The sequence below is a fragment of the Tamandua tetradactyla genome, chromosome 4 (genome assembly GCF_023851605.1).
Source record: "Tamandua tetradactyla isolate mTamTet1 chromosome 4, mTamTet1.pri, whole genome shotgun sequence".
Taxonomy (NCBI): Eukaryota; Metazoa; Chordata; class Mammalia; order Pilosa; family Myrmecophagidae; genus Tamandua; species Tamandua tetradactyla.
In genome coordinates this window covers 187545913-187618001 of record NC_135330.1, presented here as the reverse complement: position 1 = coordinate 187618001, position 72089 = coordinate 187545913, and the positions used below count along the sequence as shown (strand labels likewise).

Below are 72089 nucleotides of genomic sequence, written 5' to 3'. Positions count from 1 at the left end.
TCTACAACTAATTGTTGTGCTGTACTTTGAAATTTATTGCTCTTTTGCATATATGTTATTTTTCACAAAAAAGAAAAAAAGTCAATTGTGATGATAAAAAAATATTTATGCCTTCTAGCCTCCTGTATTCTGGAGCAGCTAGAAGGAAAATCTGAGCAGATGGTATGATAGCCCATGACAAACTCTGGAATCTGTCCTGCAACTACTTGTTGAAGAGTATTTTGAAAACTATTGCTTTTTTTATTTCTTTGCTTTGTGTATATGCTATATTATGCAATAAAAAAGATTTTAAAAATTAATTACATCATAAGCCAGAAATGAAAGAACAATTATTGTACGGCCTCCCTTAGAAAATGCTTATAAGAAAACAGGGACCTAGATTGTAAGCTGTTATAGCAGACACATTTAGTCCACAGGAGTAATTATCTTTGGATTTGGAGAGGCTGTTTTATGTGTCTATAGCCTGGTGTTTAGAGATAAGAATGAAGTCTATCAGGTCAGAATTAAGGTAATTCAGAACAAATAAAGACCTTGTCTATATTTTAGACCTCACCTTCTCTTTGCAACCAAAATAAGAAGGGTTTATTTTGTCCGGAGCCTAAATTTTCTGTAGCACATAACCTGACTCCATCTGTCTTGGTAGCTCATTTGAACTGAAACACAGGGAGCCCAGAATAAGAATGAGAGCCTTTAATCCTGTATAGTTGAATGTAATGCCTCGATACATCCTAGAATATAGTAAGCAGATAATCAAAAGGTATTGGCAAAGTCCCTTGAAGGATGGGAGAAAAAATATGGAACTATTAAACTTTACCATGAGGGAATCCCCTCTCAAACATTAGGGACACCCAAATCAATAGGCCAAACCCTTGAGATTTAGGCTTACTCTTGTGAATCTTATGTAGGTAGCAGAGAAGTTTAGACTATCTATTGGCATGCCTTAAAATTACTTCTGGAGGACCTCCTTTTTTACTCAGATATGGCCTCAGTCTCTCTAAGCCCAACTCTGTAAGAGAAGTCATTGCCCTCTCCCCTTCATGGGACCTGACATTCAAGAGTGAAAGTATCCCTGGCGACGTGGGAGATGACTCCCAGGGATGAGTCTGGCCTTGGCACCGTGGGATCAACCTTCCATCCTGACCAAAAGGGGGAAAAGAAATGTAACGCATAAAGTATCAGTGGCTGAGAGAGTTCAAATAGAGTTGAGAGGCTACTCTGGAGGTCGCTTTTATGCATGCTTCAATTAGAAATTGCTACCTATCGTAACTTGCCAACCCCAACCAGGACCAATCCAGCCAATCCTAAAGAACACCTAGGGCAATATATAAGATTCTCCTGAGGTTTTATGTACTAGGGTTACTTTCCAGAAACCTACAACCTCCAGATGGGTTCCTGGACCAGATAAGCCCTGAAACCTTGAGAAGCCAGCCCCTCCAGAACATCAGCTAGTTCCATCTCCCTACCCCAGATTATTGACAACCTCTTCCAACACGAAAAAGTTAGAACGGCCATAGCTCAAACACCCCTAAAGAGATCAAAGGCGATGGTGAAGTTATATAGAGAAGGTAGGGTTTAACAAATAAGTATGATTACTGAATCATTAAATTTATATGTCTTTTAGTTTCCAGTATCTTAGAGCAGCTAAAAGCAAAAACCTAAAATTGTGAGATAGTAACCCAAACCAAACTCTGAAATCTGTTCTACCGCTAATTGTGGTGCTGTGCTTTGAAATGTAATGCTTTTTTGCATATATGTTATTTATCACAAAAAAAGGAAAAAAATCTTGTTACAATGATAAAAAAAAAAATGTATATTTCTTCTAGCCTCCTATACTCTGGAGCAGCTAGAAGGAAAAGTCTGAGCAATGGTACGGTAGCCCAAGACACACTCTGGGATCTGTCCTGTAACTACTTGTAGAAGATTGTTCTGAAAATTATTGTTTTTTTCTTTCTTTGCTTTGTATATATGTTCTATTATAAATTTTTTTAGAAAAAGAAAAATAGATCTTATGTAGGGTCTGGCCACACTGAACCAGGGTAGGCCGTGTCCATATCACTGGAGGCCTTATAAGGAGAAGCCAGGAACCAGTAAGAGTCAGAGAAAGCCACAAAGAGAAGCCAGAAGTCAGCAGAAACCAGAAGAGTAAACAGAAGGAGAGAGCTTGCCATGTGAAGGGGGGCAGAGAAGCAAATCAAGGAACCCTAAGGATTGCAGCTAGCCAGCGTCAGAATCCTACCAACTCTGAGGAGAGCATGGCCTTGCCAACGCCTGGTTGGGGTCTCCAGACCTCTAAAACCATGAACCTAAAAATTCTTCTTTAAGTCAGCCCATTGAGGGGTGTTTGTCTTAGCAGCCCTGAAAAACTAAGGCAAAGACTGACAGGACCAGATTTTAATTTAGATGGCTGCAATATGGAGTTAGAAGGTGGAATCAGAGGACAGGAGACAAATCATGGCCTGTTACCAGAAATCAGGCAAATTAGGATGAAAGCAGGGGCAATGTGGTTGGGAAGTCATCTCAAACACAGTCAGTTTGTACTATAATGTTGAAAGAACTTAGTGATAAGCTGAATGGGATGGTAAGAGAGAGGATAAGAGTTGGTTAGGGTTAGGAATAGGTTAGCCATAGGTTTAAGTGACAACTAGGATTCAAATTAGGGTTAGACTAGTGTTTAGGCTAGGATCACAGCTGTTGCTGGTTTACTTCCCATTTGAAACATGATTCAAAAGATTCATATAATCCATCATAGTTCAATTCTAAGATATTTTTTTTTCCATTTTAACGTCTCTAAATTTAAGGTTTATCTTACAAATACTCACAAGCCCTGGTTTAATTAGCAATATACTTTGTTTCATAGTCATAGCAGTACATTTAATAATTTTGGGTCTTACAAAGAGAGGCATTCCAGATTTTATAAAATATGGTGCTTGTGTTCAAAACACATTAGAACACTGAATGAATCATGTTAGTTCAGAGGGAGAAAAAAAACATCATTGGGGTATATTGTTTGCTAATCATATCTTAAAGTCTTTTATTTCTGGAGAGTTTTAAGACTATGAAGTACTTCCTTGAAGAAAAACTAATCCAACTCACTTATGTTTTCAGTCCACTGTGTTTTCTGGAGGGAACACAGAGGACTGGGTAATGAACTTGGTGATGCTCAAGTAGTAGCATGTAGGGACACATTTAAAAAATGAGAATAGGGCAGGCCATGGTGGGTCAGTAGGCAGAGTTCTTGCCTGCCATGTCAGGGACCAGGGTTCAATTCCCGGTGCCTACCCATGCAAAAAAAAAAGAGAGAGAGAATAAAGAGGTAAGATAGAGGCAGTTTCTGCAAAAACAAAACCAACAGTGACCTTCTTAAAAGGAAGGAAAAACAACAGAAGAATACAGAAGTAAAAATGTGATAGCAAATGTTATAGAAACTTATTTCAAGCAGGTGAATTCATTAAGCAAAACAATTATTTTTAAAACAACTCGTGACTGGTTACCAACCTACTCTATGATTTAAATTAATTCAAATAGTCCTTTTATTGGTTGTTCAAACCGGACTCTGTGTGCCCAGTAAACACAGTATCATGTTAACATGCTAATTGCCTAAGTCCAGAAGAGGGCTAGAAACCTGAAAAGGTACCTAAACATAAGAAACTAAAATCTCTGGGGAAAAAATCTGTTTTCTTGTTTCCCCACCACATGTCTAGATGAACATAACCACTTCCTGATTAGAATCCCTGGTCTCGTCTACTCCAACCCATGCTGCGTGCCTCTGCCAGACTAATGCTTCTTAAATACCATTTACATGCTGCTGTTCTAACTCCAAAGCCCTGACTAGCTCTCTAGAGCCTCACAACTATTGTCCAAACTTTTCTGCCTCACACATAAGCCCCCTGATCTGGTCTACACAGCCCACTCTAATTCCCACGGTTTCCCACTTTGTGTCTTCTGTTAAGAGAGCTAATCTCATCCACCATCCACCCTCTGTGCCTTTTCTAATATATTTTTCTCCCAAACTGGAATGCCCCCTGTTTAAAACAAAACAAGAATATGGTACTGCCCAGTGTTGGTTCAAACTCAGACCTGTATAACCCTAATGCCTGCCCCTGTCCCACGGCACCCTGCTGCCACACAGGCAAACCTATACGGAATGCCTGGGCGGACAGAGGAGGGGCCCAGCAAGGTTTTCCAGTGTAATAATAATCTCAAAATACAAAGTTTAGTTTTTTCAATAATGGCCATCTTTTCAGGCACTGAATACACCATTTGCACCCAAATCTCTCCCATCAAACTCCATTTCCCATCTACACTTAATCAAGGGCTTCCATGAGGGTTAGGGAAAACAATGTTGAATTCTTCAATTTCAACTTTGGCATTAAAAAAAAAGGAAACATAAAAAGTGAGGTGCCAACCAGAACCTAACCGTCACAGGGGTGTTGAGGGGTTAGATGCTGTTATTTTATTTTTATTTTTTCTGGTTTAATTATTTAAGTTATGAAGATTAAGGATTCTCTTCTGAGACCTGATTTAACTATACCCCTTTAGCGTTAATGCATAGGTTTTACTATTTGAATTTTTCTATAGTTTAATTTCTGGTATATTATTTTTGACCCAAGAGTTAATGAGAGTTCCTTTAACATGTTTGTGGAAAGTTGGCTTCTATTTTGCTATAAATTTCTAGACTTGTATCATGAGCAGAAATGTCATTTAGAGGCTTTGTGACCTTAATTAATGGCACACTTTTGTGAATAATGCACAGACACATTCATAGGAGTGATGTTTGATTGCTAATTATATCATTTGATGTACTTTATTAATTTATGGGCTTATATCCTGAATATCTTTACTATTTTTGCACATTTGATATGTTTTGATCGGAATGAGTTCAATAAAATTCCCTAACAATGAAACAAAAAGTGAGTTGCCAAAAAGCAGGCCTACTGCTAAGAGGTAGAAATCAGCCATTAAGATGCACTTCCAACAAAGCTCCTTTTATAAATATCCTCAGGTATCGGCTAATTCTATTCCTCAGAATTCGAGTTTTGAAAGGTAGGCTCTGTCAAGGTCCAGCTCACTGACCTTTGCATTCTAATGCTAGTTTAGGTAACTCCTTCTACTCCTGGAACCACTTTTTGGGCAATGTAGTCGAGGGAGGAGGGGAGGGTTAACATTTCATGACTCTCTACCGCCTGCAGGAATTTAGCTGTCACGTGCTTATTTAGCAATCATGAAGATCCTAGAGGACACAGGTTCATCTGATGTGGTAATAAGGCTCACACAGAACTTGCCCATGATCACTCGGGGAATAAATGCTGGAATCCAGATATCTTCTGCCCCAGGGTCTCAGGCACTTCCTTACAACATGCAGTTACCACACTTACCTCCCCCCTAACCCCACTGAAAGTACTGCTTCCAAGAGCAAAGGCTTTGTGGTCGGGCAGGCATAGGTTCAAATCCAGCTGTGCCACCTCAGGCTGGGTGACTTCTGGATGCTCACACAACATCTCTGAGCCTCATTTCCCTCACTCGACTTGATGGAATCCTTATGAGTACTAAATGGGAGAATTACATAGCAAACAGCACCCAGCCCAGCCCACTGTCAGTATTTTGTACGTGGTCATTCTTGACATGCTAAACCTGCTCGAAGGATCTCTTTTCCAGGTCTCACTGCCTTTCTCTGGTTCTTGGTGCTGATGTTTGACTAAAAGCTAGAACCCGGTAAAACCCGCTGTAGAAAGAGCAAAGCCGGCTCCATACCTCCAGCTACCTCGCAGCGTGTGTGAGAGAACCGGCAGGGTGATGGTGAAAAGAAAATTAGATATGAGTTAGTGAAGCTGATACAGCAGCAAAAGGGCTAATGTAGCTTTGGGCTTTGTTCCCAGTGGTTTCATCAGCAGAGAATAGAGGTGAGAGTCCTTCTTTAACAGCCTCTCTCAAACCCCACCTGGAAAATTACATTAAATTCCAAGCACTTCAATACCATAAAGACACAGAAAAGCTGAAGGGAGTCCAGAGAAGTGTAATAAAAATGAAGGGGAGGTTGGAGGAATTGATTTACTAGGAAAGATTAAAATAACTAACTCTGTACAGCATGTCTGGGTAGTGAGGAGCAAAGGGGAACTCATAACAGCCTATAAATAATTGAAACATGTAAACACCCGTGGGAACAGTTCTTTAGCTTGGTACGAGGAGGCACGACTCTGGGTAATGAGGGTCAATGAAGAAAAGGACAATTTATGAAGAATGTTGGGAAAGTTTGGGGCTTGTTGTTGTTTTGCTTTGTTTTGTTTTTTCATTTTTGGTCAGTGAGAGAGAGAAATTAAAGATGCCAAGTAGAGAAACATTTTCCAGTTCAGCAGGCAGAAATTCTATTTTTTCTAAAGCACGCGAGTTTCCAGTCTCCTCTGGGCCTCTACTGTTAGAATTATATAACCCTGTACTGTCATCCTTGTTACCTGTGCCCCTGCTCACAAGATTATGAAGTCAGTGGGAATGGAAATGCATCTGTTTTCCCCACTGTGGACTCCCCATTACCTACCCAGTACATGCTGATAGTCATTGTTCAATAAATAATGGCCGGATGAAAAACTGAACAGATGACTACTTTCAAAGAAATAGAAAAAATAAAGCATACCTGTTACCAAAAAAGGATATGCAATGTTGGCCGTTTTAAAGCCCGAAGAGCTACTGAAATTGTTGGTATGGACTGTGCAATAAAGAATTTTAAGTTGAGAAAAGCCATTAAAAGTCCAATATTTAGATGATTCTCAACTTTTTTTTCCAAACTAATTTATGAGTACAGCTATGTTTATTTACAATTTCCAGCATGTTAATATATTTTCATCTCTTATTTTCAACCATAAAAAAAAAAAAGCTTGCCAGAATGCAACATAACAAGAGCGACATTGTTACAGGAACAGTCTTGGAGACCCTAAAATTTATAAAAAACAAAAAAAGTAAATAATTCACAGACTTTTCTGATTAATCCTCCCTGATTATCTCTGTGGGCAGGGGCTGTCTTGTCAGTCCAGCCATAATGCAGGACCCAGCACATTCTTAGGTGCCAAATAAATATTCTCTTGAATCTTTGAACAACGAAAGTATTTGCTACCCTGCTCACACCTTACTGGGATCGGTGTTGAGATACAATGGAAGAGAATTGCCATTCCAGTTCAACGCTGATGCTTTCAGGTTGGGAACATGGAGCACCAAAGAGGCGGGTGACTTGCCCAAGGTGATACAATTCCATTATAACCAGAACTAGAGCAACAGCTAAGATTTACTGAGCTTACCAGACACTGCTCTTACCGTGCTGTATTGTTTACAATTGAGGAAACTGCGGCTTCATAGAGTTAAATAGCAGTGAATGAAAGTGGTGGAGCTACACTGAGAACAGGGGGCCTCCTCCTGAGCCCCCCTGGCTCACCACCACCACCACCACCACCACCACCCCAGCCACCTTCAGGCTCCCCTGATCAGTCCAGACTCCTATGCCCCAGGCTCAGAGAACAAAGTAGTAGAGCCCCAGCGAAGCAGGGCCTGTAGTTAACAGAGAATTTTCATTGTCGACTCTGCCAATGTTTAAGAGTTGAAGTTGTGAAATTTAGAGGCAAAGACCAGACAGCCCTTGGGGTGTACATTTCTTTCTGAAAATGCTAACTTTAAAGCCAAAAGTCCATGTACGGAATCCCAGTTCCCCCACTATCACCTCCAATAAAACAGTAAATACATGCCAGGGGGAAAGCAATGTTATTCAATGAACTTGCTGAATTCCTCCTAAGTCCTAGGTGTTTTTGAAGTGCTGGGTATATAAAGATAAGCAAGATGTATCTTCTCGGGGGAAGAGAGCAGACACATCCATGTATGTGGAAAGGGTAAGTACGCTCCGGCGCTGGCAGAGGGCTCATTGTTCAGGAAGAGTGTAACTACCCCAGAGCTCTCAGGTGCCTGGGGGATTGAGGAGCGCTTGGCTGACCTGTTGTTCAGGAAGAGTGCTGTCATCCCAGGCTTCCGAGAGGTTGGAGCACACTTACCGGGGATTGGGGAGAGTCTGCCCACCACCCCACTGTTCTAAGGGGGGTTGAGCCTGTGCCCTGGAGATTCCATGAGCTCAGCCATCACACCGATGCTTGAGGAGAATGGGACCTAGAGTCTGGCTGCCATTCCCATGCTTAAAGAGGGTGAAGCCAAGAGCATGGCCATCTCCCCAGGGTTTGGAGATGTTGGAATACTCACCCACTGTTTGGAGAGAGCGAGGCCACTGTGTAAGCCTTGGAAAAAGATGGGGCTGCTACTCTATCAAGCATTGAATACAAAATGTCATCCTATAGATGACTCTCAGACCTTGAAATCTAATAAAGCTTGCCCTGCAGGTATTTGACACTGTTAGAGATCCATGGAACCCTGTTTGGTTTAACAGTTATCCTATGACTGTCCCTCCTTTGTATGTTGAAAGCAGAACTTGTTCTAAGTTTCACAGATCCACAGCTGGAGGGGAATTGTGCTCCTAGTCAGATGACACCTGTAACGGATTTTGATGTTGTACTTAATGTTGCTGCTGAAATTATTTAAGGCTTTTGTGATGGAATGAATTTATTTTGCATATGGAAATAATACATCTTTTGGGAATCCAGAGAGTACAGTGTGATGGTTTGAAGCTGTATGTACCTCAGAAAAGATCATGTTCTTTTAATCACTTCCTATGGATATAGACCATTAGGTAGGTAGGACCATTTGATTAGGTTTTTCAATTGAGCTGTAGCCAACCTCATTCATGGTGGGTCTTAATCCTCTCACTGGAGTCCTTTATAGGAGGATAAAAGACAGAAAAAAAGCCTCACTAAATTTAGCGAGAAGAACACACAAAAGTTAAGACATGGGGAAGCTGAAAGAAAAACCAGAAGCTGAAGCAATGAAACCCATGAGAGAAAGACCAGCGGATGCCGCCATGTATCTGGATATGTGACAGTGGGGTCTCATATTGCCAAAAACCTTTCAGGAAGAAGATATTGTCCTGTTGCTGCCTTGATTTGGACATTATCACAGCCTCAGAGCTGTGAACTTGTAAGTTAATAAATTCCCATTGTAAAAGCCAAACCATTTCTGGTATATTGCATGATATCAGTCTTAGAAAACCAAAACAATGGGCGTAGGGTTTTTTGCTTTGGTAATTGGTGGTAATGATGGTAGAACAACACTGGAAATGTAATTAAGCCCACTGAACTGTACACTTAAATATGATTACAATTGAGCCCGCCCTGACCAAGATGGCAGAGAAACTTCATGGCTTGGTCCCCCTACAGAAGCTTCAAACAACCAGTAAGAACTGGAAGAAACATCTTTCTCAAAGCTCCAAAAACTTTTAAAAGACTGCAGTAAGAGGGTGATTACTGAGTCAGGAAAAGTAGGATCTTGTGCTACTGTGATTGATCCCTCTCAACCCTCTCTGACTCAGCACAGAGCTGGCTGGACTCCCAGGGGAGATCTCTGGTCTCAGTCCCAGAGGGAGCAGAGTAACCCTCCTGCACATATAGGAGCATGTATGTCTGACCCAATCTGTCTGGTGGTGGCCTGAGAGTATCACTGTACCAGAACTTGCCCTGCATGCAGAAGGCAGCTCATAGAGCTCTCTTATAGAACACTGTGGGAGGGCAGTCAAGTAGTACTGCCTGGGGCAAGGGATTGCTGGCTCTGGGACATACAGTGTAGGGCCTAGGACCATGAAGAAACTTTTTCCTAGGGAAGAGGAGACATTCAGAACCATATAAATCAGGGAATTCTTTCGGCCAATGAGAATATTTTCAAGACGAGTGCGCAGAAAGGATCAAGGAGGCCCCTATGTGTTGGCCTGGAACTAGTCTCTAAACTCACCACATTGATTGGCCCCAAATGAGAACACTTGCAAAGACTGGGAAAGGTATTTTATTTTTTTCCTTTTGTTGGTTTTTTATTAGCTCCTGGCAATCAAGGAAATCTCTGTCATAATACTAGTTAGAAACAAATTTAAGGAATAGAATCTAAACTCCTGCAATAACAGATTAAAATATCAAAATGTCCAGGCTTCAACAAAATTTTTCAAAACATACAAAGAAACAGGAGGTAATGGACCATGGAAAGAGATGATTAAGGCATGAGAAGCCATCAATGAAGAGAACCGGACTTGGGACATACAAAGACTCTTTTAAAATGGCCCTAAATATATAAAAGAGCTAAAGGAAAATATAAACAAAGAACTAAAGGAAATCAGGAAAATAATAAATGAACCCAAACTTTCAGTAGAGAGGTGGAAATTATGAAAAGGAACCAAACAGTGTTGAAGATCATAGCAGAAATTTTAAATGCCTTAGAGTGGATTGCAGCTGGAAGAAGAAAGAATCAGAGACCTTGAAGATAAGACAATTGAAATCATTCAGTCTCAGGAACAGAAAAAAAGAAGGAAGGAAGAAAAGTGATCAGAGCCTGAGGAACATGTGGTATACCATCGAGCATACAAATACATATATTATGGAAGTCCCAGAAGGAGAGGGAAGAGAGAATATTCAAGGAAATAATGGCTGAAATTTTCTCAAATTTAATGAAAGACATGAATATACTCATCCAAGATACTCAACTACTACTAACAAGATAAAACCAAATAGATCTATGTCATGGAATATTATATTTAAACTGTTGAATGCTAAAGATAAAGAGAGAATTCTGAAAGCCTCAAGAGAGAAGCAATGTGTCACGTTCAAAGGCACTTCATAAGATTAAGGGATTTTTTCCATTGGAAACCATGAAGATAAGAAGGCAATGGGATGACATATTTAAAGGGCTGAAAGTAAAAAATTATCAACCAAGAATTCTCCATCTGGCAAGGCTGTCTTTCAAAAATGAGGGAAATAGTAAGAAATTCCCAGATAAACAGAAGCTGAGGGAGTTTGTCACCACTAAACTGGCCTTACTAGAGATGTAAAAAGAGTTCTGTAGGTTGAAAAGAAAGGATAATAAACAATAGATGGAAACTGCATGAGGAAACAAAGATTTCTGGTAAGAGTAACGACATGGATAAATATAAATCCTGGTGCTATTTGTAATTTTGTTTGTGACTCCACTCTACTTTCTACAGGATCTGAAAGGCAAATGCATCACATGTAATGATAAATCAGTGGTTTGGGGCTAATAATAGATCAGCGTGTAATTCAGAACAAGAGCTACATAAAGGTGGGGGACACTTTTTTTTTTTTTAAATGGACAGGCACCGGGAATCGAACCCGGGTCCTCTGGCATGGCAGGCAAGCATTCTTGCCTGCTGAGCCATCGTGGCCCACCCGGGGGGATACTTTTCTAGAAATAGAGTTTGTGCACACTATTGTTAATTTGACATCAAAGCAAATGAGATTGTTATAGACTTAGAATGTTCGATCTAAGCTCCATAGTAAATACAAAGAAAATATCTGAGAACTTGCCAGATCAAAGACACAGAAATTAGAGTACAGGTTGCCGGGAGTGAGGGGACAGGGGAATGGGTACAGGGTTTCTGTTTGAGAAGATGGGAAAGTTTTAGCAACAGAAGGTGTTGAAGGTACTGTAACATAGCAAATGTGATTAACCCCACTGAACGGTGTGCTTGGGAGGGACTGAGATGGGAACATTTATGTTGTATATATGTTCCCACAATTAAAAAAAAAAGAGCAGGCGGGCAAAAGTGGCTCAGGGGCAGAGTTTTTGCCTGCCATGCCGGAGAGCCGGGTTCACTTCCCAGTGCCTGCCCATGTAAAAAAATAAATAAATAAAAATAAAAAAAGAGCAACTAAAGTAACAAAGACAATTAAATGCAACACAAGATTCTGGGTAGGATCTAGCAAGGGAGGAGAAAAGGCACAAAGGGACATTATTGGGACACATGAAAAAATTGGAATATAGATTGTAATTTTATGTCAGTGTTAAATTTTTTGAGCTTGATAACTGCACTCAAGGTGGTACATATGTAAATATCCTTGCTCTTGGGAAATGTACATGGCAGTGATAAGCGTTCAAGGAACATAATGCATACAATCCAAACACAAGTGTTCAGAAAATGGATTAATAAATAGATGGATAGATAAATGATAGATGAAAGAAAGAAAGATAGATAGATAGATAGATAGATAGATAGATAGATAGATAGATAGATAGATAGATAGATAGAAAAATGATATGGCAAATGTGGCATAATGTTAAAATCGGTGGATCTGAGTATCTGGGAGGTAAGGGTATGTTGGAGTTCTCTGTATGGGATTTGTATTATCTTTCTAACTGCACTGAAAGTCTGAAAATATTTCAAAATAAAAAGTTTTAAAAATGGTTAAAAAGACAAATTTTGTATTTATATATATATATAAATATATATATGCTACCATAATAGAAATTTTAAAGATAATAATGATAATTGGCCCTGCAGGCCAAGGGGAACCAGATAAAAGCCTGAAACTGAGACTGCTTGGTGTCCAGTGAGATTTAGTTCAGCATGCAGCCCAAAGTCCCATCCACACAACTTTGAACACAAAAGATTTTAAAAACCAAAAGTTTATTCTTAACCCATTTGGCAACAAAATCAGAACTGATCTGAATTTAGGACTACAGAAATGACCTGCCTTGGCCTGACGCTATTTATAGAGTTTACTTATACACTTAATGTGATGGATTTTTCAGTGCAGAAATATTCATGTGTTGGAGCTGAGATGCTACCTGAGATTCCCCTGGGGTGTTATATAATAGACGTTAAGTATACTATATCATCTACCTAAAATCTGGAAAATTCTGGATTCCAAAGCACACCCTGGAGCTCTAGGACTGGGGAACATAAAATGGTCTGGCAGCTCTGTGAAGGTTGGAAGGTTGGAAGGATGGAAATGAGGGGCAGGGTTGGAGGCAGGAGTCCCCATCAGCTAGTGTCATGTGTACACATGATGAGCGAACACCGAAACTGTGACAGTGATAGTAGGGACAGAGAGAAGGAAATGAGTTTGAAAAGCAATTCAGGGACAATATCAGCAAGATTTAGCGATTATGAGATGTGGGGCCAAAGAAGGGAGGGGAGGAAATAAAGGACCTCCAAATTTCCTCCAGGATGGCTGGTTGAATGGTGGAGCCACAGTGGAGATGACCTCCTGCTACTTCAGGAGATGGAGCAGGCTTAGAGGGTAAAAAATTCTCTTTTGAACATAGTGCCATGAAGTGCCAGTGATTCACACTCCAGACAGAGCTGTCCAGCAGGGAATAGGATGCACAAGTCATAAGCTCAGAGGAGATGTTTGGCAATGAACATTGATAAATTAAAATTTCATAGGTTGAGCCTGAGCAAAAGATGAGGGAAGAGAGGCAATTCAAAATTCTTTTCCACCCCACAAAGAGAGTAGGGCAAAGAACCCAACCAGGCTTTCCATATGCAACTGAAACCAGAGAAAAGGCTCTTGAATTGCTCTGATTTTCTATTTTTTCTGCCTAACTTCCCTGGGAACTGCCTGCTCTCCTGTCCTGTGCTGGTCACAGCAACAGCTAGCCTTGTATAGCTTCCACTGCTTTGTGTGGCTATTGACACTTCCTTGCATGGCTGCTGCCATCCATGCCCCTTTTCATTAATTCCAGAAAGACAAATAATTAGGTGACCATGGTAACAATTCAAGCACCATTACCTAACAATAAAATTAAAACCCATGGGTTGGCTTACGTTTCTTATTGAATTATAGAGGCAGAAGAATGTGTTTCTGTGCATCTTTCAAAATTGGTTCAATAAAGAGTGATACGGTCTTCAAACTGGCTTTTTATTAAGTGTAGAGAGACATAATGCTAAGACAACCACTTATCCTCCCACCACCTCACTCTCTTCTCCTAGGGCTTGATTCCTTGTACTCACATTTCTTTACTCTTCTCTAGATAATCTCTGAAGGAGTTTCAAGAGCCATTTATAAAATACAGGCATGGCTCCTAGCAATAAGTCACCAAATTCCAAACAGGAAAGCATTTCGAAAGAGCTTGTAACAAGATGGCTTTATTCAAAAGTGTAGCTCAGGTGCTCAAAAAGTGATGATGAATTTACTAAAGATTGCAAAGCTGTTTTCTATGAAATAAATTATTCTCATTCAATGAATGTAAATGGGCAGTATATTCTTTATTGTTGTCTTTAAAATTTTACTAATTTGTTACTAAGTTGTTACTAAATTTGTAACTAATTTAAAGTGGGCAAAACCCCACTGTGAAAGATATAGTAAAAAGAAGCTGTAGATTCACTTCCCAGAGCCTGCCCATGCCAAAAAAAAAAGATGCTATAGATGGAGAACCTAAGGTTTGGTTCTCCCATCTGAGATGGGAAAAAGGCTAAGATGAAATGAAAGATATCTATTTATATAGTGTCAATAATACATCCTTGTTTACTTCTCTGTCATGGAACAAGGTAGATGGGTTGGATATTGTATTTCAAAAGGATATTTAAGAAACCAAATTTTCTTTCCTCTCTATCTCCACCATCCCAGCCTCCCATTGGATTTATCTGCCTGATCTAAGCGGAATCTCAAGGTTATATATGTTCCAGCTTGTGGAAAGGAGAAAGATGGGAGTATGTAGAGGTGATGTTTGATGCCCAAACCTAAGAGAACCATAAATCTCTTCTGCTTATGTTCCATAACTCAAAATTAGTCAGGTAGCCAAGCTTGTGAGGAGGGCTGAGAAGTAGTCCCTATCTGACTGAGAAGTTTACTACCCATCAGGTGGAAGAAGGCATGTACGGACATTACTACTGAGCAAAATAGTAAATCAGAAGAAATACTGGATTCCTGGAGGGATTGCAGAGATTACTGCTACTCTTAAGGACTTGAAGGATGCAGGGGTGGTGATTCCCACCACATCCCCATTCAACTCTCTTATTTGGCCTGTGCAAAAAACAGATGGGTCTTGGAGGATGACAGTGGATTATCATAAACTCAACCAGGTGGTAACTCCAACTGCAGCTGCTGTTCCAGATGTGGTGTCATTGCTTGAGCAAATCAATACATCCCCTTGTACCTGGTATGCAGCTATTGATCTGGCAAATACTTTTTTCTCAATAGCTATTAGTAAGGACCACCAGAAACAGTTTGCTTTCAGCTGGCAAGGTCAGCAATATACTTTCACTGTTCTACCTCAGGGGTATATCAACTCTCCAGCCCTATGTCGTCATCTTGTCCGCAGGGAACTTGATCGTTTCTCCCTCCTACAAGACATCACCCTGGTCTGTTATATTGATGATATCATGTTGATTTGACCTAGTGAGCAAGAAGTAACAACTACTCTAGACTTACTGGTAAGGCATTTGTGTGTCAGAGGATGGGAGATAAATCCAACAAAAATACAGGGGCCTTCCACCTCAGTGAAATTTCTAGGTGTCCAGTGGTGTGGGGCATGTCGAGATATCCCTTCTAAGGTGAAGGATAAGTTGCTGCATCTGGCCCCTCCTATGACCAAAAAAGAGGCACAATGCCTAGTTGGTCTTTTTGGATTTTGGCAACAACATATTTCTCATTTGGGCCACTCCAGTCCATTTATCAAGTGACCAGAAAAGCTGCTAATTTTGAGTGAGGACCTGAACACTCAAAGAGAAGGCTCTGTGACAGGTACAAGCTGCGGTACAAGCTGCTCTGCCACTTGGGCCATATGATCCAGCAGATCCAATGGTGCTGGAAGTGTCAGTGGCAAATAGAGATGCTGTCTGGAGCCCTTAGCAGGCCCCTATAGGAGAATCACAATGCAGACCCTTAGGATTTTGGAGCAAAGCCTCTCCTTTTGAGAAACAGCTTTTGGCCTGCTACTGGGCCTTAGTAGAGACTGAATGCTTAACCATGGGCCACCAAGTTACCATGAGACCTGAATTGCCTATCATGAGCTGGGTGTTGTCTGACCCACCAAGCCATAAAGTTAGGCGTGTGCAGCAGCACTCTATTGTAAAATGGAAATGGTATATATGAGATACAGCCAGAGCAGGTCCTGAATGCACAAGTAAGTTATATGAAGAAGTGGTACAAATGCCCATGGTTTCCACTCCTGCCACATTACCTTCTCTTTCCCAGACCAGAGCTATGGCCTCTTGGGGAGTTCCTTACAGTGAATTGACTGAGGAAGAGAAAACTTGGGCCTGGTTTACAGATGGTTCAGCACGATATGCAGGTACCACCCAAAAGTGGACAGCTGCAGCATTACAACCCCTTTCTGGGGTGTCCTTGAAGGACAGTGGTGAGGGGAAATCCTCCCAGTAGGCAGAACTTCGAGCAGTGCACCTGGATGTTCATTTTGCTTGGAAGGAAAACTGGCCAGAGATGCATTTGTATACTGATTCATGGGCTGTTGCTAATGGTTTGGCTGGATGGTTAGGGACTTGGAAAGACCACAATTGGAAAATTGGTGACAAAGAGGTCTGGGGAAGAAGTATGTGGATAGACCTTTTTGAGTGGGCTAAAAACATTAACATATTTGTGTCCCATGTGAATGCACACCAGAGGGTGACTTCAGCAGAAGAAGAGTTTAATAATCAAGTGGATAAGATTACCCATTCTGTGGATACCAGTCAGCCTCTTTCCCCAGCAACTCCTGTCATTGCCCAATGGACTCATGAACAAAGTGGTCATGGTGGTAGGAATGGAGGTTATGCACGGGCTCGGCAACATAGACTTCCACTCACCAAGGCTGACCTGGCTACAGCCACTGCTGAGTGTCCAATCTGCCAGCAGCAGAGACCCACACTCAGACCCCAATATGGCACCATTCCCCGAGGTGACCAGCCAGCTACATGGTGGCAGGTTGATTACATTGGACCACTCCCTTCATGGAAGGGGCAGCGATTTGTTCTAACTGGAATAGATACATCCTCTGGATATGAGTTTGCTTTCCCTGCATGCAATGCTTCTGCCAAAACTACCATCCGTGAGCTTACAGAATGCCTTATCCATCATCATGGTATTCCACATAGCATTGCCTCTGATCAAGGAACACACTTCACAGCAAATGTAGTGTGGGAATGGGCACATGCTCACGGAATTCTCTGATCTTACCATGTTCCCCATCATCCAGAAGCAGCTGGATAGATATAACGGTGGAATGGCCTTTTGAAAACTCAATTATGGTGCCAACTAGTTGGCAATACCTTGAAAGGCTGGGGTAATGTACTCCAGGAAACTGTATATGCTCTGAATCAGCATCCACTGTATGGTGCTGTTTCTCCCATAGCCAGGATCCATGGGTCCAGGAACCAAGGGGTGGAAATGGGAGTGGTACCGCTACTATTACCCCTAGTGATCCACTAGGAAAATTTTTGCTTCCTGTCCCTGCTACCCTGAGCTCTGCTGGTCTACAGGTTTTAGTTCCAAAACGGGGAGTGCTTCCTGCAGGAGAAACAACGATTCCACTGAACTGGAAGTTAAGATTGCCACCTGGTTACTTTGGGCTACTTATGCCACTGGAACAACACACCAAGAAGGGGATTATATTATTGTCTGGGGTAATTGACCCTGACTATCAGGAGGAAGTAGAACTGCAACTACATAACGGAGGTAAAGAAGAGTTTTCTTGGAATATAGGAGATCCCCTAGGGCGTCTTTTAGTACTACCATGCCCTGTGATTTAAATCAATTGAAAACTGCAACAACCCAATCCAGACAGGACTACCAATGGCTCTGAAACTTCATGAATGAAGGTTTGGGTCACCCCACCAGGCAAAGAACCACGGCCAGCTGAAGTGCTTGCTGAGGTTAAAGGGAACATGGAATGGGTAGTGGAAGAAGGTAGTGATAAATATGAACTTCAACCATGTGATTAGTTACAGAAACGAGGACTGTAATGCTGTTTTGTTCATGTTATACTATTTAAGTTGTAAGATATCAAGTTGAAGAATGAATGTTGCCCAAGGATTTGTACCCTACTCTGGAGAGATTTAATGTGTTTCCAGTTATATGCAGGACAGTTGAGTATTGTTAGGTGAAAGAAAAAAAAATGTGTGTTTTATTGTTTTTTATTTAGAAATTAAGTATGGTTTAAGGTGGTATGTACAGCTGCCAAGTTGACAAGGGGTGGACTGTCATGGTCAGGTTCATGTGTCAACTTGGCCAAGTGGTGGTTGGGCAAGTGCTGGCTGTCTGTTGCGATGAGGACATTTCACAGAATTAAATCATGATCATGTCAGCTGCATCTACAGCTGATTCCATTTGTAATCAGCCAAAGGGGCGTGCCTTCTGCAATGAGTGATGCTTAATCTAATCACTGAAAGCCTTATAAGGAGGATTCAGAAGAGACAGGTTTCCTGTTTCGGCTGGTGAGTCTCTCCTGTGGAGTTCATCTGACCCTCCATCAGAATTGTCGGCTTCACAGCCTACTCTGTGGATTTTGTACTCTGTGTTCCTGCAGTCACGTGAGACACTTTTATAAATTTTATATTTGCAAGTGTTCCCTGTTGATTCTGTTTCTCTAGAGAACCCTAACTAATACAGGAGGCTAGAAGTCTAAAATCTATAGTGGAGAATGCTTCCTTGCTTCTTCCTGGCTTTGGGCAGTGGCTGACAATCTTTGGACATCAGCTACTCCTTCATTGTTGAATGGCATGCTTTCTCATCCTTGTCTCCACCACTCTTGTTGTGAGGGTGCCACCATATCGGATTAGGTTTGGTGTCATCTTCACTAATAAACATCTTCAAAGACCCTATTTCTAAATGAAGTCTCATTCACAGGACCAAGGTAAGGACTTGAACATGTCTTTTGGAGGGACACAGTTCAGCCCATGACAATATGTGAGGATAGCTAAGAGCTGAGAAGCACTATTTAAAATGCTTTACAAATCTTAACTCATTTACTCCTGTCAACAACCCCTACAGAGGTAGATATAGAAGAACAGCAAACTGAGGCACAAAAAAGGCAAGTAAATTGGCCCCATGTCACAAATTTAGACAAAAAATGGTGATAATGGGATTCAAATCCAAACAATCTGATTACAAAGCCCATGCTTTCAAACACAATGCTAAATTGCCAAGTAAAGAGTGGATATTTAACAAATGTTAAAGAATAATACTATAATCCTAATTTCCACTGTACTTCAAACATTGATCAGTCTCCTTGATTTTCAACAGTTAGGATCCCATAATAAAATGCAAGTAAATAAACTTTATAAATTACTATTATCCCAATGTGAATTAGCATCAGTACAAACTATTAACATTTCAATGGGTTTATTCTCCTTTGTAAATAATGAAGCAGCAAGAGTTGGAATGTATAATCTTTAAGTCCAATAGGTTCTCACTTAGTGTTAGGCACAACTCTATTTTCAGTAAGGCATGAAACAGTTTAATTTCTATTGCAGCAAATCCATAACTGATTTATTTACTGCCCTCCAAATGAAAAATTCTCAAGTCTAGTTGTAGAAAGCAAAAAAGAGGGGGTGATGGGACCTCCTCTTCTCTACACATAACTTGTCTCTGAAGCTTAATTCCATAATCCTGTTTAAATATAAATTCCTATAATTGGTAATTACTTAGCTATTAATTTACATGTAGTTACATTACATGTTATATTAGTTCTTCCCTCTCATGTCATGAACTTCACAGCATATGTCTGAATTCTGATATTGGCTCAAATTCTCAGCCTCTTACTAAAAGAGTGCAGTAACTAATCGAATGAGTTCAGAATTTGTTCATGCATTTGTCTCAGGGCCCTTAATATAGTTCCTTGAGTGTGCTCAGAAGCAGCGGGTGTGGCTCCCAACTTAGATAGCCTTATGACAAGCTGTCATGTGTTTCTGAGATAAAAACAGCTAAACTGGAATTTTGAAACTGAACCACTGCTCTAACTAAAAATATAGAACAAATCATTACAAAACATGCCCAAAAGATACACTGTACTACATCATGATGACTAGATTTTCTTCTTGTCATCTAAATTTCTAAATTTTTCCTTCCGCATCCCCTTTGGTGCACAGTTTAAGTCAAGCCACTTTCTCCTATGAAGGGTGTGGTTTCTCACACAGAGATTTGGTTTGGAAACTGGGCAAAGCACCCTTTCAGCTGTCACCAGTCAGGGAAATCTCTCCCTTGTGCCTCCTCTACAGATCACTCCAATCCAGAGATGAACTTTAGAAAGTGGTAATCAGGAGGCATGCTTATATTGTTCCCCTTCCTCTGAATTCTTTTTTTCACCTATGCAGCTGTTTAGCAAGTTTGAGCTGCTCTTCCTTGTTTGGAAAACATCAAGCAGAATAGTTGTAAGAAAAGGCAACCAACATATTTTGACCTCCATGATGTGGTCACAACTAGAATCCATTATCAGATATTTTCTACATGACATCATTATAAGATTGATATTGTTTGCCCTGTTTTTAATAAATTTTTTGAATTTTTATTGCAGTATAATTGACATACAACAAATTGTTACACAAAAGTGTTAATTCTGAAGTTTGGCATTTATGTACATCCATTAAATCAAAGTAGTTAATATATCCACTAGCCCCAAAGTCTTCTGGTGCCTTTTGGTAATTCCTTCCTTCCACCCCTGCCTCCCTATCCCTAGGCAATCTACTTTCTATAACTATATATTAGATTTCATTTTCTACAATTTTATTTAAATGGAACCATACAGCAAATGCTCTTTTTTTGTCTAGCTTCTTTCACGCAGAACACTTATTTTTGAGATTCATCGTTGCTGCAGTATGTTTCAGTAATTCATTCCATTTTATTGCTGACCAGCATTCCATTATAAAACTACACCACAGTTTGTTAATCACTTGCCTATTAATATACATTTGGGATTTTTTTACTATGTCTTTGTATGGACATTTGATTTCATTTCTGTTGGGTATGCACGGAGAAGTGGAATGGCTGGTTCGTACAGGAGGCATATGTTTAACTTTTAAAGAAACTACTAAATGCTTTGCAAAGTGGTTATACAATTTTTCCATTCCTACCAGCTATGTATGAGAATGCCAGTCTGTCTAAATGCTCACCAACACTTGGTATGGTCAGTTTTTTTAAATTTTAGCCATTTTAATAGGTGTGCAATGCTACCTCGTGGTTTCAATTTACATTTCCCTAATAAGAAATGATGTTGACCATCTTTTTTGTTTGTTTGTGTGCTTTTATTTTTGTTGACCATCTTTTGCGCTTGTTTGTCACTGGTATATTTCCTCTGGTGAAACATCTGTTCTAGTCTTTCATTCACAAAACATGAATATGGTATGTCTCTCCACTTATTTAGGCCTTCTTTAATTTATCTCAGCCATGTTTTATAGTCTGTAGTGTATAGACCTTGCACTTCTTTTGCCATATGTATCCATAAAGATTTCATTTTCTTATTCTATTAAATTATTTTTATTTCAATATGCAATTGCTCATTACTAATATATAGAAATGTAATTGCTATTTGCATATTGATCTTGTATCCTGAAACTTTGCAAGTCTCACTTTTTAAATCTAATAGCTTTTCTGGAGACTCTATACAATTTTCTACATAGATGATCATGTCATCAGAGAAAAAAAGGACAGTTTTTCTTCTTACTTTCCAATCTAGATGACTTTTGTTTATTTCTCTTGCCTTATTGTCCTGGTTTGAATCTCCAATACAAAATTGAACAGAAATGGTAAGAATGGACATCGCTTTCTTGTTCCTGATCATAGGAGTAAAGCGTTCAGTCTTTCATAAGTATGATATTCCTTGTAGGTTTTTCATAGATGCCTTTTATCAGGTTGAGGAAGTTTATTTCTATTCCTAGTTTTTGGAGGGTTTTATCAGGAATTATGTTGGATTTTGTTTAATGCTTTTTCCGTATCTTTGAGATGATAGTATGTTTGATACTATGATATTGATTGTTAATCAACCTTGCATCTTGAGATAAACCCAACTTGGATCTATTATCCTTTCTACATAGTGTTAAGTTCAATTTACTAAAATTATCTTTAGAATTTTTTTTTTATCTATGTACGTCATGACTACAGATCTGTAGTCTTCCCTTCCGTCTTTCTCTAGTGTTGGCATCAGGGCGTATAGAATAATTAAAAAGTACTCCCTTTTCTTCAATTTTCTGGAGGAATTTATCTTAAAATGGCATTTCATTTTCCTTAAGTGTTCGGAAGAATTTAGCAGTGAAGCCATTTGGGTCTGGAATTTCCCTAGTGGGGAGGATTTTAACCACAAATTAAATTTCTTTAATAGACAGGACTATTGATACTATTCTTCTTGAATAAGCCTTGGTGGTTTGTGTCTTTAAAGGAATTTATCCACTTATCTAGGTTGTCAAATTTATTGGCATCAGATGTTCATAATATTCTCTTACTATATATATTGTCATCTGCAAGCTCTGGGAATCAAACGCGGGTCTCGGGCATTTCAGGTGAGAATTCTACCACTAAGCAACCTTTGCACAGCCCATTCCCTTATTATATTTTAATAATTGAAGTATCTGTAGCAATGTCCTCTCTCTCTCTCTCTCTCTTTTGATAGCTTTTTTTTCACCTGATCAATTTGGCTAACAGATTTTCAATTTTATTGACCTTATCAAGGGATCAGTTTTTAGTTTCATTGATTGTTTTTTCTATTGTTTTTCTATTTGATTGATTTCTGCTCTGATTTTTATGTCTTTTTTTTTTTTTAAGTTTAATTTGCTCTTCTTATTCGAATTTCTAAGAAGAAAGTTGAGGTCATTGATTTGAAAATTTTTTTTTTCCATACTAGTAGTTTATTTGCTATTATACTAAACTTTTTGTTAACTTACTTTTTTTTTTTTCATTTTTACCCAACCCTAATTTTTCTTACTAGGTTTCCCTAGATTTTTTTTTTTTTATTATTAACGGAAAGAAAAAAAAAAGAAATTAACACAACATTTAGAAATCATACCATTCTACATATGCACTCAGTAATTCTTAGCATCATCACATAGATGCATGATCACCATTTCTTAGTACATTTGCATCGGTTTAGAGGAACTAGCAAAACAACAGAAAAAGATATAAAATGTTAATATAGAGAAAAGAAATAAAAGTAGTAATAATAGTAAAAAAACAAACAAACAAAAAAAACAAAAAAAAACCCTATAGCTCAGATGCAGCTTCATTCAGTGTTTTAACATGATTACTTTACAATTAGGTATTATTGTGCTGTCCATTTTGAGTTTTTGTATCTAGTCCTGTTGTACAGTCTGTATCCCTTCAGCTTCAATTACCCATTGTCTTACCCTGTTTCTAACTCCTGCTGGACTCTGTTACCAATGACATATTTCAAGTTTATTCTCGAATGTCCGTTCACATCAGTGGGACCATACAGTATTTGTCCTTTAGTTTTTGGCTGGACTCACTCAGCATAATATTCTCTAGGTCCATCCATGTTATTACATGTTTCATAAGTTTATCTTGTCTTAAAGCTGCATAATATTCCATCGTATGTATATACCATATAAGAATTTAATGATATAAATTTCCTTCTCTGGGGCGGGCCGCGGTGGCTCAGCGGGCAAAGTGCTTGCCTGCTATGCCGGAGGACCTCGGTTCGATTCCCGGCCCCAGCCCATGTAACAAAAACGGAGAAACAGAATACAATAAAACAAGAAAATGTTTAAAAATGTTTCCCTTTCTTCCTTCCTTCCTTCCTTCTATCCTTCCTTCCTTCTCTCTGTCAAAAAAAAAAAAAAAAAAAAAAAATTTCCTTCTCTATGTATTAATTTAGCAGTGTCCCACAGTTTTTGCTATGTTGTATTTTTTTATTTTATTCATTTCAAAATACCTTTTGATTTACTCTTTAAGCCATGGGTTATTTAGATGTATGTTGTTTAGTTCGCAATATTTGAGGATCTTCCAGAGAACTCTCTGCTAGTTGAATTCAACTGTAATGAAAGAACAGACTTTATATGACTTAAATCCTTTTAAATTTATTGAGAATTGTTTTATGGCTCAGAATATGGTCCTACCTTGGTAAATGTTCCCGTTGAACTTGAAAAGAACATGTGCTGTTGGGTAGAGAGTTCTTTAGTGTCAATTCAGTCAAGTTGGTTGAGAGTGCTGCTTACATCTTACATATGCTCACTGATTTTCTAGCTGCTTGTTCTATTAATTATATTGAAAGAGGTTTTTTAATCTTCAATTATAACTGTGACTTTCTCTATTTCTCTTTGCAGTTTTATCACTTTTTATTTCATGTGCATTAAATCCTTGTTTATTAAAGACTTAACCATTTTGAACTTTTATGTTCTCTTGATGAGTAGACTCCTGTATCTTTATGAAATGATCTTCTTTATTCCTGATGATATTTTTTGCTGTGAAATCAAGCTTGTCTGGTAGTAATATAGGCACTTCTGCTTTCTTTTGATTAGTGTTGTCATGGCACATCTTTTTCCATGTATTTACTTTTAATCTATTTGTGTCTTTATATTCGTATATTTAATGTGTTTCTTGCAGGCAGCATATAGTTGCATCTTGTTTTTTTGATTCAAACTGACAATCTCTGTCTTTTAATCGTGGTGTTTAGGCCATTTAATAAAAACGTGGTTATTAGTATGGATGTGTTTAAGTCTATCATCTTCTTATAAAACCCTTTGTTTCATTATTCTAGTGGTACATTTAGGGTTATATGCCTCACATTTTAACTTATCACAGTGTACCTTCAAGTGATACCCCAGTAGCATATAATCCCTTTATAGTAGTATACTTCCATTTCTCCCCTCCCCACATTGTGCTAAATACATGCTAAAAAGCCATACATTTCACTTTTACATATGTGATAAACCCACACCACATTTTTACTATATTTGTTTAAACAGTCAATTAGCTTTAAAGAGATTTAAATAATTTTTTAAATCATATATATTTATATGCATTTACCTATGTAGATATCATTTCCAGTGCTTTCATTTCCATATGTAAATCCATATTTCAATGCAGTATTTTCTTCCTTCTGCCAGAATGCTTCCTTTAACATATATGTTAACCCTTGCTGGGTTAACATTTCTTATAGTGTAGTATAGAAATATTTCAGCTTCTGTCCACATACTTACCCATACTTGTTAATTTAATTAAAGCCATCCTAGTGAGTATGAAGTCGTATGTCATTGTGATTTTGATTTTGATTTCCCTAAAGATGTTGAGCATCTTTTCATATGCTTATTAACCATTTGTATATCTTCTGTGGAGACATATCTATTAACGTCCTCTGCCCATTTTTTAGTTGGGTTGCTTGTCTGTTTGTTGTTGAGTTATAGGCGTTCTTTATATATTCTGGCCATTAAACCCTTACCAGATATATCATTTGTAACTATTTCCTCTCATTCTGTAGGTTATCTTTTCACTTTCTTGATAATGTCCTTTGATACACAGAAGTTTTTCATTTTGATGAAGTCCCATGTCTGGAGGCCAGACACTGTGAATTTTACCTTGCTGGGTGCTGAATACATTTTTATTCCTGTAAATATTCTTTATCTTTATTCTGACTTAAAATTAACTTACTTGGAAATAGCTCGATCCTTTTGAGTGCTGCTTTTTAAATGTTAGGTGAGATTGGAATGGTGTTTAATTCGGGGCTAACTGTTCCCCACAGCATGAATGTTGAGGTTCTCTAGCCTGGTTAGGAGGAATAGGCATTATTTCTGATCTTCTGTAAGTGCCAAGTACCTATCATCCTTCCAGGTGTTTCTTTCCCCATCCTCATTTTCCTTTACCATGCACCTGTCACTTTCTAGAGAGCAGTCACTAACCAAGTGGATTTACAAGCTGTTCATACATTCATCACAAAAAAATAGTGATGAACTTAATATACTTCCAGGACTGTGCTCGGAATCACTGGGTGTGATTCCCAACATAGATGTGTGACAAACCGTCACATGTTTCTGAGAATAAAACGGCTAACCAGGAATATTGAAACTTAACTGTTGTTCGGAACTAAAAATAAAGAGCTAATCATTATAAAGCCTGCCAAAATGTATGCTATATTACATCATAATGACTTTAGGCATATCTTGTTTCTTAGAGACATTTTTTAATTCAAATTCAAACCAAGACTGAATCCTTTGTGCAGCAATGTTAAATACCACTTGAATCGGAACTGAAAGCAAATCTCCAAATGATACAAGTCCGTTATTTCAAGTGCTTGCTTTAAAGAGGTAATTCTCTGATTTAAACCACAGCACAGCCTTCACCAGAAGAACTGATATTTTCCATTAGGAAGACAAGAAGAAAAGTAACAAATAGAGCTTCATTTGTTTTCTGTAGCTCATGCCAATTAGTTTGTGACATTTCCACAAGAGGCAGGCATAAGTCAAACGGGCCAATACATACTTATTTTGTATATGATAGCAAATTTTAATAACTCTGTTTCTACTTTCATAATCCCTGGCACATAGTAGATACCAATAATTATTTTCCAAATAAATTAATAAATTGCAATCAAAAGTTCTCTTCACTTGAATTTTGGTCAGGTTCTAAGCCATACAGTGAATATTACAGGCATGTAGAAAAATCATGGGTTTACCTGAGATTACAAATCAAGCGTGGAACAGTTTTTTAATTTTTTTTTAATAACGCACCAAATGTGACCCATTCACTATAAAAAATAATTTTTATTTATACAAACTACAAATGATATTTGTGATTTGTATTTTATTTTTAATTCTCCTATAATCCTATATATAAGACATATTTGAGCTTCTGAGATTTGAAAATTATACAACCAAAGTATCTATTGAAACCAGCTCATTAGGTCATAGAATAACTCATTTGAGATGCAGTTTGATCTTTTCATGGTACTGATGCATTTGAGAACATATTTAGGATGACGCAGAACACAGAATTGGGCCAGAACACTGAAATTTGCTCTTGGGCTCAGAGTTAAGGACATTACTTTCTGTCTGGTTAATTCATGACCTTCAACAGGCAGGACTGTGAGTGCAATACAATTCATCTGCTTAATAATCTATTTATAAAGGGATAGGCATTTCACATCAGGAACAAGATGAAAGCTCTGAGATGAGAATAGTAAAATCCAGCCCATTTGCATAGTAAATATGCCAGGAGGAAGAAAGATGGAGCATATATATAGGCACATGACAGTCATCACAAACTTAAACTTGCTTCTTTGAAACGGGTCATCAGAAGAAATGGCCTGATTTCTGGTTTGGCATCCACCTACCAAAGAGTCATTCATAATCCTCATTTATCTCTTGATGACACTTCAGATGCTCAATGGATGGCAGCATTATGGAAATGCTCTGCACTTATATTTTACCCAACCGCAAACAGTCATGATGTATGCCCTAAGGATGGAGAGTTTCTGTTCTTGCCAATATGCCCGCTTTGAGTACCGCTCTAATTCAATTAACCCTCATTTCCTACGCCAAATTTAAGATCATAAAACTCTTTTGAGGAAATTCTAAAGACCATCCATCACACTCTGTCAGTTCTACTTAATCTGCAGCAAACATGCACCTCAACATGTCTGCTCTTTAAATGTGGGTTAGGGAGCAGGGATCCCAAGAGAGTGGAAAATCATGCTACCCCTATAACTAGAAAAGGAAACCAAAGTAAGCCACAAGGAAGCCAGCAGCTAATTAACTACAGATTTGTAATTCTGGTGAAGGCAAATAAAATGAAAGTTTTTAATCCATCAAATCGAGATAATAATTTTATCTCTCTGGTATTAAAGCTATGGTGAAATGCCCGTTTATATTTCAGTCTGGTGGGTTCTGTGGGAGGAGACTAGGCCCTTTCCAAAGATTCATTAATTCTTTTGGCCAAGTAAATGATGGCTTCACTGAGCTCTGACATTCTTAAAAGACAAATCTATCATCGATAGACGTTTGGATTTCCATTGCCTTTGCCCTCGGATTTTCCCAAGGGGGGGGGGGGAGGGATGGGGTGGGCTCCATTCTGTTTATGTCAAACAAAGCTCATTTTCTAACAAAAAGGAGCAGCTAATCAACTGAAAGACTATGCAATATCATATTTGCAGATACCCTTTTTCAAAAAGCTGTCCAACTTAAAGCGACAGGTCTTGGATAGGGCTGCTTCTGACTGGGTTCTCATACATTAATATAAATTAAATGCATAGTTGAAAAAACCAAAATTAAATGCATAGTTGAAAACAGATGAAGTTTGTGGGAAAAAAAGTACCATGTGTATTTATATAATCGATTACATAGGCCATAGTTGGATAGTTAAGTAATAAGATCAGAATGCAAGCTCTGTAAGGACAGAGATTCTGTCTGTTTTGTCTACAACAATGTCCTCAACACTGCTACATGTCATACAGCGTCTATGCAACACATATGTATTGAAAGAATAAACTGGATACTTTAAAGATTATGTTATATTTTCACCTTTTATTATCCTATAATTTAGCTGTTATTGTGTTGCAGATTTTGTCTGTGACATGAAGTAAACATGAGGGGGGACTATTAAAATGAGTGATACAAAAGCTAATAGGATTGCCTTCCCATGGGAGGAAACCAAGAGCAATCAAAGTGCCTTCTGGTCATGGCCATGGGCAAGTACAGGGCAGCAGAGCTGGTTTGAACCAAAGACTGGTCCCTGATCACCCTCCGTGAGCCACCCCTCCACCGCCAGGGTAGGAAACCCCCCCAGGACCAATACTTGTGCACCAGTCAACTAGCACTTCTTCCATCATCAGATTAAGCCACAATCATCAAAGAAACTTTAATAAAATACAGCATGAACCCAAATTCCCCAAGTACAAAGCACTTTCATGACACATTTAGAATGCCAGAGAAGATATAACCCCTACTCTTCCTTTGCATTTCACCTTAGACCTCACTACCTGTAGTCTTCCACAGCCCCACACCCTATGCTCCACAGCTCCCAGAACCTACTTTATCACAGTATTTATCACAATATACTGTGATGCCTATTTGTCTAAACTCTGTGTGTGCCATCAGTGAACATGCTGGTCTCCTTTGCCACCAATTCCAGCTCCACACAATAGGATGAATGAAAGAGGAAGGAGGGGCCGGAGGAAGGAAAAGAAACATGGGAAGGAAGAAAGGTACAAAGGAAAAGTTTGGTTAACCGTAGAGAGAAGAGAAGTTCCAAGTACTGCTGCCCTCTGAAAAAGCATGTAGAATTCTAATATCTTTATTTGAACATGGTTAAAAAGGGGAAATTTTAGGCTGTATATGTTATTAGGATAAAAAATTTTTAAGACCATTGGACTGTACAATACCAACAGTAAACACTAATGCAGATTCTGAACTATGGTTAAGAGTATAACTATAATAATATCGTTTCACCAATTTTAACAAAGTTACTACACTAATGCAAGGTGTTAAAAATAGGCAAAACTGTAGGAAGGTATGGAAACTATTTCTCCATGGTTTTTCATAGACCTACAGCTTCTCTAACAATGTATATATAACTAAATAAATACATAAATACAACTAATTCTAATATCTTCACAGAATAAGAAACTAGGAAATTCTTCTTTTCCTTAGTATGAAACAGAAACCTTACAAAGCTGTCATTGATCCACTCTGTACGTATGCATACGCGAAGAGCCAGAGGCAACAGCCAGGTGGAGCTTACAAAATGTTTTGCAACATCCCATGGAATTGTTAGGGGGAAAGCCTACATAAGAGAACTTTAAAATAAGTTTATCCAAGCTCTGCAATGATCATTGACCATAATACCTGCCTGCACCTTCCCCACGGAAGGAGGGCAGAGCCAGCTGTTCATCTCTAAAAGTTCTCATTGTACACCACTTTTTCTTTTTAACCCCTTAGTTCCTTGCATCAAATTTTCCTGACTGAATCACTGCTAACATTGGGAATCATAACCAAAAGCACAAAACTAATTAAAAGGACCTTCAGAAAGCGTCATAGAAAAAAAGCAAAAGCCACAAAAAGCACAGCTTCTCAAGGACTTTTGAGATATCTGGTATAACCTACAAATGCTATAAATTAAAATCAAATTTTTAAAATGAAGATAGGAAACAGGGAGTTAAGGCTTAAAGAATACAGAGTTCCTATTTACAATGATGGAAAACTTTTAGTAATGGATAATGGGGGGTGATAATCCAACATTGTGAACATAATTAACGGCACTCGATGACCTATTTGAATGCAATTAAAAGAGGGAGATCATCAGTTGTCTATATAGCAGTAGAATAAAGGTTCTTTCTGTAATCCATGGAACTGCACAACACAAACAATGAGCCCTAAGTTCAACCATGGACTATAGTTAATAAGACAATAATAAAAATGTGCTTTCATCAATTTAAAAAAAAGCATTTTTCCAGATGCAAGCTGGAGTACAGTTGGAAAATAATTTAAATTCTAAGCAAGAATGGTATCTTTTACAATTAGCCAGAGGAGGAAAGTGGCTTCTCGTCTGGAATTGTCCTTGCTTGCCTTGTGACCTCACAATAACTGTCCCACCTTCCAGTCAGAAGTCAGTCTATTAACCTGGAGACTAAGGCTGTTGTTTGACGACATGTGACAACAATCTTTTGCTCTCTTCCCAAAGAAAATAATAGATATCTGCTTCTTATCTCTGCCTTCTCCTCCCTAAGCAAGGAAAGTTTTCATCAAAATGTTTCCTAAAGACCCAAGGGCAGTTGCAGAGGCAAGCTGGAAATGAAAGGTACAACTCACACTCATAAACTATCAGTTACAAATTTGCTACCAAACCTTTTGTGGCGGAAATCCAATCCATGAAACAGAATCCCTGGATTACGGGCAGTATACCGAGAGAGGTGGGCATCACTTAGTTATCCATTTCCTCCCCACTCCACTCTTAATAAAACGTCTAATTTAAAACATGAAGTGTCTGTGGATCAATGCAGGTATTATAGAGCCCCTGTAACACACATGCACACACACACCTGAGAGAGGCTCCATGGCTGGTACAGCTTCTGAATCCAACTAAACCCACCCCCACCTCCCCCCACACGATTCATTGCTCTTTCCCACAAGTGGCCAGGAGCAGCATATCTAAATATGGCACATTTCAAGGTCCAATGATGCAGCAAACAGAATTTGACCTCAAACAATACCCCTCTGTCCATCCACTCATCCACACAAATGTGTGTGCGTGTGCGTGCACACACACACACACACAGCATTTTGCCCCCTGCAGATTCATAAATCTTCATCCCACAGTACTTGCTTCTTCATCTAACACATACAGAAAAGCAGCAACATCTGAACATATTTGTTCCTCTCCTCTCCATCCTCCCCACCCCCCCTCCCCAGCCCTCAACACACACACACAACAGCTGTAAGAGCCAGGAGAGCATGTTTTAAATTCCATAGGTTCGTGTAGGCACGTAATCTGAAGCAGCTCCAAAATGGACAGCAAGTAAAAAATACCAGTTTTCAAAAGTCTGTAATTATGTATTTACACAAATTCCATAATCCTGTATGCATTTACATACGATTACAGATTCTCAAACAAGGAACACAACGTCGTCGTGTTAATGAGATGAAATGGAAGGAAAACGCCATAAACTGAAGCCATTCGCTGAGCTACAAAACAGGACCTGGCAGGGCAGCATCCCCAGCTCAGACCTGGCACCGCCTGGGACACTGCCTGGGGCGCACTGACAGCGGGGAAGAGGGTTCAGTCCCGGCCCCCCAAGCTTTTGACCAGTTGCACGGATTGCAACAACAGGGTACTGCCTTGACCGTCTGAGCATCTGTCTGCGAAAAACTGGAAGCACCCACTCCACAGAAGTTCCCGGGCTGCCATCCTATTAGGCGGTGGGTGTCTCAGGACGAGAAAGGTTGCAAACCTGCGCGAGCTGGGACCACGCACCCCGCCGCCCACCCGCCGGCGCGGAACCCTGAGCCAGCTACTCTCCCCACAGCACCTGTTTACATAAATTGCATAAGTCAGCATTTATTTATTTACAGACCATTACAGTTTATTGTATCAATTGCCAAAAGCATAGAACATTTTTTCTTTCAAAAAAAAAAAAAAAGTACCAAAACGAAATGAACTCCAAAAGTAGACATTAAAGTAGCATCCGTCTAGGAATGAATGGAGATGTTTGTCCTTTTCACAAAGATTTTTTGTTTTGTTTTCGTTTTTTCTTTTAGGCTGATTATCTAGCGTCCCATGCTACTTTAAGATTACTTTTAGCCGTCTTCTAAATTCAGTTTTCTTCAGTGCTAAATATCATACCTATGACAACCTAGAAACTTGATTCTTCCCTGCGGTGAGATATTGGATGTTTTTCAGCCAAAAATAATCAAATGCTTTTTGGGGGAAAAAAAAACCTAAAGCCTGAATAGGTGCACAACTGAGCAGCAGCAAAGGGTTAAATAATAAATAAGAATACTACTTGTTGAATTTAAATGCAGTTTCTGTTTAGGAAAAAAAATTTCAAGAAAATACATGAAGAGACATTCTGACCTTTAAATAAATCAATTATTTTACATTGCTTCTGCCCCCACGCCCAAAAATGTTTCTTAATTCCAAATGTTAGATTTCATTTTTCCCCAGTGCACGTCAGCAGGAGGGCACTGCTACATACTCCAGCTTGGACCATTAAAGGGTTTTTTTGCTCATGACAAAAGTCATGTGCTTCTCTCTCACAACAGCTTTCACTGCCAGTGACATACTTCTATTTTTCACAGAGATTGTGCATCAGAGCAACACAAAGTTGGAATATTAAATTTTAAAGTTAGTTACATAAATCTCAACACATTTTTTTAACTGTCACTTTCAATTTCCCAACATAACTGGCTAGAAAGTGTTATAAGTGGTATGAGAATTTGTTATAAATTCCTTTTTCTTAAATATTGCTTTAAGAATTTGGCTCTTTTCTCCTTAGTATATAGTAAGAAATAGTCTCCCTTGCCCAAGGGCAAGTTCCAAAATTATTGCTACTAAAGAAACATGTATTCTTATGCTTTCCAGCATAAAACATTATAAAAGCCTTGTAAAAGATATTCTCTATAATAACCTCCCTGCTAAAAAATTTGAGAGTTTGTGAAGACTATTTTAAAAAACAAAACACAGTCAACAAGTATAATACTTTCCCCCTCAGTGTCATTATTGATAAAGATTTATTAGTTTCATTTTGCAAGTTTTACTTTAAGAAGGGTGCTATTACCATGTTGTATGACAGGTCACACGGAAAGTCATTTTCTATAAAAGATGTTACAGGGTCCCCTATGGTATTTGTATAATTTCACATTGGATAGCCAAGGGCACAAATAAAAGTTTACAAGAATGATCCTGTTACTCTGATTTTTGTGTCTTCATAATAAATCTGTATTATGCAAGCTTTTCTTTGAAAATTCTAAATCAATACAATGTTTGATATTAGTCCTGTTGTCCTGGAGATTGGCTAAAATAAAAGCATAGTGATTGTTTAGCTTTGGTATATTCTGTGGTAGATTTTTTTGAAACAAATAGGATATATGCCAATCCTTGTGCTTGCCACAACTCTGAAGGTACAATGATGGAATAAGTCACTTATGAGAGAGGAAATATTACAGACACAGAATAAAAGTTGGAGACCCAGTTCACCTTTAATCCTCTGGGGTAAGCTATGAAACAAGCAGTGTAGAGAGTGAATGCTCAGTGTCATGGTGATGTGCATACATTTACAATAATATGGGCACAAAATAGATTGTCACCTTTAGTACATCAGGGTCTTTAGAATTTCTCGTCTCCATGCACCATTATATTTTCTTGCATGAATTGACCACAGGTTCAGAGCAGACTTTGCCATTTAATGCTTACAGAGCCTAAAGCTTCCAAAATGCCTATCTGGCCTGTACATATTTCATTAAAAATAAACTCTATATAATAAATAAATATATAAAATAAATAAAATGTTGCCTTTGGGATTTCTATAAATAAATTTAACTTTTTTTTTCTTTTTCTTTTCTTTTTTTTTTTTTTTTTTTTTTTTAACTAAGAGGTCTTTGCTTTAAGTTCACTGGGATGATACCAGTGAGAATTAACTGAAAAAGTCTCTTAAGTAAGACTGCACCCTCCATGCCTTTGAAAATGCAGCGTAGCCTTGAGCGGGTCACCAGCCCAAATCCTGATGAGTTGAAGAATGGCAGCTATGCTGATATACGATGAAGAACAACTGATCAAAAATGTAAAAGCTGTCTATTTCCCAGCATGCATCAGACTGTTTCCTCTTTGCTTTTGCCTCCATTTCTCCTCTCACTCACACATTCACACTTCTTCACTCTGACTCTCTCTCTCTCTCTCACTCTCGCTTCTTCTTTCATAACAAATCAAGCAAGTGGGCATAGGCAATCCTCCAGGAGGACAAACCTTTAAGTGCAGAACAAAATCAGCATGTTCCATCCAAGCCTCCATCATACATTATGCATGCGACAAAGTTTGGCCACAGTGGAGCTGAAGTGATGACACAGCTAATCAATAAGAACCCACCGCGTGAAACCTTTATAGTGGTTACGTTTTTTAAGGGCTCAAGTGAAGAAATTGTCTTTGTCAACTTTGGCTTAGAATATCCTTATATAGTTCAGGTACTTTGTCAGGGTCCACCGGTCTAGGTAAAAAATGAGTAAATTTTTGATGCCTTTTAGTCCTAGTCCCTTCCCTTGGAGTTCCGTCTTTATTTAATGCAACATAGTATCGTCTTCCAGTGTCCACATGTTTATAGAGATTCGATGAGTAGGTATTATACCAGTTTTCTTCAAACTGTTCTCTGAATACACACTCTTGGGTTAGTTTATCCTGTAAAAAAAAGAAAACACAAATAAATATGTCACCAAAATGAGTGACTGCTTTTTTTTACTTTATGTTTCAAGTAACATTTGAATGCTGTACAATATAATCCTCCTGAGAAAATATTGATTTTAGTCCATTTGGCAAAAATTGCTCCTCTCTATAAATTTAACTACATTCTAATTTCTTACAGCGCCTAAAGCACAAAAGAATCTGGGTATTTTCTGGTTAAACTGAGGACATTCTTCCAAGAACGGTAGCTGCTTTAGCTTCTAAATCTGTTCGATCCACATGCCAATTATTCAAATGAGTCAAACAGGCAAAGGGCAACGGAAGGAATAGGGTGTTCTCACTTTTCCTGTAGCAATTAGGATGGTGAGCATCCTGAGAGCAAGAACCTTTGCTAAAGCCAAAAGTTCAGATCACGGCTTTACCATCCTTTGCACAGAGTACTTTCTATGCAGACCAATATTTGCAACATTACCAGTGATGGCGGATATTTTCCGCCCTCTTAAGCTGTGGGATATATTTATTACTCTGTAAGAGTGCTTTTCAAACTTCAGTGTGCAGCAAACTTTATACATCCCCAAAATTTAGACGTGCTTTTTACGTGCACACAGCTGAGAATGGAATTTAGTCCCCAGAGTTCTTGGAAGTCAGCTGGGTAAAGCTTATCCCCTGCAAGTGCTTGTGGAATAAGCCAGGAGAGGAAAGAAGGGGAAAAAGGGAGAATTTGACAAAATTGTTATCCATGCTGTCTCTGCTTCCGTGTCTTGAGTTCCCCGGGGGCTAAACATATGCTCAATAAAGCCTAAGGGCCTGAACTTCCTAACTGGAACTTATCCAAGTGTTCCAAAGCACTGAGTAGGGTTTTCACAATAAAGTCATCTCATTGGACAGAATTTTTGCTAAATGAATTAAAACAGGAGAAAGCAGAAAGGAAAATCGATGCAGCCTGCCAGGACACAACACCCAAAGTTGCTGATGCTGCGATTACAGGGACAAAATGAATTGTGGAAAGTAAGAAGTTGCCTGTGCCTACTAACTGGCCTGCTCTCTTTTGGGACTCGCTAGAAGCTCTGCACTGCAGATGGAAGAGGATGCACAGCGGAGAGGCAATATTTTGCCTTCCTCGACAGGTAAACCTAGAGGGACAGTCTTCTGTAGCTCCTCCTGCAGTGGGCAGATTCGGCTCAGTGCAATTCCTCTTTCATCTCTATTAAAACTGATGGAACAAAAATAGTGTGTTAAAGACATTAACAGCTATTTTAGTCTCTACTTCCATCTGTGTAATAAATAGTCTCCTCACAGGCACGATAATTCCTGGCTAAAATGGCAGGCTTGGGTTTGCTGCAATTAAGTGCCTTTTCTCAACAAATTATCTGTCATTTTTAATTAACACAATGGACCAAAGTATGGAATTGTCTACTAGTTCTACGAGGGAGATGAAAAACTAATTCAAATTAAGCTTTCTTTTTCTCAGCAGGAAATCAGGTCACCTGACAAACACTGTGAAATTAGTCTTTATTTTAAAAATTGAACAGTTTCTCCTCCTTTTGGAAGTACGAGCTATGCACTAATTTATATTTCATATGAATAATCATACCTATGGCACCATGACCTTTCTTGGGTTAGAAATAAATGTACAGTAACCTCAGGACCAGAGCTAGTCTGCACAATAGTTAAGAAGCTGGCTTTGAAGCCAAAAGCCCAAACTCCCACCCCAGCTTCACCCCTCCCCAGCTGCGGGACGTCTGCAAGAGTTACTTAACCCCTCTGAGTCTCAGCAACCGCATCTTTAAAATAGGTTAGCAAGCGCTGACTTGAGACAGGGTGGTTAAAAAAGACGAAATCACAGAGCGGTGCCAGCACGCAGGAAGAGCTCAATCAGCAATGGAGATTGCCGACACGGTTGATGTCATACCCTCTGAGAACTGGAACCAAACTTCCAAAGCAGCTTGTCCACTTTTCCCGTCTCATACACAGGACAGTGAGGCCCAGATGTGAAACGAGTTGCCCAAGGTCCAGACCACAGAATCGTGTTATTACTGTAACAAAGCCATTCGAGCTAGAAGTTTCCGGGAGCCCTGCCAGATGCTACAGTCCTTGAGAGCGCCCCCTGCAGTTCCCCTTTAATGTTCCCAGACACTCTCGACCATGAGACTCCAGATGTTTCCAAGGGGTCAGGCATTGGGGAAGCTTCCAGTAGGAAAGGGGGAAAAGTTCACCAGGCACCATCAGGAATTAAGTGCAGTGGCTCTTCTAAGAGTCAGATGTGTTTCCCTCCTTGACCTTAAAATGTAATTTGAAAACGTTATTCACTTGCACAAGGAATGGACGAAGAAGGGAAGGCAAACAGAAAGCATGAGTCCTCCAGTCACAGAGACGATATACTCTAAGAAATGGGGCCCTGATATGTTTCCAATATTTAAGAAAAGGTTCTCATTTACACTTTTTTTTTTCAGAATATGACAAATCTCATTAGGAAAAATGTTGAATAAGCTAAGAAATTGAACTGGCATTTTTGCTTCTCGCTAAACACTGCTCCATTTCCCCTCCCAGGTTTTATAGCATCATTTATACACGTAAAACTTACTAGGCAACCCAGAAAATAAAGTGAATGATTCCATTTAAAACAGTAACATCCACAGCCAGCATTTTTCATGATGGTTAAGAGTTCAATTGTCTTACATGGTAGGAGCATGTAGCTTCATTCAAAAAGATGAATAAAGTTATACAGCCATGACATTGCAAAGCCACAGGTACATTTCAGTGCCTGTAATTATTACACAATTTCTATAAGGCCACTCGGACAAGCTCACATACCTTAAAATTTTAATTATTATTAAAAATTAAAGTCTATGTTACTTTATCATGTATATCCTTAAAATTAATTTCTTCCTCTTATTTGGGATTATGTCAATATATAATTTTTGTTCTAGATAGACATAGATGATAGATAGATGGACAGACACATAGATGATAGATTAGACAGATGGAAAAAAGATAGACAGATGATAGAGAAATGGAGAGAGAGGTAGAGTGGTGAGATTTACAGAATTAGTCTCTTGATGATCACACTTCAGCACCCAGTGATAAAATACTTAGTTGACGTAAATATATGCATATTACATCTTTTTACTCCAAAATTATTTTTATGAATTTAGAAATAAGTAAAAGGATTCAAGTTGGGACAGCAGAGGAAATATTAACCTGTATTCTTATACAAATGCAAAGAAGGAAAAAAAGTATCTGCCTTCAAGAAACCTATACACTTTAGACTTATACAACTCAGATGTTTTAAAACTCACCACATGTTTCCAATGCAGACAGTTTATAGAGTATTCCACTATAAAGTGATCAATTCTTGTTTTATTGTATTTCCATGTTTTAATTTCTTTTTTAGATTATTTAACTATAGCTGTTTATGGCATACCTATCTTTGAACTGTTGGGTTATATCACTGGGTTGAGGTGGAGAATGTGGATTTAATTCAAAAGTCTACTAAAGCCCATGCTTTGGAACAAAATCTGGTGAAGGTTAGCAACAATGGAAAACTCTTTTCATTTTATGTCATCAAATTCTGAGCAATGGGGAAAACTGAAATTAAAACATCAAAACTTTTACTAATCCTACTAAAACCAAAGTATGAGATAATAATGTGAAAATTATAGCACGCCCCAGAGAACATTTAGCCATGTCATAAGATGGCAAACTCAGGTGGACACCAATTTGAAATACTGGGAAATCTGAAAATATGTAATCCACATGGGCATTATGCCCAGCTTGATTCTATACCCATTAAAAGAAAAGAAATCAAAGTTGTTTCCAAATTTGGGACTGAATAATAGGTCTCATCGAAAATGTAGAGACTTACATCAAGTTGCTATTATAAAACATGATTTCCATGTCAATATATGTATGACGCAGCTTTAATGACACCACCCAAATGGGTGCTTTTATTCAACTCACTCAATGGGTTGCTTAAACTACTTGCATAAACTACTACAACACATAAATTCATGATCAGTGACTTAATTGTAGAGTTCCCGCACATTTTATAAGTTAATGACTTTGATGTAATCACTCATTCCCATATCTACTGTTTATTACAGTCATGGTATTTAAAACTCCCTTAACCACAATTACTCATACAGATGTCCTCTTCCTCATTAATAATCTAGCAGCAAAGCCTTAATGGGAGTTGTTGCATGGATGGGGGTGATTAAATATAATGACTAAAGGACCATTAATAAGAAGCCAGGTCTTTTAACTCCTGTCTCCTGGGAGAAGTCCCCAACCAGACAGAAAGCAACAAACACAGAGAGAATAGATGAGAGGGCACTATTTCTTATTTTATTAGGCGCTCCAATTCACACCCAACCCCCTTATGCCCTCACTATGCCTCACCTAGAGTGCCATTTTTCAAAACCTCTTTAAATAACCCACTATTCCAGATGACCCTGCTTTGGCACCATGCTTCTGTTTATCAGAATTATCACTGGAATTAGGAGAACTATTGAATCAGTTATGTCTGGTCAACATAAACAAAATGAAGAGAGTAGGTAGGCAATTATTCACTTTGTTTCCTCAAGATCGATAAATAGAAAATTAAGAATTCTAACATTCTCCCCACTTCTACCCCACCTGTAAAAAAAATCTTCTCTTAAGAAGCTGCTCAGTTGGATATTTAGGGACTCAAAGACTGGGGGTCATAATGTGATGTAGATACACACACACACGAGCACACACACACATACACACACGCATACACACACGCCCTTCCGTGCTCCACACTCACCAGCCATGTGACACCAGTTACACTGACCAGGACAAAGCTGATGACTGATACTGTAGGACAGACTGACCTCACTTTATTAATCAGAGCCCTTTCTTCGAAGTTGACTATAAAAATGAACATTTGTTTAGCAAATCATATTAGTTCTTTAACTTTCAATACATTTTCAGAGTTAAATTCCCACAGGAGAAAAATGTCTTGCTCAAGATGGAATTCAAATCTGAGAAGTTCAATATTCACATTAAGAAATATTTTTGTTTGTGTTAATGTGTAATCAATATATATATTTAATTCTTCCACAAACAAACCAAAGGGAAAAACCCATGTCTTCTATGATCTTAGAATGCCAGGTTCAAAAAAAAAAGCACCTGTACCACTTGTTAAAGTAGATTTTATTCTCTGATAAGAGTAGAACTGTCACTCAGTGACCACTTAGGATGCACACCAAAGACATCCAAAAGTTGAAAATATTTCACACTAAACGTTACTCTGTAAAAACTGAGAGCAGAATGCCCTTAAAGCCTCAGATTGACAATGGAGGAGAAACAGAAAGCTAAAAGGCTGAGAGGTGAAATTAAGGAAAGGCAAGGATTCACGAAAGGCACAATAGAGAAACAATTAGATCCAATTACTGTGTTTTTACAGTATCATCAGATATGGAGATGGGGAGATCGAAAAAGAAACAGGCACTCAAGATTTTCAATGATAGACAAAGAGGGTTAAATTCAGGACTTGGTTTATAAATAAAATTAGAAAAACTGGAGGATTTATAAATATAATGGGAGTATAAGCCCAAAGACAATGTTTGAAGGATTTAAAGGTCCACAGAACTAAATTCCAAAACAATGCCAATTTTCTAAAAATACCTGCACAGAATCTGGTAACTACCGGCGGTTTGATGAACATTCTTGGGACTCAGTTTCCTTATCTGTAAAATGAGGAAACTTGAGTAGGAGATTTCTAAAGTCCCTTTGAGACTAAGATTCTATTAGTTCTATCTTGGAAACACTAAAATGTGGAAAGCGGGATATTTTGGAAGGACATATTGAACAGGAAATGAAAAAAGAAACTGTAGTGAAGCTGGAAAATAGGGAGGGAAGTCAAATAAAATGTGCTGTATCAGTTGTCCCTTGCAATGGGTGCGGGAGTGGGGAAGCAACTCCAACACGGAGACTGAATTAATGCTTCCAGAAGCAGCCAAGAGCAAGAGATGGCTCTTCCAAGGAGGAGAAAAGGAGAGGAAGAAGAAAGCCAGTTTGGGCAAGGGGTCCCTCTTTGCTCCTGGGAGACCATAAGGATCTCATGCTCCTTGAGGGTGCCTTGCCCACTACCTCCTTTGCATTGGGGGGCCTGCCACAGTCCCCTTCTCAACCTTGACCTCAGTAAACATTGCTCTTTAATGCAATATCTGCCTACCAATAAACCCTACACCATGAACTTTCCTGAGAGAACTTAACTTGGAAGAAAAAGCAAACCCTGTAAGAAAACCAAAGCCAGCAATGCTAGAGAGTGCTTATATCTGAGGGGAAAGACGAACACGTACAAAAGCAGACCAAACACAACACCAAAGGGAAATAATATCAGAACTCCCTCAACAATTAATTGATGCTTCCTCATGACTCTCATCATGAGGAAAAAACCTCCAGCTTCTTCCCCCATCTTCACCCATCACTCACAGAGAAATCCTGAGTAAAACTGAAGGTGAGTGAAGTTGGTCTCTGGCATTCCCCATAACCCTTTGGTTCCCCAACTCCTAGTTACCAATGTATTCATGTCAGCCCCACATTTCTCTGGGACCAAACTTTCTCTCCTGTTTCAGTTTGCTAAAGCTGCCAGAATGCAATATACCAGAAATGGATTGGCTTTTACAAAGGGGATTTATTAGGTTTCAGATTTACAGCTTTAAGGCTATGAAAATGGCCCAATTAAGGCACCAACAAGAGGATACCTTCTCAGAGGAAAGGCAGCTTATACCCGGGGCTTATATGTCACAGGAGAAGGCACATGGCAGTATCTGCTGTCCTTCTCTCCTGGCTTCTGGCTTCAAACAGCTTTCTCTCCAAGCATCTGTGGGTTCTCACTTAGCTTCTCTGGGACAGGCTCTGGATTTCATCTCTTAGCTTAGCATCTCCAAACATCTGTGTCCTGGTTTCACCTCTTACCTCTCTGTTCAGCTCCCCAAGCATCTCCAAATGTCTGTGTCTATGCATTTGTTCTCTGTACCAGCTGGGAGCTCCTTCTCTCTATGTGAGATCCTTTAAGGACTCCAGTAAACTAATTAAGACCCACCCAGAATGGGCGGGGCTACAACTCCATGGAAATAATCTAATCAAAAGGTGGCACCCACAATTGGGCGGGCCAACTTCCATGGAAACAACCTAATCAAAAAATCCCACCCTATAATAGGTCTGCCCCCATAAGACCGGATTAGAATTAAAAGAATATGGTTTTTCTGGGGTACATAACAGTTTCAAATCCTCACTCTGGGATATATAAATTGGCCCTAACCTCTCTAGAAAATGACCTGTACTGCTTTCCCTTCCTCCTAGACTCTGTCTGATTCTTGCAGGACTTTTCTCTACGCTGACAGTCCACTTCTCATCCTAGATCAGGGCTAAAATGATCAGTGAATCATTCTATTTCTCCAAGACACCAAACTTCTACACTGACAGGGCCTTTTGACAAGCAATGCCTTGACCCTGATAAAATAATTCTAACAGGAGGTATTTCAGGTGCTCGGACTGCCCACTGAATTCACCAATAATCACACCAAATCCCTGCTAAAATAATTTCTCTAAGTGGGTAAAATAACAATGAGCTGGGTGGGCCGCGGTGGCTCAGCGGGCAAGAGTGCTTGCCTGCCGTGCCGGAGGACCCCGGTTCGATTCCCGGCCCCAGCCCATGTAAAAAACAAACAAACAAACAAAATATAATAAAACAAGAAAATGTTTAAAAATGTTTCCCTTTCTTCCTCCCTTCCTTCCTTCCATCCTTCCTTCCTTCTCTGTCTTTCCTTCCTTTCCTCCCTCTTTCTTAAAAAAAAAAAAATAAATAACAATGAGCTGCATATGAGAATAAAGTATGTAAAATTCATCCTAATAAATATGTCCCCATGGTTAATATTTAACAGTATCATTTGCAGGATGTTTGATCTGAAGGAAAATTTTAATTTTCAGAGACTATGTCATCAATCTTGATTTCAAAATCCAAACCTGCAAGAAGCAGCATTTAAGGGTATCTCACATAAAATAAGGTTATCAAAAGCTGCACCTGAACCACACTTCCATCACAAGCCTCATAAACCTACAGACAGAACTGAGAGAAGCAACAGTTACTGAGCAGTTTCTGAGAGCCAAGCTCTGAGCTCCTACCTGGCAGGTATTAGTGACCTGAACCCCTACAAGCCTCTGAAGGCTGCAGGGTGAGCCCTCTGGTAGAGCCACAGCTCAGAGGGTCCGAACAGGCTCTGCAAAGTTGCACCGTGAGTCGCTACCCAAGTCCTACGCTTCCACCACCCTGCTTTCACCTCCAAGTTCAACACTGAAAAATACAAGGGTAGACTGGAAACACAACGGATTGAAAATCAGCCTGAAAGCCAGAAAGGGAGAGGCAGAAAAAGAAGACAGGCCAAGCCAACGGATCCAGGTAGGAAATTATCTAAAACACAGCAATCCACGTGGAAAATTCTAGGAGGGAGAAAGAAAGGGAAAGAGGGAGGATGAAACGGAGGGAGGGGGACAAGCCGGGAAGGTAGAAAGAAACTGGGGACTGAGGGTGGACAGCAGATTATACAAGAATGTACAATGCAACAAGGCAGCTAATAAGGGCAAAAGTAACTCCACGCGACAGCAGATCAATCACATCATGCACCACGGGGAGAGCAATGTCTTTGGCATGACCTTGGCAGGTCTGTTCTTAGAAGACTGCATTAAGCTCTGGGCACCTCATTACAAAGAAGAAGCAAACTGCAATGAAGATTTCAATGAAGAATCACAAAAAGAGAGTTTAAGAAAGGAGAGGTCATTTATGCTAGGATTTAACCATTTATAGAGAGAAGGTGAGAAGTCAATCTTGTGGATATCCCTCCCCCTTAGCACCATGTCCTCTGCATCCTTGGGGCATTCCTGTACAGCAAGGGTGCCAGGAAAGCAGACTTCCCGCTCGGTCACCACGCCGCTGAGCCATACCAGGTCAGCAGGCTGACGGATGATGCTTTTGCACAAATACAAGTCAGTCCCTGGAGCAGGGAGAGGCAGGAGGGAGGAGGTGGTCAGGTGCTGCTGAAGCTGCAGGCTGCCCAGTAGCTCCCACCTTGCTCCAGTGGGGCTGGCTCTTTGCAGGAGGCTCAACGACACGTCCCGGGCTGGCTCACAGAACAGCACAGCAGCAGCAGCCCCTGAGGGTTAACCATGCCAAAAGAGGGCCCCTGCCTGCCCCAGCATCCTCTCCCAAAAAAAAATCAACAAAGAAGCCTCTGGAAGCACATGGAAGAAACAAAAGCAAAGGCAAGACTGAAGGACACCAGGATCAACTCACTCAGTACCCATCCAGCGGCTACCCAGTTTCCAAACCCCGCCACAGAGTTGCCTTCACATAGCTTTAGTCTCTGCAGAGAACACCTGCCACTTTGTCTCCATCCATCTCTGTGACTAGTCCTGACATTCTCTCCTACCCTTAGAATTAAGCTCCCTCCTCCGAGCTCCAGACCCTTTGGCCAATCCTCTACAACAGCATTTATCACACCAAGTTCTCATTCTTGGTTGACATGTCTGACTCCCCCAACAAAGGTGAAAGTTCTTCCTGAGACAATTCTAAGATTACCCCACAAGGGAAAGTACTGTTTGCACCTGTACCTGTAGCACCCACTAAAGCACGTGGCTGCATTGTCAGTGATCCATAAACATGTGCAGACTTTGGGAAGGAAAGCAAGAAGGCAAGCATGGCAAAGACAGTAAGGGAGGGTGAATGAATGGATGTATCAATGAGTGAGTGTGGGACAGTGTGGGAGTGAATGAGTATGTGAGAGAGTGAGTGGACACGTGAATTAGTATGCAAGTAAGTGAACTAGTGTGAGTGTGTTATGAGTGTAGGAGCAAGTGTGTCAGTGTGAGAGAGTGTGTAAGTGAGCATGTGAATGTGTAATGACAGGCTGAGCAACTGCAGAGCACTTCCAACATGAATCCCAATTCTGCATCATGCTGCTCAACAGTGTTAATCCAAAGGACTCAGAGAGAAGAATCTCTGGTTTGCTGACAACTAAAAAGAGAAGCAGGAAGCCCTGCAATTCAAAAACAATCTAAGAAACCGAGCTTCCTAGTTTGGAGGTAGTTCAGGACAGTGTCTGGTCTTACAATCCATTCCGAAAAAAGAGGCAACCCTGGAGAAGACAGTAACTGAGAGACAGCAGATCCCTGTGGCATCAAAGAAGCTAGAAGGTAGGTGAGGAGTCAGAAGCAGGGGGAGCTGGAGGCTGTGAGCCCACGCATGTGCTTTCCTAATGCTGCTTTCTGCTGGGTGCAAGGACAGTCCCCACTGTACAAACTAGCTGGATTCTTCATGCATGCAGCAAGGCTCAGGAGGAGGCAGGGCAGGGGTAAACCGGAAGGGTTCCACAAGTTCATTCAAACACCAAACACCGACCTTAAATTCAATAAAATAGGACCATGAGGACACACTACTGTTTTCAAACATTTAGAAAGGCTACTCTGTAACAAATTCAATTCAAAGTGTCAGTGAATTCACAGGAGTTTTTGTCAAAATGTATAATTTTCAGTTAAAAGACACTTTTTATCAAGAAGGGAGCCTTATGCCAGCTCCTCATACCAGAACCTTATATAGATATCAGGGACCACAGGATTGTAAATCAATTCTTGAAGCTCTCAGTATCTACTCATAGAGAGATGCTTATAAACCAGGGTTTGCCCAGTGTTCTTTGCTTACATAGAGAAAAAGAACCAGGTGATTGGGGATCCCACTGACAATGCGCTCATTCGTTTATTCATTCATTCAATATTAATAAATACCAACCACAAGCAAGGCACTGTTTTAAGGACTGGTGTGGTACAACAGAGAATGAAAGATATCGAGCCCCTGCCTCCATGGAGCTTATGCTCTACTGAAGTGTTCTATTGAAAACACTGAAAAACTGGGGTACAGTTGGTGTTCAGTACTGGTGTGACCCAGAGCCTCCCACAGCTGCTCCATCAAGTCTTCCTCAACACACTTCTGTGCCCGAGGCTGAGGCAGGGAGACTTGGCATGGAGGAGCATGAGTCGAGGCTGTTCTAGCTTGCTTGCTGCCAGAAGGCAATATATCAGAAATAGAATGGCTTCTAAGAGGGAAAATTTAATAAGTTGCTAGTTTACAGTTCTAAGGCCAAGAAAATGTCTCAATTAAAGCAAGTCTATAGAAATGTCCAATCTAAGGCATCCAGGGAAAGATACCTTGGTTCAAGAAGGCTGATGAAGTTCAGGGTTTCTTTCTCAAGTGGAAGGGCACATGGTGAACACAGTCACAGTTTCTTTCCTGTCTGGAAAGGCACATGGTGAACACAGTCAGGGTTCCTCTCATCCGGAAGGGCACATGGCGAGCATAGCGTCATCTGCTACTTTCTCTCCTGGCATCCTGCTTCATGAAGCTCCCCGGGAGGCATTTTCCTTCTTCATCTCCAAAGGTCACTGGCTGGTGGATTCTGCTTCTCGTGGTTATGTCGTTTGGAGAATGAATCAATCGCTCATTCTCCAAAATGTTTCCTCTTTTTTTTTTTTTTTTTTTTTTTTTAAAAATTTTCTTATTTTATTATATTTTGTTTGTTTGTTTGTTTTTTACATGGGCTGGGGCCGGGAATCGAACCGGGGTCCTCCGGCATAGCAGGCAAGCACTCTTGCCCGCTGAGCCACCGCGGCCCGCCCTGTTTCCTCTTTTATAGGACTCCAGAAATGCATCAAGACCCACCCAAATGGGTGGAGACATGTCGTCACCTAATCCAGCTTAACAACCACTCTTGCTTAAATCACACATCCAGGGAGATGATCTGATTAGTTTCAAACATACAGTATTGAACAGGGATTATTCTGCCTTTATGAAATGGGATTTAGATTAAAACATGGCTTTTCTAGGGGGACATACATCCTTTCAAACCAGCACAGAGGCCAAGGGTGGAAAGAGGCACTGAACCCCCACCCCCACCCCCGACCGCCTAACAGCTGGCACCCACCACTGGCAAGCTGGGCTCCTATTTCCGAGGCTGAGAAAAGACCCTTCCTGAGTGTAAGGCCCAGGGACAGAACTACCTATTCTCACCCCTCATCCGCCAGGCAGGGGAACTCGTACACTGTGCGGGTAATAATCAAAAATAAATCCTGGCCCCTAGAGCAAATGGTATAATTATAACAATATTGTTTCATCAATTGTTACAAAGGTACCACACGAATGCAAAATGCTAGTGATGGGGGAAACTGTGTGGGAGAGCCAGGGTGGGCGGGGTATGTGGGAACTCTGGAGGATTTTTTTCAGTAAGCCTAAAACTGCTCTAACCAAAAAAAGAGAAGAAGAGGCATTCCATTAGGAAGCTCCTTTCAAAAATATTCGCTCCCTGCAGGGAGAAAGACTTCACGCATTCTATCTAATGCAAATACAGATGATGTAATGTGTGTCAAGCACCAGACTAGGTGCTGCAGCTACAATGATGAGCTCACTAAATACCCGACCTCATGAAACAGGTAATGTAGTGGGGCTGCCAGACCAATGAAGCAAACAAACAACAAATAAATAATCCACCCTTTCCAAACCTCCCACCAATGTCCTCAAACTTCAGTCATACCAACCCGGCATGTGTTCAATATACCTTAGACAATCAGTAAACTTAGCTCCCTCACTAAAAATACACAGATAAATGCGAATAACACATATTTTTAAATGCGTTTCCAGTAACTAATGGTCATCAGTAGAGATGCTAAGGAAACAAGTGAATCACTAAATAAAAACAAGGCTAATAGAAAGAAAACATATGCTTCAAAATGATGTCTGCAAAATAAGAAATAAATGTTGCCCCAATATGCAGCTAGGTTCTTTTTTTTTAACTCCCAAAACATGCATAGTCACTCTTAATATGCAGGTTGAACAAGATTCACTAATTTACTAAAGTATACTAGAAAAAATACTAAAGGTGGACTTAGGATACCTAAGGTCAAATCCTGAGTTACCATTAACTAGCTCTGTGGCCTTGTATGAGTCACTAAAATCTCACTCTCCTCATCTGGAAAATGGATTGTTGGAATTAAATCAAATAACACCATTGAAGATACTAGCCTGGGGTGCTGTCTTCTCAATCACCAAAGAACTATTGTTTAATTCTTTGAAAAGTGGCAATGCACAGGTGCAATATAAGGCAACACTCTAGAAACCAAATGTCAATTTAAAACCACCATTCCCAAAGCATACTAAAAAATGATCTTTTTGTTTTCTTTATATGAACTGCGTTCTTTGGAGACTCCATAAATAAGCCACGTCTGAACATTTACCATCAAAGAAATGTGAACTGACACAATACAATAACAAGATGTGAAGCCTAGGGTACCTTGGTGTCTGGTATGGTATCCTGTTCCACAGATCCGCATGGTTATTCCACTTGTTCAAAAGGTGCTCAGAACACCTAAAACGGAGACAAGAAGTCTCCAGGAGTTGCCAGGGTAGAGTCCCTTCCCCCCAAAACCACTGCCTCTCCTTCCTGGGCTTTCACAGCTATCATGTTTTTCCACATGGGCACCTGCAGATTCTCGGGAGACAAAGGACATCATCTGGAAGGTGACATATCCTCTCCAAGAGTGTTTTAGCTCTATATTTTCATTTCAGTGAAAGATTAAAGGAACCACGTGAAGCATATTCTGGGTCATGGAGAAAAGCACTCTATAACTCTATAAATGCCACCCAAGAATGCATTCGGGCTCAAAGTGACTTTCAGGGCTAAGTATAAGTAGCACTACCTTGACCATAGCAGGATACTAGGAAAAGCCAAAGACATACATAGTAGGTAAGTGATAAGTCTGAGATGAGTGAGGGCCAAGTGGCATCATTTGGTCCCATGGTAATTCAAATAGGGAGGAGTAGTAGGTGAGTCATCACAGGGTCCTCTAAAGAATGGCAGGCTGGGCTCCAGCCAACCCTTATTTCCAGGGAAGTGGCAATTTAGTTTCAGTCAGACAACATCATCCTTCACATTATGCCAATTATATTCATTTGGATAATACTGAGTTTATACTTTAGTCTGAATTTTAATATAAATATGTTATGAATTATAGTTGCACAAGAAGTAGCATTCTATAAGGAGTTTATATCCAGCTGTATGTTTGTACACATTTAAATAACATAATCAAAGGAATATAAGGGGTCTGAGATACTTTATTTTTCCCTCTAAAAGGTGTTGACGTATTACTCAATTCTGGGACAAGTGGATCTACAGAAGGTTCCTCTCACCTACTCATGCAAGGAGTTTCTGTGGCTCACACATCTCTACCCAGGAGAGAAATGTGCCTCAACCAATGTATTTATTAAAAGAAAGCTTAAGTGATTGGAAACACAGTCAAAATAGCCATCAGATCTTGGCTGTTGATTATACAGATTCACATAAACCATGTGCCCAACTGTCTCCCCGGAAATATAACAACCAAATCTACTAGCAAACCCCTGTTTTAACAAGCATCTCTGTCAGTATGATGATAGGGTTCCAAAGCACTGGATAAGAGCTAGAAGAACTAGGTTTGAGTCTTCACACTGCCATTTATGAGTTCCATGCCTTCGGGCAAGTCACTCAACCTCTCTAGTTCTCAGGTTTGGTAGCTAAATGATATGACTCTTGTGGAAACATCTGGACTCTATAAATTGACACCTACATTTTAGGTAGTACTTTCACTGTATGATATAAAACATGGCAAGACTGCACATATTGGGCTCATGATGGGTTGAAGAACTGGGTCAACATGCATTTACGATGTGCCAACTCATGCTGAGCCTTTAAGAAACAGAAAGGTTATAAAGCCAGAGACTCTGACCCAAAAAAAAACATAATCCAGTGGGAAAGACCAACACAAAATAAAATTCTGGGGAGAAAAAGTGCGATAAAAGGGATGCAAACCAGAAACACTAGCAATTTCCAAACTGCATGACATCTTTTTGCATTACTTTTCAGATTCTATCGCTATGCTTTTTTATATCACTCCAATTTTACTAACTCTAAATAAATAAAACCTTTTTAACAAAAAGGTCAGATACCTTTCATTAAACACAGACTTCTTGAAGGAGATTAATTTTTTGTAGCATTCTTTTTTAATGAGACATTTATTGGGATCAATTGTCTTGTTAGTACCCAGATAATTTAGATTAAGACCCTAAAAGTAACTATCTGAACCCTAACTCTGGTCTCTCTATTAAGAACAAAAGTGATGAATGTAAGTTAATACTCTAATCCTCTGGCCGTCTGTGTGCACACAATTTAGAGAGGGTTTAGAAAACCCGCAAAGTAATCTAATCTTCACATTTGAAGGGTTATGTGCCCTAGCTTGCCTTCTTTCCTTTTCTGAGACTCCTATTCATTCCTCAAGACCCAGTTCAAATGTTACCAACCAGGTTCCCAAGCGGTGAGTTGATAAACATTAACTTCTCTAGGCCACCAAGATATTTGTGTATTTCTATAGCGCATTTCACGTTGTCCTGAATTATTCATATTTCCCTTACCAGACTTTGTGATATTTGTTTCATTGTTATACATTTAGCACAGTCCCAGGTATATAGGAGGTATAAATGTCTATAGAATGAATGAATGAGCAAATGAATGAATTAGCACATGAATACAATAATCAAATGCCACCTCAGAGTTAGAATTATTCAGGCTTTCTTCTAACAGTCAAATTGTGATACAAATTAACAATATAATTTTTCCTATTTCCAAATTCTAATGGGCAATCAGAATGCTATACATATTCTTAAGAAGTATTAGCCATCACCTCTGGCCTCTTAGATCTACTCTCAAGGTACACTTGGAGAAGAAAATGGATGTAATTAATCCAAAATATCAAAATGCATTTTGTAATGAATTTCTATCACACTTACATATTAAATTACTTTATTAAAGTAACTGCAGTTTCCCCCAAACCCTTATTTACCTGTCTCATAATGCGAGCAGTTTTTTCAAGGTTCTTCTAAACATTTAGAAATAAAACTTGTCCACTCTAGTTTACTGTGCTTTACACAACTTCAGCCCAGGTAAAGCTTCTTTGAGCTGCCGTTTTTAGGGTATTTCATAGTATAATCACTGCCTGCTTCTTTTCTTTCCTCCTCTCAATTTCATCACAATGAAAATCAGATATGCTGGTGCCTTTTCAGTACAGTGCCAACCCTCAACCAAATGGAAATTGTGAGATTCCCACCACTGAGATGTAAGCATCCTCTCACCATCATTCCCCACCTCACCTGCACTGGGTACAGACCTGAGGGAAAAGAAACCTGGCTGCCCAGGGAGCTTTCCTCCCAGCTCTATGCATCAGAGGCAGAAAGGTCTGGCTGCAGAAATGCTTTGTGTGCACAGAGAACATCATGGGTTAGGCAGAGAAAACTCAACAGTGAAGCCTGAAATATCCAAAAGATAGAATTCTTGAGCAGGGAGTGGGGAAAAAACACTCAGTTGTCTAACTTGAGCTCTTCATTTACAGATAAGGAAAATGAGGACCCTTGCCTAGTTAGCAGCAGAGGTAGGAGAGCTCAAGTCTCCTGACTCCTGTTCCCATGCTCTTTCCACTACACTATCTTTTTCTCCAGCCTCAGCCATATCCCCCTTGGGCCAAATGCACCAGGGACAATCTATACACAGTCCAATTAAGCATGGGAATGGAAGACAGCGATTCTTCCTTCAAGTAGAAGCCTAAATATTCACTGGCCATACAAGCAGGGATGCCTGGAGATCCACATCTACATATTTAATGAAGGAGAGAAACAAAGCGCAATCTTTAATTCATTTCAGTCCAGTGAAAATGCAAATCCCATTGTCATGCATTAGGCCACATTTTTTAAACTATTTGGTCCATGCCCTTTAGCTAAATTATGGGAAACAGAAATACAATTGACCACACTAAAACCCATCACACTGTGACTTGTGGGATAATGGAAATATTATCAAAGTATTACCAGGGACCAAAGGAAAACATGAGGGACACTGACTAGAAAAATTAGGTTTAGAGTTCAAGTTTGATGAAGGCTTTTCAGAAGAGGCAATATTTTCATAGAATCTTAGAGTGCTGCTTCATCAGGTAGGGAAAAGAAGAGAAAAGCATTCCAGAGAGAGGGACTAACTTGACCCCATGTACAAACCAGACTGCATGACATGTTTGGAGAATAGCAAATAGACTGACTCAAATTACACAAGGAAAGAGTCACAAGAGACAACACCAGTAGAGTAGATTCGGGCAGAATACTGAATGCCACGCTCAAGAATGTGGACGTTTTCCTTCAAAAGCTTCTCTTTGAAAGGATATGAATCAAAGAGTGACACTCATATCTGGGTTCCAAAAGATAATTCTGCCATCAGTGTGGAGAATGGATTGGCGATGGGGGAAACTGGATGCAGAGAAGAAGCTTGAGATATTTTTCCACAAGGAAATCACAGTATGGAAAAGGGGACCTTGTCATACTTTCCTCAAGGCAATGCCCAAGCCTGCTACCCTTAACCTCAGGTCTGCATTTCCCAAGCAGAAAAAGCAGAGAGGCTTTTCTGCTTTTTCTTGGATTCTCCCCTTGGCCTTGCAGGATTCTGAGAGTGGGATGGGCAGGTAGTTGCGTGGCCACCAGGTAACGGAGGTGAGAAGTCCAATCCTAACCCCACATTCTGTGTGTGCTAAAAAAGCCCTAAACAGGAAACAGACCAAGATGGCGCTGTCCACCTTTACGCAGCCTTGCCACGATGTCGCCAACTAACTCTGCACCTGGCATCAAGGTGCCAACAGGGGGAGAGAGGTGCAGGAAGCAGCCACACCAGAGGAAGAGAGTAGCAGGGAAGCCACGGAAATCACCCCCATGGGGAGTCAAGGCTCAGCGGGGACACAACTGTAGAGGTCATTTTGCTGAACGCAAAGTTAGATCTGCTCTCTTTTTCAACCAAAAACTCTCAGAGGTCTTTATCACGCCAGTGATTGCATCTGATAGACTGTGCTTGCCAAAGTGGCACATCCAAAGGAAGGATAACTAGTTTGGCCTCTGTTTGTGCTTATTCATTAATCGCAATCGTTTTGAATTTTTACACTGATGCAAGTTTTGTAAAATAATATCTTTGACCTGCATTTTAGATATACAAGTTCTAAATAATTAAATAATTAGATATGCAAGTTCTAAATAATTAAATATGTGTATGTGGAGAGCCATACTCAAAAAACAATTTTTTTTTGGTAGGAATATGCTATCAAAATGTTTGGAGACCATGATGATAACCAGTTAGTTCCACCTACTTTAGGTTAGAATTTCAGTTCTCCACACAAAAAAGAATTTTGTAGAGTTCAACTGTGATCCAATTAACCAAATCCACATTGCAGACCTAAAACTGAAAAACACTGGAGTTGCGACAAAAAGAGAGCATCACTTTATAGTTTCAAAATTTAAAAGCCTCCTCCATCTTCCATCTTTCCACTTCATCCTTCTTCGCATTTGAAACTGTTGACAGAGCTCACTTAGAAAGCAAACTTTGTCTAGACCAAGAACCGCTTTTAAAAAACTAAACTCAATCCTACGCTTCAAAACAAATTTTAAAACAACCTTTGCTTTCAAGGATGTACTTTTCTTAGAAGACTTCAATATCTAATTAAACTAATTAACCTATAGTTTAAAATTTTACCAAGGCAGAAGAATCATATTTATATCATTAAAAATGGTTATATACAAATTACACTGGCAATAATTTACTATCACTTGAACTTTTTGAGTAAGACATTGGCAGTCCTTTCAGTCCTTCATACCTATTTTTACTAACAGAGAGATAGAACCAGAGTATACCAGGGGAAGAAATTGCTGATTCTACATGAAAATGCCCTTCATTTCTGTCAGCTGAGGACTCCAGAAATATTCCCATTCCATACTTCTTTTTATTTTCAACATTTTGGAGGCTGTAAGAAAGTTCTTATATTTCAGGTAATGCAGATTAAATTCTCATTTGACCAGCAATAATTGCAATGAAAAACTAAAGGTTAGTTTGACTATAAGTTTTAATGTTGAAAACCCAATTTAGTATGTCAAAAACTAATAATCTAATATTCATATTCATATATTTGGCAAAAGTGTAAGTTCCTATCATATATCATACACTGAGTTTTAGTTAGTAAAGAGATATGAAATGCAAAGTCAGCTCTCTCCCATAACTGTAGAAGTTACACGGGGGGCAGGACTTTGCCCATTCACTGCTGTATCCCCCCAACTAAAAGAGCAGCTGGTATCTGGTAGTTAAAAGGCATACTTCTTGACTGCCTTCCACAAGGAGCCTACAAACCAGTAGAGATGGAAAGTAAGAGAGGGGGGGATAAAAGAAACTCAAAATTCTTGCAAATAATTGCAATACTCCTCACATACAAGAATATCTGACCACAATTTCCATCTCCTTTCCCTCTCCACATAATGAAATTTTATGTAGCTTAAAGAGAGGGTTTAAACTCACTGCATGGTCTATTTCTAATTTTAATTACCATGCTTGGCAAAGCTTGGGAAAAGATAATTTCAACTCATTTCAAAAATAACTCCCATTCAATACAAGATGGGATTTTTCACACTTGCCAATTTTTTATTTAGTTGATAATGAAGATGGTTTGGCATACAGATAAAGTATTTTCTTATAAACTTGGGTCTAGTGGAGATGCAGAGCCAATATCTATTTAATAAAAATGAAATGGTTTTCTTTCAAAAAGTAAAGGCTTAAGTTCTTTTTTCCAAACAGACTCATTTTAATTTCTAGCTATTTTTAATCCAGGGAAAATGCAGTCCAAACTAAATGTGGGACAAAAAAGTGGGCAGTCTCTCTCCCAGAATACTTACTGATCCGTACAGCTCCCCCTTCTCGTTCATGCCGAGGTAGAGTCCACTGTCCACACCTCGAATGCTGACGAGGCCCACTGCTATACTGATAAATTCCAGAATGCCTGGGAAACAACAAACACCAGAGGACAAGTCAAAGCACAGCCCATTCCCTTAGACGCTCAGCATCGTAAGTAGTTTGTGAGAGAACATTGCACCCACCTCCGGACTTTGACAATCTCACACTCAAGAACTGTCTTCTATTTTAAAGCCACTGCCTACAAGAATTGACTTTTAACCCAATCTTATAATAATGATATGAGACTCATCGACATGATGACTTACATAGCAAGAAGGTAGCACAGTATTGTGAATGCAGTTAATACCACTGAACTGCATACTTGGAAGTGGCCAAAATGAGAAATTTTGTTTTGCATATATTTTGCCACGATGGTTTTTTTCTTTTACAAAGCTAGGTTCTATGTAGATATTAATTATGCTAAAGACAAACCAATAAACATATTTTATTTAGCCTAGAAGAGTTTCATTTAAGAGAAAGAACAACTTCTCCCAGTTTATAAATGTGAAACTAACTAGTTGTGTATGGCCAAACATCAGTACAAAAACTCTATCCAGAGAATTGTTTTCTGTCTCTCAAAGAGCATGACGTACTAACTAAAACCTTGCTTGGTTATAAAGAAAGTGATCCAGCCCTCTATTGCATAAATTTACTGAGCTCTACCTGGAAACTTACATACATCCTACATATTTCTGCTTAAAGAAAGTAATGATTTTTTCTATACCAATCTAAACCTCAAACTAATTGTTAAGCAATAAGGATAGCATAATATTCTGGGGGACAATACTGGTTCCAAAAATGCTCTTGATTTACAACAGGCATGAAATAACTATATCACAAAACCAAATCAAAACAGTGACCACCTTTTATTTCCTTCTCTCTTTTTGCTTACCTCAGCAAGAATAACACCTCAGCTAGGCATAAATCCAGAATTTTATGGCCACACAACAGCTTCAACTTCTCTAATTATATTGTTTTTAAATGATCGCCCCACAATATATTTAAAATAATGCTAATATTACTTGTGCTCAGCCATGTTCTCATTTTTTTGTTATAAAGTGCTACACATTGCATAACACTTGCATTGACACACAGCTAATAGTGAGTTCTCATTTTTAAAATATCTTCAAATATTTTTTAAAATTTACTTACATTTAAGAGTTTAGAAAAAAAGAAGGGTAACACTGCTATAGTCAGTCTCATGTGACTAATAAAAAAGTACTCACTTGGATTTTTAAACAATTAATTTTGCAACTCTCACAAAATAGACTTGCAGCAATCAATAGAAAACATGAACTACATAAATCTAATAAAGCAAAGGATTAAACGCAAGAGAAAACTCTGCTCCAAGGTTACATAGAAAGAAGATACATTTCTTTTAAAAGAGCATTCCTAATTCTTTTATAAATACAAAATGCAGCAAATATGCTTACAGTTTACCAAATATTTATCTAGACCTGCAGACCTCATTATTTTAATAGTATGTGAAATACTGTATGGAAAAAAATTACGGAGAAATTACAACATATGTTTTAGATCTGATAATCTATGAATACATCACAAAAGATAGAGCTCAAACAAGCCAGTGTATTACTAGCCTTCCCTACTTCACAAAGCAAATGGAAGGATAAATTAAGCAATATTTCTATGTGATTCAGCTCACACGAAATGCATTTCCTTTTTGACATAATCATTTTACACCATTGTATTATTTCTAATTCTTACAATCCCAAATAATCGAAATTGGTATTATTTCTTAGCCATCTGAAAAAGCACCATAGTATGGGTCATAGTTACCCTGAAAATAGCGTAAGAGTTGGTTACTGTCCAACTTTCATTATAAAATGAAGTGCAGGAAACATTTTCACCCCTTTGAGGTCTGAACAATTTAATTTGCCAGGTCAATGGGGAAAGGTTAAACCATAAAACTAAAAGCTCTTTGCATCCTCTTTCCATTTTGCCTAAGCAGTAGAAATGGAGAACCAACAGTGAGCCTTAGCCAAGGCTGCCCAGAAGCTACATGATTTCACAAAACCATGTGTCTGGTCTGCTCATCAGGAAAAATAATAACAGTAACAGCTAGGATTACTTGAGCTTGTAGCCTGCACCAACTCTAGACACGAAAGCATCTTAATCTCTACTTTACAAAGGGGGACATTGAGGTTTGAGGTTGAATAATTTGCCCCCAAGCAATCTGGCTCTGAAGCCTTCATTCCTAACTCTTACACACATCTACCAAATTGGTTTTCCGCTCCCCCCACTCCACCACCACCCCAACTTGGAACTCCTTAGTGTAGCTATGATTTCTCTACCAGTTTCATATAGTTATGCCCTTCCAAGGGACTAGAAGGTGGTAACTAAATCAGACTCCACAGCTCCAGTGGGCAGCCCTGAAAGCAGCAGAGGGAATGAAGGACAGGTGAGCTCCTGGGACTGTGCCCTTTCCACAGGTGCAGCAGGTGCTCACAAAGGCTGACCATTGCTCCCCATTATACAGAACTTGGGAAGGTGGACATACCCCCATCTACGCTATCTGCTCAAAGCATTTACGTATGCATAGCAGATAGCTATTTCTGTTAAAGAATGTAAGTTCTGAAATCAACTCAGTAATAAATATCTATGACAATAACTCAGGATTCCTTAACATCCAATCATAAAAGAAAGGGTTTATTATTCTGAAATATGACTGTCTGCTGGAATTAACAAGGAGAAACCTTCAGTCGGCTATGCAAATGTATCTTAGAGTAACCACTAAAGAGCATCTAAACACTGGAGACAAAAAGATGTACATGAGCCAAGTTATGTTCCATTCAAGTTAACTTCACACCAGGCTCAACTCCCAGTGCAGCCCAGCAAATGCTCCTGCGTGCTAGAAACCAGAATCTTCTGGATCGCCACAGTTGTGACTAATTCTCAATGTTTTCATTAAAGGTGGTTTTATCTGCAAGTTCAGAAAATAACTGCTAACGCTATTTATTCGAAAAAGGGGGAAGCTTTCTTGGGCCTCATTCCCACATCCTTTGCACTGGATGTGACATTCTGCCTTGAGCAGCATCTGGAGAGGTCAAAGAGACGCACAAGGCGCCTAACTCCTCTCCCTGCAGTGGTGTGAGAAAACGGGCTTTACTGGAAGCTGAGTTTCAACTACTAAATCATCCCTATTCCAACCCTACCCCCAGATCCCACCCACCAAGAAAGACATCCCAGCAGGGACAGGTGGAACCAAGGGTGGGTCAAGGGTTTTCCCTGCCAGAAAAATGCACAGTGGGTTGGAGAGGGGCACAACTCATCCAGCAGCTTCAAGTTCCCAAGGATTAATTTAAAAAATTAGCATTACTACTTTGGTCAGCCAGAGGGAGTAACAAAAAAACAATTAAGATATGTTGTATGATGTTCAAAAATAGGACAGTTAAGGCAGGTGAAATTCCTCAGCTCCTTTCCCAACACTTAAAGAAGTTAATTTACTTTATGAGAATTAAATGAGTTTGTTTAGAGTATTTGGCACCATGGTTGAAAAATTGAAAGGGCTCAAAATATTGCAGCTGTTGGTATCATCATCATCATCATCACTGTTATATTTGGACCTGAAAGCATTAAGCTATCTATCTCACTTCTTCTTCTGGCATTGACAAGATAGCTGCAATTCACATGCCCTTATGTAGTCATTCAACAAATCCTTACTGAATAACCACTCCAAGCCCAGCACAATGCCCATTTGTCCAGTATATGAAGATGAGTAAACTATGGTCTGGGCCCTGGACCCTCAAGGAGCTCACCATCTAATGGAGGTAAGGACGAAAAAGCAGATACATCTAATACCAATGTGGTAACACAGTGAGAGGGAGATGGACAGGGTTTGGTCCGTGTCCAAAGATGGGCAGCTCATTCACAGTTGAGGAGAGTTCAAGGAGTCTTCCTGTAGGAAGAAATATGGGAGAAAAGTCTCCCAGGAGCTATCCCAGCAGTGGAAATTCTGTCACCTCATATTACCCTCCATACCTCTGTACCTCCTTAAAAAGACAGATCTCAAAAGAACAGCCCAGACTTTTCTGAGGTCACCTCAGTGGTCGAGGGCGAGAAGAACGCCCAAATGTCTGAGTCACAGGCATTCCATCATGCGTGGACCGAGCCAGCGCTGTGAGGTCAGAGAGACCTGGCAAGCTGGTTACGTTCCCACCCCTGACCCATCAGGAAAGCCTTCACCTTGAGGTACCATCCTATCACCACAAACTAAATAACCTCAGCCAGGTCAGTTATCCTCTCTCTCTGGACCCGAGCCTGTGCCAAGTATGTGCTTCCGAGTGTACTAACTTAAGCACAACCCACCACCCCTGTTATTTTCTTTTACATGAGTGTGTGGAACAGGGGCTGAACTCTACCATAGCCCAGGAAAAGGCTTTGTGTACAAACTTTCAAATGTGTACTGATCAAAGGGAGAGAGATGGGAAAGAAAGGAGAGTGAAGGGAAGGAAGGAAATGGTGGGGCTTGTGCCAAAAATGAAAGCTGGGGACTTCATCATGCTTGTGGCAGCCTCTCCTTTCTCTTAGGCGGACACAATCTAATCATCCTCTACTCCAAAAGGCACTGTAATGGGTGATGACGGCCAGGCGTGGGAAGCACAGAGTCTATGACTCACGCCATTCCTGTCTTCTCCTCCATAGCACAAAACAGTTCTGTCCGAGAACATCAGCACTAATCCCACAAGGTCTGATGAAGTCCAAGATGGTGTTTGATGAAGTCCGAGATGGTCCCCAGTTCATAAAAGACCAGGTCCATCTTGGGGGGACTTCTGGTAAATGGCCACACAACCCTTCCTCTAGGAATCCGCCCCAGAGCTCATCTGGCTTCCCTGGATCTGCTCAAAATGACCCTTAACCCAAAGCTGGCCCAGATCCCCAGAGCCTGTATGAACTGGGCCTCTCAAGGCCACAGGAAGGCCAGAGGGCAAGTAGGAAGCTACTCCATGCTATCCTGTTAAATGCCCTCCAGCCTAAAAGTACCCAAGGTTTAAGATGAGACCACAAAAAAATGTATGCAGACTGTGGAGAGAAGCGTGACATGAGGCTTTTGAAAACAGATTATTAAACCCCCCCACCTACAGGGCTTCCTGCTAACCAGAGAATTCCACACCAGGGCTGCCAAATCAATCATTCCCAGGCCCTGGATCAGGGTAAGTCACAGTCTATAGGAACTTAAGCAAATTTCAGCGTTTACTTACCAAATGACTAACTGAACCAGGAGTTATAACCCCAGCAATTTTCAGAGAATCTGAACCAAAGCTCAGAACAGCTGCTAGCACAGGCAGTCTTTCCCCTCCTGAGATACTGAAGAGCCAGATCCATAGACCAGATTTTTTTTAAGTGCAAAACCCAGGAAATAAGATTTTTCTTATATCCCCTTTTAAAAATATCACACTATTATATTTCTCACTCCCTAGTATAACTTCCTACTCATCCCCTTAGAATGTGCACCCAGTTTCGTGTCACCTGAGTCCTGCTATAGTCCCCTTGCAGAGCTGTCACCCCAGATCAAAAGGCATAGCAGTGGGAAGCACTCCATCTTTCCAGAAGCTCAGTGACCCCTCGCTCAGGCTTCACCTGCTCTTAGGACATGATGAAGGTAAAATAGCCCATCAGGCCAACACTCACTTTTCTATTACTCCACATTACCATTCCCCCATTGGTTTCCGCCTCACTTTTTCCCCTGTAGTATGTCCGTGGTACTTGGAAAGAGAAAACAATATGAAACGAAAGGTTCCTGCTCCCAGGGCCTATCTCCCAGAAATCCAAAGCCCGGCTCCTCCCAGCCCCGCCGCCCCCAAAGGAGAACACAAAGGGCTCCCTCCCGCTCCCACCCAGGTTGTCACCGCCCTGCAGCTCCCGTGGAAACCACAGTAAGCCTCTCCCCCACCCCCATGTCCCCTGCACTGCTGCTGCTGTGTCACCACCCGGCTTGCCAGCAGCTGCAGTCACCTGCGTCTGCGTGGGGGTGGCAGAAACCATTCTCCAGCACGTTTCCTTCTGCCGTCTCATATCAGGTAGGAAGTGCACCTTCTATTTTAATCAAGGTGCAAACCTCCGCCACCACACCGACACACACCCCACCAGCCATAGCCTCCCTTTTCTAGGGAATCTGAAGAGAGCCTGGGGGTGAAGAGCAAGTCTCAGAGGGGCGCGGGGTGAGGCGGGAGAGGCTGCGGTGGGGGAAGGGTGGAGGGAGGACAGAAGGGGAGGTAGCGGCCGGGCGCTAGGGCGCCAGGTGCGAGGAGCTACCGCTGCACCTCGTCCCCTCCCCTGCGCCCTCCAGCCGCCGCCGGTGGGTCCTAGCGCCGAGCCGCCTCCATCCGGGCGGGGACGCGAAGGCGGGTCGGAGCTTCCCGCGCACGCCCCGCGCTGCGCAGGGCTGCTAATATTGGGACCTGCCGCAGCGGGAGCAGCGGGAGACCGCGGTACTGCTGTCACCCCGGGGGCCCGCTTCTCACTGCAACCGGATGAGAGACTTAAATAACCCTCCCGCCGCACCCTTCTCCCCGCCCCCACTGCGCACAGCCACCCACTCAGCTCCATCCAAGCGAGGGTGAGTGGCAAGCCCAGCGCGAGCTCGCGGCTCTGCGCCCCCTGACCCCCACCCCGGCCGGGCGCCCCCTCCTCTCCCACCCATACCCACGCAGGTCCCCTTTGCTTTGGCCGCATCTCCCACCCCCGTCCCCCAAGGTAACGGCGCTGAGCGAGGCTAAGGAGTTGAGATGTCACTTCCTTAGTGACACCTTTCTCCAACCTTCCGGGCAGGGTCTAGTTTTCTCTAGGCTGCCGCTGTACCTGCAGGCCTCTTCCGCCGACCCCAGAACGCCCCTCACCTGCTCTCCCCACCCGCACTCCGCCCCATCCCGGTGGTCCACCATCCCAGCCTCGCATCCCAGCCCTCCCCAGTGGCAGTTACTGGATTTACAATGAGTCGACTGCGTGTGGCAAACGTCCTATCCTAAAGGTGACTGCATTAAAAAAAAAAAAAAAAACCCTATGGTGGGGGGTAGCGGGGCGGGGGGCGTGGTGGAAACCGAACTCCGGCCTCCAATAGTCTCTCCTTACGCCGAGCCCCGATTGTGCTGCTCCGAGGGGCCAAAGGGGTCGCTCCGAGACCGCGGCTCCGCCGCCTCACACAATGCAGTCCGCCCCCGCCCGCGCCCGCGCCCGCTCCCTGACGCGCGCTCCCGGCTCCCCCCGCGCCCAGAGGCCGGCGCGGGCCAGCGGGGCCGCGGAGCTCTGCGCCCGGGAAGCGGCTGCACAATGGCCCGGCGCCCGCCCCTTTGTCCGCCCCCACCGGGGAGCCCGGCCCGCCCCGGGTGCACCGCTCAGACCACCCCCTGGCCGAGGCCCACCGCCTCCATAGGGGAAGGGTCGGGACCGAGGATAGCCGGAGGACAGAGGAGTCAGCCCCCGGTGTCCGCCACCATCTCTCCGGCCGCGGCGCTTGCCCGAGCTGTGCCCACACCGCACACAGCCGCGCCGCCGACTCCTCCCTACACGCACACCTACACACACACACACACACACACACACACACACACACACACACACACACACACACACACACAGAAAGCTCAGGGGCTAAACTTGGGCCAAAAAGAGCAATCGGACTCCTGGATGCGGGGGAAGGGTCTCGGACCCCGCCCGCCGCGGTGGGGACATCCCGCAGGCTGCGAAGGGAGCGGCCCGGCCGAAAGCCCGAAACAGGGCGCGCTTAGGACCCCGCGGAGCAGCGGGACCCAGTCTTTGCGCGCCGCGGGCCCCCGCAGGCACCTGCCGGTCCGCGAGCGCCGCGAGGACTCGGCCCCGCACCCCCCGGGAAGCGCGCGCCGGCCGCCCTCCCAGCACGCAGCCAGGGCCCGCGCCGCCTCGACCCCGAGAGGCCGCGGCGCGCCCAGCCAGCCCGGCTCCCACGCGCGTCCGCCCCGCTCGCGGCCTGCCTTTCTGGAACTGATGCTCGGCACTGTAGTAGCCAGAAAGCAGAGGCACTCAGTAAACTTTATTTTTCACTTTGCAACACCCGGAGCTGCGTTAACTTCTCGTGGGGGGTGGGGCGGTGGGCAAGGGTAAGGAGTTATTTTGCAGCTGAATGATTGCAAAACTAGGAGCTACAACTTTGTTTTTACGCTTGGAGGAGAGACGACCAGAGATATCTATCAAGGTTCAGGGGACGCTGCGTGCTGAGCAAGAGAGGGGAGGTTCAGGGGAGGCTGCGTGCTGAGCAAGGGAGGGAATCCTCGTATCTGGTACCACCCCAGTCCCATGCCTGAATCTTTCTCACCTTCACTAGTCTGGCATCACCCACAGTCCCAGGAAGCTAAACCTACATTGTTTAGATCGTGCTCAACATCTGGCATTAAAATACAAGGAAGAAAAATCCGCACAGGACTTTGTTTTTTACGACCTAGTTTAAGTGTTGTCAGGTGGGTTCACTGAAAAGTTAACTCCTTCCAACAATCTGGCTACCCAAACGGGGTGCTTAAATTTTTTTTTTAAGGAAGGCAAAAAACCCCAGCGCCCCCATTCGGGGCTCAGTGACTTGACTTCATACAGTCGGGGCTCAGGCTGCCCCAGCAGACACGTGTGTGCGGGCATTTACTAGTGGAGTCGCCAGCCCTCGAGTCTGCAGCCCTCAGTGCTGAGTCACAAATACCGTCCTCTAGAAATGAAATCCTCGGAATGCCCTTTAAAATTAGCTCACAGCTTTTGCACGCGCACGCACACACACTTATACCAGAGACCCACTCAGGAAACCCACGCAGTGCTGAGCACTATAGAAATCAAAACGCCTAGGCTATAACTGGATAGCTGGAAGGACAAACCCCTTCAGAAGTCATTTTCCCCCAAGCCCTCTGCCCGTGCTGCTCGCTGAGACTGAAATATGACTTGACTCTTTCTCCCAACAGAACAATCACTCAGCGACCTTCGCCTACGGGATGGGAATAAACAGTACGCTTAATTTACAATTCAAGCAGTACACTTATAAGACGGAAAGAAAAATGGGGTAAAAATAATTTGGGGCCCATGTTGGTAACCACCGCCTTCAGGAAAGTAAATGAACTTTTAAGTTTTTAGTACATAATGATTAAAGCTTAAAACTTATGGAATCAGTGCATTCAAAAGAAACTTTGTAAACCCAACCTTCCCGGTGTATCTGATGCACAAGTACTAGAGACTTATGCTGTATTTATAAACCATGCCCTCCCCCCCTTTAAAGAAAAAAAGAAAAGAAAGGCCTTTCAATTCAGACTTGAATCGTGTCAGTAGCAGATCTGCAATCCAGGAGGCATTTTCTTCTGAGCTGGCAAGAGAGATCCCTTGCCCGCATCCCCCTCCCAGCCACCACCTTCTTGGTAGTTCCAACCCCAACACTGCATCGCATGGCCACTACAGGGTTAATCGTATACCTACCAAATCGGCTGTGGTCTTTCCTGGTTCCCTGGATAGTACCGTTGGGGAAGATTTCTAAGTGAAATCCAGTCCTGCAGTAGAGCTGCCTCCGCCTGAGAATCCCCTTTAAATGATCCAAGTCCGTGACTGCGGGTCCCCTGGGGAGCCCCCCTGCTTCGGACTGACCCAGGTGGTCGCTTAATAAAACCGGGCTGTCCACCGGCAACACGGGCACATTCCCAAACGGTACCGCATCCTGCACACCGAAATAGTTCCCAACTTCTCCTAAGGGAGCCATCAGAGGACTCAGCTTTTGGAGCACAAGAATAAACAATAATGATGGTGTCAAACCCAGGAGATATTAGGCGAGGTATATCCAACTCCCCTCCCTTACTGCAGTTGCAAAGAGAGAAAAAAAAGGGTCCTTTTCTTCAATCCATTAAATGCATAAATAAAAGTAATATGCTGTTTTCACTGGCACAGGTTCAAGGTCAAACCACTGATAGTCTAAGAAACCACCACTTTATACTCACACACTGACATATTTATAAACATATCTATGTATCTCTATGGATAGAGCCCCAGCTTTTAGCAGGCAGTAAGGTCTTCATCCCATCCAACCGTAATAAGGGAAAAAATCCGTAGTTTCTCCATTTGGTTTGAGATCAGAATGACCATAGCAACTTAAATACCTAGGCGTTATTATAGGGATTTTTAAGATGCACGGGCTACGTCAGAATTTACGGATCCTGACTCCAGGAAGGCATGCGCTGTTTTTACTCTCTAACGGACTCTGCAGACATCAGCATGAATCCTTCAAGGGGAAAAAAAAATCTCACGTTGTCGGCGGAGATCAATCTCCCCTCCCGGTGCCCTCTCCAAAAAAAAATTAACTAAAAATAACAATAAAATAAAAAGGAAAAAAAAAAACTTTAGGCATCCAAAGCTAATATCCAGAATTCTCCAGAGGTCAGCAGATGTCCGTTGGCTTAGGATGAGTGGAGAGCGGCGAGCGAAGGAGAAGGCGTCCGGGGCTCGCTTGCCGCCCTGGCCGGCGTGAACAGGTGTTGCCCGCGCCGGCTCCGGGAGCGCCGTGTCGGGCGGAGCGGCTGCTCCAGTGCATCCCCCGCCTGCGCGCAGAGTGGCGCAGGAAGCGGCATTGGGCTGGGTTTAAGGTAGCGCCGCGGCGGCCGCCGGCCTCCCGCGGTCCTAGCGCCCGCCCGCACCTGCGGCTGCAGCACCGACCTTCGCCCGCGCCGAGCTCGAGCCCCGCGGGCTCCCGCAGCTCTGCCGCAGTCGGTGCACCGGGTGTCAATGCGCGGGACTGCGCTGGGGGTGACTAAGGAACACTTGCTTCAGAAATGAAAGCAAATAAGAGAGAGAAAGAGAGAGCGAGACAGAGGCAAACTATGAGTCTCCTTGGACCCAAAGTTTTCCTGCGGTATAGAAGCAGCTCACCCAAAATCTAGCTGGCTATTGGTGTGTAAACGTAGCATCCATGTAGGCTCAGGCTTAAATTGGGAAACTAGGTTTCACGTGGACGCTGTAATCTCGCATTGCTTTATAAAGTACGATTTAACTGAGCGTTTGAGGAACGGGGAATTGACTTAATGAAGTCCGATGGACATGGCAGTTTCTCTTTCCTTCTGCCAGACACACAGAAGCTCAGACTATTTTGCAGGTAAGAAGGGTGTGAACCTAGTAGAGATCTCATGACTCGCCCTCCCCCCCCCCCCCACACACACACACACTAGATGTGGTACCCGTTTCATTTGTGTTCCGGGCGTGTTGACCCGCATCTTCACGGAATGGAAGGGTTGGGGCTATTTTCGGGTCCCACCCACGGCCAAAGGGTCCCTCAGCCCCGCAAAGGGAGTGGGGGAAGGGGGGCGCTAGAGAACTGCCACTGCCTCTGTCCTCGAGTTGCACCCCAGATTGGGGTGCGTATGTGTGTCTGTATTAGGGAACGTGGGGCTGAAGGCAGTAGGGCCCCTCTTTCCCTCCGAACCACCTTCTTTCGGAGGAGCGGTGCCCACCTCGACCCCGCCCCGGGTCGTGCGGCTGAGGGCCGGTTTCAGCCTCTCCCCCAAGTCCCAAGCCCCGGGGCGGAGCGGAGAGAGCCGAGCGCGAGCTTGTGCGAGTCGCCCCAGGCGCCCGAGCCGCGCGCGCCGCGGGCCGGGCTTCTACTTCCCGCGCTACCGGGCGGGGCCGCACGCGGAAAGCCGAGTCCAGAACGTGGGCTCGCGGCGCGTTTCTGCGCTCTGCCGGCGACCTTCGGCGCCCAGCCTAGAGGCCGGGACAAAGGAAACCGCAGCCCTGGGCCCGAGGGGGCCCTGCCCGCTCCCGCCCCGCCACCCCCGCCGCGGAGCCGCAGGCACGCGCTGCACCCCCGGCCTGGCGGCCCGCGCGCGGGACTCCCCTAGCGGCGGCGGGGTGCGGAACACCGCGGGACCCCCGCCCCCAACACGCTCCTAGTCACCCCTCAGCCCACCCGCAAGCCCCTCGCGCCCCGCGACGCCCCTTTGTTCACATTGTCTTAGAAACTGCCTGACTCTCAGGTCAAGATGATGAAAGTCGCCGGGACTTGAGAGAAGCTCTAGCCCCGGGGCGTGGGAGTAAGGAGCAAAGAAGGGACCCTCCGGTGGAAAAGGAAATCATTGCCTTCTTATGGGAGAGAACTGCATCCGCCTTCCGAGTTGAGCGAAAGGCTGAGAGGTGAGGGGCAGGGGCTGGCACTTCTATGGAAGGAGCAGTGAATTTGCAGATTTCTTGGGCGCTGGAGAGGCCGGTGACCTGGAGCGACCTGCCCCATGCCCCCACCCCCACCCCCAGGGTGGAAGGCGTGCTTGGGGCCAGGCAAGGAGGAAGGAGAGAAAGGGTAGGATGGGCCTCCCCTCTTTCCACTCCCACACCTCTTTGCCGCAGTCCCGGGTCACTGAGTTTCGGGGCTGCTCGCTCTGTGCGTCTTGCTTACGTTTTCAAGAAGCACAAGTGCCCTGCCCCGTGGTATTTACAGCAGTCACGTCGCGGTGGGACCGAGCCGGCTTTTAAAGTTAACTGCTCAGTGGCAGATAAAAGAAGCTGCGGGGGGAAGTGTCAGTTCTCATAAACCAGCCGAATAGCTCACAATAATCACCGGAGACTGCTGGCCGCGCTGGGGTGGCAGGAGCGTTACTGGATCCCTTGGGTGCAAAGTGCCGGGTTGGTTACTTAAAAAAAAAAAAAACCTGATGGAAAAAAAGAGAGGCAGAGAGAGAAACGCGGACAGGGAGATACTTGGTAAGAAGAGAGCTGAGCAGTGCACGGACGTTCCCCCTGAAAGCGGGACTAGGACAGTTCCACCCAGCCCTGAACCACGCTCTTGCAGTCTGAATTTAGTCAGCCAATGAGCAAGGACCATTTCTGCTTCTGATTCCTGCAACCTCCTTACTATCACTTTAAAAAGTGATACAGCAGTTGGAGAGAGGGCGAAGTAGCTGATGAAGCACTTTCCTAGGTAGCAGTCTCCTCCAGGGACTTCCTTTCCTCTGCAGCTGGCTTAGTCCACATTTCATCTGCATCCCCAACTCCAGCTTCAAGAAGCTTTTGCTGCTTCCTTGCCGCCACCCCCACCTACCTCCCCCCACCCCATCCCACTCCACTGCTTCTGTTTGGTGGTTTTTTACTGTTATAGTAATAGAAACAATGTCCCTCCTTTCACTGGCCGCATCATATTTCTGTTGCATTCACCCCACTTACTTTAGCTGACTGTCTCAAAATTCCCTCGCAGTTCTGCAGGATAATGAACTTGTGTGTTCAGGCCTATAAGAAGATTTTACAAGGATTCTTCAATTTCTAAAGACACATGGTGATGTAATTGGGTTAAGGACACCTGCCTTGGAAGATTGTTATAAGGGATAAAAGAAACAAGGACATAAAACAGGCAGTATACGTAAGCACTCAAGACATAGGAGCTGTTATCTACTTTTCCTTATATAGTTCCCCATGGATTTCTGCCCTTGGGGTATTCAGCAAATATTATTATTGCTTTTAATACCAAAGCTCTCCTAAACTGTCTTTCTTCAAACTATTTTAATCCCTTTTGTTTTGCCTTATTCCCCTTACCTGTGTTTTTTTAATCAAATTTGTCATCTATCCTTTCTGCTTTCAAAGTAGTACTTAGGCCCAGATGGGAATAAATGAAGAGGAATGAGCAGTAAAATAGGAGTCTGCAGAGCTGGAATATGTTGTTCCTAATCCTTCACCTACTAACTATAAGATTATAAACCCTTTCACATCTGCCCAGTGGGTTGCTGTGAGGATCAGTTTATGAGCCTTGTATGTAAATGGAGCTTGAAAACTATAGTCTTCTACAAATTTGAGGTGGCCATTTGAAAAAAAGGCGTCCATTCATCCCTACTGCTTTGTTCATTAGCATGCGTCTCCTCTTGTGCATAGCACTGATTCTTTTTTCGAATTCCTTGCACCCCCAAATCCAAGCCACCGCAGCATGCTTTCAGTCCTTTCCTACAACAATAAAAGTGTAATTATGCTTTGTCCCTCCCATTCCCCCACCCCCATCCCCACCCTACAGCCCAACTGTCTGCTTGTGGGCATTGATATGCGCGGGAGCTTTTGTTCGAGAACTGAGGCGTGTGGATAGAGGGAAGTGGTTTGGGACACTGAAAATCTGTCCCTGATCTGACTCCTTGGGTTTAGGATTGAGCTTCCCTGGTAAGAGGATAAAACTATTGTAGCCAGCCACTATATGAAATCCTCTGTGCTTTATCTTTTTAATCCTCAAAACTACCTCATGAGATAGGTACTGCTATTATCCCATTTTGCAGATGAGAAAACTGTGGCTTGTAGAGATTAAGTAGTATGCCCTTGCCACAATCAAATAAATGGCACATTGATTCCAGATCCCCAGTGTGCAACACTGCCCTCTTCTAACAGGCATGTGCTTTTAATTTAAAAATAGCATATTTCCACAAAACAAATACACAGAAATGAATGGCCTACATAAGTCCCCACTTACAATAGGAAAAAAAAAAAGAGATAAGATTACCTAGGAATAAAATTAATGAAAAATGTGCTAGAGGAAATATGAAGTAATATTTTTAAAACTCCCTAGGGACACAAAAGAAGACTTGGACACATTGAAAGGCCTATAATGTTCTTGAATAGAAAATCTCAATTTCACAAATATGTTAGTCCTTCCTAAATTGTTATAAAATTTAACATGACCACAGTAATAATACTTAGTTTTTTTATTAGGCCCACCTATGCCAAATATAGAAAAATAAATAAAAATTTACAAGAAATTTTTCAAAGAAAAATGAGGAAACAACTAGTCATACGATATTTTTAAATATCTTAAAGCTATGATCATTAAAAGAGATTGGTATTAGCATATAAATAACCAGACAAAACAACAACAGAATAGAAATTACAGAAATAGACCCAAATATCTGTTGGAATTTAATATCTGATAATCAATGGGGGAAAAAAGGAATTATTGAGTAAATGGTTTTTTGTTTTGTTTAGTTTTGTTTTGTTTTTTGCATGGGCAGGTACTGGGAATCAAACCCAGGTCGCCAGTTGAGTAAACGATTTTTGAAACAACAGAATAAACATCTGGGAAAAAATAAGCAGTGTCTTTTTCTTCATACCTTATATGAGGATGAAATCCAAATAGAGCAAAGATTTAAATGTAAAAATTAAAGCCTTAACAAGTATTAAAAGAAAAAATGGGAGCATTTTTTCATAATCTGAGTTGTAAAGGCTTAAATGTCACAGAAACCGAAAGCCTAAATGAGAGTTCTGATACTGAATTCCACCAAAGAAAGTTTTTTTAACTTCATGGGGAGGGAAAACAAATTCAAAACGTAAGTGACAAAATGGAAAAAAATATGCATCCATATCAAGATAAAGGACTAATTTTCCTACTGTGTAAAGAGCTCCTACAAGTCAAAAAGAAAAATACCGATAGAATAGTCAGCTCTCAAAAAAGGAAATACAAATGGCTTAAATGTTAACAAATATGCTCACCTCCATTCGTAATAAAAGAAATACAAAATGAAGCCATGCCAGTAAACCTTGTTTTTTAACCTATGCACTTGGAAAATATCAAAAAGTTAGAGAAAGCATTGTATGTTAGGGTTTGGGGAATCCAGGTATATTGCTAGGGGAGATTAAATTGACAGTCTTTATGAGGGGCACTTTGGTAATGTCTATTAAAATTACAAACACACAGACCCTTTGACCCAGCAACCTCTTCTTTAGGAAATTATAAATGCATGCATATATGCACAAAACCATAAGATTCGTCACTGGATGATTCTTTGTAATAGCAAAAGATTGGAAACATCTAATAGAATCCTATACAGCTTGTTTAAAGAAAAACAAAACAGGGAAGCTTTTTTTTTTTTTTTTTTTGCATACTGATATAAACTCCTCTCCGAAAAAAAAAAGGAAAAATGCAATCCAGCAGAGTGTACATGGCATGTCAACATGTGTGTACTAAAGGGAAAGCTTTTGTATTTATACATCTAAATAATGCATACGGAAAGATATGCAAGAAGTAAATGTAATAGAATGCATTGCCTTCGGGAAAAGAAATTATATAGCTAAGGGCATCAGTGGCAAGGGAATTTTTACTATATATACTTTCTTACCTTTCTGAACCACATGAAAGTATTATTTAGTAACAAAATAAACTTTAAAAAGAGTTGCATATTCCTCTTTTAAAAAGCATAAGTGTGCAGCACCTGATGCAAAGATTTTGAGAGCAACTACAAAAAATGTTGTGATTTGGGACAACTTTCTTTCACATAACCCCAGGTACATAAATTGACAGATTCTGATAATGTGATTAAGTCAAACTCATTAGACAAGCAGGGAAAACTGCAAATCCTGTTACTTTCCATCTTTTTCACTACAGCTCTTATTCTTTCTTTAACCTTTTTCAGCTATTTTTTCCTATTCATTTACCTTCCTGCCTCTCCCCGTTTCTTCTGTCATAAAATGTAACTGGCAAAGCCATGCACTTTCCTTCACTTGTAATTGACCCAATTTTACATCACATTGCCAATTCAAAATGCCTCACATCTCTCTCTGAGTTTATCTTTCTGACCAGTAAAATTCTACAACTTTCTAAATTGAGCTCTCCTTCCTTGCTTTCCTCTTTATTTCTATTTCTCATCACTCTTTTTATGGTACTCCAACATAACCCATTTTAATTTTTCCAATCCTGCCTATTTCTCTCCTGTATAGATGTGGAATGAAATAACAACAGCAATAAATACTGTATTTATCAAAAACTGTATGCAAAGAACTTCACATCCATTATTTCATTTAAACTTCATTATCCTATGAGTCAGACCTTATCTCTAATTTTTTTTTTTTTTTTTTTTTTTTAGAGAGAGGGAGGAAGGGAAGGAAAGACAGAGAGAAGGAAGGAAGGAAGGAAGAAAGGGAAACATCTTTAAACATTTTCTTGTTTTATTGTATTTTGTTTGTTTGTTTGTTTTTTACATGGGCTGGGGCCGGGAATCGAACCGAGGTCCTCCGGCATGGCAGGCAAGCACTTTGCCCGCTGAGCCACCGCGGCCCGCCCCTCTAATTTTTTAAGACTGAGGAAACTGAGGCTTGGAAACGTGAAGACACTTGACTAAAGACACATAGCTAGGAAATAATGGAGCCAGATTCTAATACAGACTTTGCAACAGGTTCTCGGCTACTTTTATACGCTGTATTTTAACATTAAATTAAAACCACTTTAAGGACTATTCCATTGGACATTTTGGCAGGGGAGAGCTTTCCCTCTTCTCTAAAGGCCTCTTCAATATTTGCTTTTCCCTTGAAATAGTTCAAGAATGATGAAAGATAGCCAAGTTACTTCTCATTCGTGCTGCCCATATTCTTCTGAAATTAATGTCCAGCTATCTAAATCCAGGGGTCGGTTGTCAGTTCCCAACCTACTCATCTGACGTCACTCAGCTGGCAGAGGAACACACTCTCTCCTCTTGGAAATGCTTTTTAAAATCTGGCTTCCATGACCAAAAAATTTCTGGGTTTTCTCCCTAAATCACAGGCCATTTTTTCTCAGTTTCCT

At 41.4% G+C, this 72089-nt stretch overlaps 1 protein-coding gene across 1 annotated transcript; it reads right to left on the bottom strand.

The window, feature by feature from the left end:
- Positions 1-31923: 31923 nt before the first annotated feature.
- FGF9 (fibroblast growth factor 9) lies at positions 31924-65106 on the bottom strand. The gene is made up of 3 exons (XM_077155866.1): positions 64016-65106; positions 54520-54623; positions 31924-34670 (listed from the first exon to the last, which is right to left on the bottom strand). The coding sequence occupies exons 1-3, from the start codon at positions 64290-64292 to the stop codon at positions 34425-34427; spliced, it is 627 nt and encodes a 208-aa protein (XP_077011981.1). The 5' UTR covers positions 64293-65106; the 3' UTR covers positions 31924-34424.
- Positions 65107-72089: the final 6983 nt, after the last annotated feature.

Coding starts and splice junctions, on each gene's coding strand:
- FGF9 (XM_077155866.1), bottom strand. CDS start 64,292: ATGGCTCCCTTAGGAGAAGTTGGGAACTATTTCGGTGTGCAGGATGCG. Junction 54,624..64,015: donor GAAAGACCACAGCCGATTTG/GTAGGTATACGA, acceptor GTTGTTTCCCAG/GCATTCTGGAATTTATCAGT. Junction 34,671..54,519: donor AGGGGGAGCTGTACGGATCA/GTAAGTATTCTG, acceptor TTTTTTTTACAG/GATAAACTAACCCAAGAGTG.